Genomic DNA, 61,840 nt, shown 5'->3' on the forward strand with positions numbered 1-61,840 from the left:
AATGCTGCTTGGGTGGTTCTTGGCTACCGTGAATCTGGTGTCAATCATCTGTAATGAGGAAGCAGCCTGTGTGCAGACCTCTCTCACCTAATTAGACCAACATAGGAGACACCTGTGCAAGTCTGCCCAGGTTGATAATTATCTTTCCCCCTTTTTTTCTGTAACTTGCTATTTGGGGTGATACACTTCACTGAGCCATACTCCATGCTTTTGTTGTTATTGGCTTGTTTGTTTATTATAGTCTGTAATTAGAGCCTGTCTCCTGTCATGTGTAGGGCTCTTGCTGCTCCTCAGAGGGCACAGCCTTGGTCATGGTCATTGCCTTCTGGTAGGACAATGGGTTAAGCAGTGCTCTTCCACTGCCTAGTACTTGAAGTCTCTGCTAAGCAGTCTAAAATTCAAATTCTGGCCTTTCAAATCAATCTACAGATATTGCTTCAGAGTTTCTTCAAGCATGGCATGTGTGCCCTTCTGGTACATAACATGAGACTTGGTGGGATTTAAAACAAGTAGCTATCAGATTGTTTTAGATGTACCTCATGAAATGATGTATTTAGTGCAAGGATCCCATTCCTCATGAATACATTTTATTGGGGGCTGAGCTGCATGGGCAGAACTGAGCTATTACTGGTCATTCCCAAACTGTGACCTGGAGGGACAGGAACAGGTCGTGTCTGTGAAAATTATGAACCTATAGCAAGTGACTTCCTACCTGGATTGTTGGAGAGATGGAGGGACTGAGGGTATGGGTCACCATCAGAGTGCCTCCTGCACTCATTTGAAAGCATTCAAAGCTGTCTTTCCCACTGGGCTGTCTTTCCCAGTGGGAAATGAAAGTTGTTTATGAAGTGAAGACATGGCAGAGCCTGTGACCATGCCACACAGATAACTGAACTTTGGGAGACTTGGCCTGAGAAGCCATTGGCTCAAACCTCACAGGAACTTAAATCTCCATTATTTTTGTTACTTTATAAACACATATTGTGCTGCCAGGTGCTAGAGTTACACAGATGATTAAGGCCTGACCCTTAACCTCAACGGTCACAATTTAGAAATGCTCCTTTAAAGCTGTGTGCAAACTGATATGGGGATAGGAGAGTCATGGCTGACAGGCAGTAGTGACTTCCTGGAGCAGGTGGTTTTGGGGTTGTATCTCAAGGGATGGTAGGAGGAATGCAAGTCCTTTACAGTAAGAATCCCTGTAATTTCACCCCCCCCCGGGGGGGGCTACTTCTCAGGCTATCCCTCACCAGAATTGTAGCCGGGATTCAACCAGCAATTGCCATGCTAGAAAGGAAAGAGTCAATCAAGGGGTGAATTCTGGTGACTAACTGGGCCACCAAGGCCTGCCCAAGCATCAGGCTTTCCTCTCTGACCCTGGTTGGGTGCTGGTTTCCCGAACCTCCTCAAAATCTTCACCATGTGAGAATGGGTGTCCAGACTTCTCTTGGCACAGAAAATAAGTCTTGCCTCTTCCAGGTGTTCAACATGGACCTTTCTATGAATTGTAGTAGGTGGTGGGAGGCTACTTTTCTCCTTTTCCTTAAATCTCAGAGATAAAAATTCTTAGCTTCTGATTTTTACAAGTTAAGTTTACAGTTCACACCATTTACACATTTACACCATTCTTTTTGTAAAACTTTATCTTCTTTAAAAAATTATTTTTCATTGTGGTGTTACACATCTGTAAACCCAGTGGCTTGGGAGACTGAGGCAGGAGGATCACAAGTTCAAAGGTAGCCTTAGCAACTTAGAAGACCTTGTCTCAGAATAAAAAATTAAAAAAAAAAAGATGTGCGGGGATGTGGTTGAGGACTCCTGGGTTCAATCCCTAATACCTCCTGGCTAAAAGTAGTTTCAAAACAAGTTTGAAAAATACACATAATTCTATAATTCAATATTCCTTTACTTTCTGAGACTATGCTAATCCTGCAAAATATCTGTATTTTATATGAATGATTTATAAACCCACCATGAAGACTTAAGCTCATGGTCCCAACACCTGTGCATGTGGCACATGGCACCTATGTTCCAGAGATACTCCCCAGAAGCCCTGTGCCCTGGTTACAACTGTGCAGGATTCTGGCAACACCATGTGCTTCTGGGCTCATCAGGTAGACACTCTGTCCTTCCAGGCATGTGAAGCACAGGATTCTTATAAAAACCTATAAGTGCTGGTGGTACATTTTATGTCTTCTCTGTGAATGGATAAAGTGCTTAAATGAAGTCATCTCATAAATAAGCACATGATAAGGTTTGCTCCAAAATCATAACCTTGGGCTTTGGTTGCTGGCATAGTCTTGATAAAAGGCACCATTTTGGCAGTGCTTGTCTAAAAAGGTAGATTTGAACTTTGCTGAATGTAATTTGGGCAGGGATTTCTTTACAAGAAAAAGACTGGCTTTTTTGTCCAGTTTTTTCCCTCTATAGAGGTGGTTCAGCAGTGGGGGATGAGGGACATAGAGTCTCTTTCATCAGGAGATGTCATGGGCATCTCAAATTAAGGTAAGCAGCAGCCCTTTGTTTGGATGGATTGAATGTAGCCAGCAAGCCCTGGGCATCTCCTAAGCACAGAGAGTGCACTTGTGATTCCATCTAGATAAAATTCTAGAGAATGCAGAGCAGTCTACAGTGGAAAAATCTCATCAGCAGTTGCATGGAGCCAGGAACTCAGGGAGTGATGGATGGAAAAGGGGCATTCAGGGCAACAGAAATGTTCTGAGTGTAAGGTGGTTTCATAGATATACACAGTATCAAATTCACAGACCTGTACCCTTTAAATATATGCATCATATTAATTATACATGAATTATAAATTATATCTCAGCAAGGGTGGTTAAAGGTCCCATGTGTGCATTCACCTTTCCCCATCAGCCTATGGTCCTCTAAATCCAAGGCCACGTATTCCTTGTGTGGGCTGCACCAAGGTAGCAAAGCATTGCACCCAGGAGGCCTCTGACACAGAGCCCCAGTGCGAACACACAGTCTGCATCTCCCAGCTGTGATTACTGGAGAAGCAGCGTAACCTGAGCCTAAGTTTTCCCATCCATAACATCGGGACACAACATCTAATATACATAATATTTGGAGAGTGTAATTGGTATGATTTTAAGTAAACCTTTGAAAACAATTGTTATGCAATAAAAATACATGATAGCTATTATTATTCATTTTTTATTATTTGGCAAAAATTCAAGGTAAAATAAATAGTTTGGGATCTATTGTACCTTAGAGTGAACTTTGTTAAACAGTAATACATACAAAGTGTTCAGATTTCAATTGAGTAGGTTTTTTTTTTTGGCTGTCTTGATATGAAATTTCAATATATTCTGTGAATTTTGTGAGAAATATACTACCTGATTCTGTAGTGTTCTTTCCTTCTAACTTAGTGGCACACTTCTAAAGTTGTAGAAGGTGTCATAAGGAAGAAGTTTAATGCACAATCTTCCATTTCAAATGGATGATTCAATGGTTTGGCAAACACAGGGCATGGCTAATACAGATGAAATTCCTGCTGCTCTCCCGAATAGAAAATGAAGATAATTATGTGTTCTCTGAACCACTGCGTAGAGAGTACACACACCCATCTCATAGGCTTTAATCTCAATCCTAGAAACAGCCTGTTCTATTAGATTCTGTTTTCTTTACCCAGGAGACAATTCAGAAGTATTAAGTGAATTGTTGATGCTGCCCACTACTGTGTGCCAGAGTCAGGATTCAAAAACCCTGTCCTAATGGAATGAGCCTCCTGACCCATGCTGCACTGCCCTTCCCTGCTCTGGTCTTCTCTGCAAGAGCTGAAATAGGAAGGCAGTGTCCATCCCCATGGACCTTCTCAGCTGGGGATGTATGCGTGGGACACGTGACTCAAAGTTTTCACTGCAGTGTACATCTCCACCAAAGAACAAAAAGTATCTCAGGTTGAGGCTTTTGGGGTTACAGATAATTTACAGATACAGAATCCATGAGTAATAGTGCCTGCTGTAACTTGGTGAATAGATGGAGTCGGGAACTCTGTTTTTTGTATATCTGATATGGCCCCTGTATGTTATCACATACTCAGATGTTAGCACTCAATATGATGAGCTGTTTTTTGAGTTACACAAGGATGGAGAACATACATATATAAAGGATATTTATATTTTATGAGAGATATATGATAATAACATACAGAATTGCTAAGGTCATTCACTCAGTTACACTTTTAGTTAATGAATGAATTAATTATTTTTGCATGTCATTATAGATAAGTTCCTGAAATACACGGCAGGGTTAAGTCTGCATGTGCTCTGAAAGGATGCAGAGTCACTGTGTTATGATTTCAATTTGAATGACAAAAAAACTTCATGGTTTCCAAAGATGATGTGTTCCTGGCAGTGGGATATGGTTCAGAGTGATCTGAAGTGGAATTAGTTGTGGGTGGAAAGCCATTGACAAAGAAGAACTAGAATTTTCCATAAATGTAGGAGAGTTGAGGTCTCTACTCTAGTAGGTAGGGTTGGGAAAGTCCCAGCAATAGGTGACAACTACCTGTACTAGGGAAAAGGTGAGGGCAGAATGGAACTTTCTAGTGTGTGCACTGCAGCCTTCTGATTGGCAGGGAACCCCATTCTCTGGAGTTGATCTTCGTGGCATGGACAGATTACATTCTTTTTCTTGCTCCAGAGGAAACGTTCTTCTTGAACTTTCATTTGCCCCAGAACAGTGCTCCCATGGGAAGAGGGTTTGCTCTTCAATGGGACTTCTGTTACCATACCTAAGAATCTATATGGATGGCAGCCAGGCTAAACTTTGTGTCAGCATCATGGGATTTAAAAATAAGAGCATGATCCTCCATTCCATTTTTTTCTGCTCTAAATGGAAATTGTATTCTGATTGTTCCCTTCACAATACTGGATAAAATAATACAGATTCAAGTCACTCAAACATGTCCCCCCAAACTGCTGATGTTTTTGGCTATTCATTTTCTCCCTTTTAAAAAAGTAAAGAAAAGAAGCTGGAAAAGTATTTTTTCCCCTTCAAATTTGAAGAGTCAAAAGAGATGCCTCTTCAGCTCAAACTGGGGTTATGGGGTGAGAGACACATTAGCTACCAACTATACACTATCAACTTTTTTAAAAATTAATTTGTTCTAATTAATTATACATGATAGTAGAACACATGGTTTATAACTTTTCATTCTTCTGGTTGTACCTGATATAGGGTTATACTAGTCATGTAATCATATATGCACATAGGGCTATAAAGTCTGATTCATTCTATTATCCTTCTTGCCCCTACACCAGATCCCCTTTTTTTCTCCCCCTGCCTAATCCAAAGTACTTCTATTCTTCCCTAGCCCCTTATTTGTAGCATCCACATATCAGAGAAAATATTCAACCTTTTGTTTTTTGTGATTGGCTTATTTTGCTTAGCATACTATTCCCTAGTTCCATCCATTTACCAGGAAAGACCATAATTTCTTTCTTCATTAAGCTGAGTAATATTTCATTATGTCTCCATAACACATTTTCTTTATCCATTAATACATTGAAGGGCACCTAGGTGGGTTCCATAGATTATTAGAAATTGTGCTATTATAAACATTGATGTGGCTGCATCACTGTAGTATTATGATTTTAAGTCTTTTGGGTATCAACTGAGGATTGTGGTAGCTGGGTCAAAAGGTGGTTATATTCCAAGTTTTTTGAGGAATATCCATAATGCTTTTCATAGTGGTTGCACCAATTTGCAGCCCCACCAGGAATGTATGAGTGTACCATTTTCCCCACATCCTTGCCAACGTTTATTGTTGCTTGTATTCTTGATAATTTTCAGCATCATCATTTAAAAACAGTATTATTTTAATTTTACAAATTTATATATAGAATATAATGTTCAAATCAGGGTAGTTAACATTTTCACCTCAAACATTTCAAACTTTAACACAATAATCTTACATATTTATGTGCTACAGTGTAATATTTCAATACATGTGTGCATTGTGTACTGTTCAAATCAGGACAATTAGTATTTATGTTCCTCTCATTCCTCATAATTGGGGCCTTTGAGCTCTTCTCTTGTTAGACATAAAACAAAATAAGTTATTGCAAAGAATTGTCCCCTGACTCTTTTGTAGAGTACCAGAACTTGTTACTTCTATCTAACTCTTTTTTAGTACACATTATCTAACCTCCCATTACCCACACCCTCAATGCTTCCCAGCCTCTAGTAATCACTGTTATACATTAAGATTGACTTTTAAAAACACACATATAAGAACATGGAGAATTTGACTTAATTCTCTGAATATAATATCCTTCAATTCCACCCATTTGCTGTAAATGATAGAATGTTGTTCTTTTTTTAATTTTCAAAATATTTTTTAGTTTTAGTTGGACACAATACCTTTATTTCACTTATTTACTTTTATGTGGTGCTGAGAATCAAACCCAAGGTCTCACATGTGTAAGGTGAATTCTCTACCACTGAGCCACAAGCATAGTCCTAGAATGTCATTATTCTATGGCTGAAAAATATTTCGTTATATACAACTGTATGTATATAGTACAGTATCTTTATCCATTCCTCCACTAATGGGCATCTGGGTTTATTCCATATCAGCTATTGTGAACAGTGCAGCCATGAACACAGGTGGCAGGTATCTCATTTCCTTTGGAGATATACTCAGAAATGCATCATATAGTAGATCAACTTTTAGTTTCTTGAGGAACTCCATCTGTTCTCCATATGGCAGTGTTAGTTTATGTTCCCATCAATAATGTTTGAGAGTTTCCTCTCACTCATATCCTTGCCAGAATTTGTTTTATTTTGTTAATAGCAATTCTATCTGGTGTGATATAGTATATTTTAATTCTTATTGCCATGGTGGCTAAGTAAGTTGAGTGCTGTTTTTTTCTTTTTCATTAATTTGCTGGCCATTTGAATTCACCTCTTTAAAAACAGACATGCAGACCAGTGGAACAGAACAGAGTCAGAAATAACCCTGTGTATTTACAGGCAAATCATTCTCAACAAAGGTGCCAAAAACCTGTGTTGGAGAAAGGAGAGTATCTTCGATAAATAATGCTGGAAAAACTGGATAGTCACAAGGGGGAGATTTAAATTTGTCCTCTATTTCTCACTATGAAAATCAGCTTGAGGCCTGAGGTTGTACCTCAATGGTAGAGCACTTTCCTGGCCTGTGCATGGCCCTGGTTTTATCCCTGGTAACACAAAACAACAACAACAACAAAAAAATGACAATGAGAACAGAATGGTCAAAAACTCAAATGTAAGACTTGAAACTCTGAAACCACAAGAAGAAACCAGAAGAAATACCTTGTTACATTGGTATAGGCAATGGCATTTTCATAAGTCCCCCAAAATACAAGGAATAAATGTAAAAAGAGATAAATAGGATTAATCAAGCTAAGAAGCTTCTGCACAGCAAATTTGCCATAGAGGGAAGAGACAGGCTGCAAAATGGGAGAAATATTTTGCAAACTATTAATGTGACAAAGAGTTACTATGAGGAATATGTAGGAACTTAAAACACTCAATAACAACAACCACATCAGCCACATCATCAAAAAAAATTAATCCACAAATAATCCACTGTAATGCTTGGGAAGATTTGCTGTTGAGAAGAGCATATCCTGTAGAGAAGAAGACTTAGCTAGACCCAATTGCTCTCTGGCAACCATCTCTGCATTGCTTTGTGGACCAGGGTTATCCAATCAGGGTTACTATGATTTCAGCTGATCTTCTACTTAGTGACTTAAGTGAAATACACTTAGAGATTCCTTAAGATGATACTGATGTTGTGAAGTGGAAATGCCAATGGTCCTTCTCTGTGACTGGGATGAAGGTGAGAGTTGGTTTTAATCAATGGTCAACTACTGCATCCAGAAACATGACTGGTGGGTAGTGGGAAGCCACCACTTCCTCCTTGGGGAGTACATTTGTAATGGTACCATTTTGCTGAGGAAGGTGTTAACTTGTCTCAAAAGACCTGGAGATTTTCTGTGGCTGTGGAAGTTTGTATTTCTGGTATCACTCTTGAGCCATTCACCTGATGATCCTTAGCAGGCAGGTGAGCTCCTGGTCTGAGGCTTGGAGGAGAGGTCTGAGCTTCAGCTCCGGATCCAGGTGAAGAGGGGATAAAGGGAGGTGTCATGTTCTAGTTGGGACTTGTCAAACTGGCTCTGTGGAGACACCACTGGTTGAGTTGTGAGCCTTGCCATATGTCCCAGCCTGACATAGACTTTTAAGAAAATAGCTCTGCCAATTTTAATCAAGACTAATTTTTGGACTTTTGACTTCTGGCACTTCAAGATAATAAACTTATTTTAAGCTTTAAAAGAAGTAGTCAGTGAGGCTGGGGTTGTGGCTCAGTAGTAGATCACTCGTCTAGCACATGCAGGGCACTGGGTTTGATCCTCAGAACCACATAAACATAAATAAAATAAAGCCATAATGTCCAATTACAACTTAAAAAATGAAAAAAAGTAGTCTGTGACCTTTAGCCAATTATGTCATATTGCTAGCCTCAGTTTCTTCATCTGCAAAATGAGATCATGTTCCCTTTGCAGTTTTTTGATTGTGTTGTGAATTGATGGTTTATTTCCTGATATCTCTTCATGACATGATGCTTACTCTTTCTTTTTTGCTCATCTATACATTTTCCTGTTGGACCAGGAGAGCAAAGCAGTAACACTTTATTTGCGTATCCTGAAGATGAAAACTGAAATGGAGCCTTATATTGCCTAAGTCTGAATCTGTGAATGGATTAATTATAAAGGGTTGTCTCCAAATGTTGAGTCAAAATCAGGCTAAAGTGTTACATTCTTACCAATATTCTGAAAAAATTATAGTTTAATGGGGAAAAAATTATTGCATCTATGTTTCTAGCACATTTCATGAGTGCTTTGCCTCATGGATTTACCAGAATTTTAATCTAGTGCAAATCTCTTTTGTTTTTTTCAGAAGATCCTCTTTATGGGTTGAGTTAAATATGTTTTTACGTGACAAAAGCCTTTTGTGCATCTTCTAATATGGTGCCAGAGTGAAATAAATTGCACCTGGGGTTTGATTACTGGTGGCTTGAGTTAATGGGAAAAGGTAGGGAGAAGAAAAACCACACTGCAAGGTTATGTGACTTTATTAAATTATGTTTACAGGTTTACTTGTCACAATTTTGTATCAAAATGTTTTTATGGCATCTGTTTAACAGTATTTGTCACTAATAAGTGCCTGCAAATTTCCTTTTATGGGAATCATGTTCTTGTGGTCATACTGGTGTCTAATAAATCAGAGCTGTCACAGCTCACATAATTTGCTGTTGTTAGGTTTTGCTTGTGTTTTTCTGGTGCATCTCCTGGTTCTATCTCCTTCCCACAGGTTTCCAACAAAGGTGACTTCAATTTTTGTGAATGGGAAGGAAATGAAGAATAAAGTGGAGAGGCCTTGATTGTGGCTCAGTGGTAGAGTACTTGCCTAGCATGCATGAGGCACTGGGTTCGATTCCCAGCACCACATAAAAATAAACAAATAAAATAAACTGTGTCCACCTACAACTAAAAAATAATATAAAATTAAAGTGGACACAATAGTGAATTTTATTCACCAGCAACCTGGGAGGTGGAGGTCATTGTTTCTTGCAGATTGAGATCTTAGACACAGAGCTGAGCCAGATCAAGGGCTAGAGGAATCTGGTGGCTTCCAACAGAAGTTAAGGACCACACCACAGTGGGTTACAGTGGTCTGTGCTTGAGGTCAGATAAATCTGACTTGGGACTCACTCACACTCTAATATTAACACCTCCTAGATTAGTTGTGGGGATGCAGTGAGATGACAGATGCAGCTGGCATGAGACCTGGCATTGACTATAGCTGTTTTCCATCCCCATCTCATTCCTGTGTTCCTCTTTTGCAGTCCCCCTGCTAGTGGATGTTGACAATTTTTTATGGACACAGTGCAGAGATTAAGACTGTGAGCACTGGAATAAGGCTCCCTGAGTTTAAACCCTGGTTTTCCCACTTAAAGTTCTGTGAACTTGTGGCTTCACCTGTCCATTCTTCAGTTTGTTTGTCTAAATAATATTACTGAAAAATTGTCCCAATAATTCAATGACATGATGCATACTTCAGTAGACAGAATTCTAAAGATGAACTGCTTGCTCTCTAAGAATCCCATCTCCTGCTTCACCAAACACTGATCTGATAGTGTGGTGAGGCGACTTCACAGAAATAACTACAAATAACTTATTAATCTTATGAAGAGTACCCTCATGGTCCAGACCAATCAAATAAACCATTTGAGAGCAAACATTCTCCCTAGCCTCATGGACATGCCATCCAGCGTATGGCCCACAGGCTTGGTCCAAGAGTGTCCTTGGCTTCTTCCACTTCATTTACTTAGTTACTCACTTCCATTGTATGTGACACCAGTGTTGGTGTGCAACAGTTTGGACAGGCTTAAAAGTCACCCTTCAGCCTGGAGACAAGAGATGCACTGGACTAGTTGTCCTGTCACTACAAAGCATCTGGGTGTTCCCTACAGCAAGACATTAGGAACAGCAACTCTTTCTAGCTCCTTAACAGCACTCAAGACTGCTTCTTCTACACTCACACTGCCATGATGGATATCAACACTACCCTTCTGAAGACAGAAATTGGCAGTGATAGAGAAAACTTGCATATCTTACTCTTTGGCAAATACTTTTCCAATAAGTCCCAGAAATTGATGGTATTTATTAAGTTCATCTTGGCTAACCTCTAGAAATACAAAAACTTCCTCCTAAATCTGATAAGGAGCTAGGGAAGTAGCTCAGTGGTGAGTCTGCACATAGCATGCAGAAGGACCCTGAATTTGACCCCAACATCAGTAAATATTTTAAATATTTATTAAAAAATTAATTTTAAGCAACTTCCCATTATGGTACTATCCAAAGGGAAACAAAAGATTATATAGGATTCCCCATCTGGCCCCAGAACATGACTCACCGGAGTCAAAGCCAACCTCACAGGTGCTGCAGACACAGGAAGTGGGTCAGATTCCACTTTCCACCTCCATCTCCCTCCCACACAGGCAGGTCTACTCCTGATTTCCAAGGGCTTTCTTATCAATAAAAAGTCATGAGGCCAGGCCCACAAATAAAGAGCTTGTAGATACCCTGGTCTATCCCCTGTTTGTTGCTTACTATTGTGTGCTCATTGCCAAATCCTAGCACGCATTGGGGTTTCTATTTTCTCTCCTATACAATGCAGATACCTTTACCCAAGGTCCTTAGGAGGATGGCAGAGCACAGTGAATTCAAAATTCTGCCACTGGGGACAGCACACAGTGGTCATCAGGACCATCCCCTAGAGCTGCTGACCCACCACTGACAGCAGCTCCCTGAGCTGAGGTGTGATGGACTGGACCTTACTTCAACCAGGTTGACCCACTCCTGATATGTGTGACTTGGACAACTCAGAAGTTATCTCTTGGTGACAATTTATCTTCTATTACATATGATTCTGCTCATGCCAGAATCTAGCTGTGATACTCAGGAAAGGTCAGAACTTGCAGAATAAGAAGGAGCTATTTGTATCAGATTGTATCTCTGCCCTTATCCACACTCAGGGCCTGGAGAGCTTAGCTATCACCTCTTGATTCATACTAGTCAGTAGCCAGCAAGATTGATATCACTGCTGGATCCACCAAGACCTGAACTGCTCTGGCCTTCTCTACTTCAGTCACCACTTAGCAGTTGCCACTGAATGAAGATGTGGCTTTTAATCTATGGCTATTGAGCAATGATGGCATATGAGCTGGTGGGTCAGGAGCCCTGCCTCTCCTCTTTCCACTTCTCACCAAGTGTCCCAGGAAGGTTTTCAAAGGTGTTTTCAAGCTTCCCCACACCTTTTGTACCCTTAACCAACAATTTCTCTACAATGTGCCAAATATACTTTCTCTAGCCTAGGACAAAAGGTTTCTGGGTCAGTCTCTAGCCACAAATGACAGTGGATTTAAATAAATTCCTTACTGCACCCATCACAACCCCACTGTCAAGATGGTCTAAAAGAAAACATGCAGGTGATTCCTATTACTTCAGCCTCTCAAAACAAAGGTGTCCCTTTGCAGAATTCAACTAACCTTTAAAGCCTCCTGGGTCACTGGGGCCTTGGAAAATAGGTGTGAGAGATAAAGCTGATTCTTTTACCAATGGGCAGAGTAAGTGAGAAAAGTGAGTGGCTGGCACCTAGATAGCCTTCAGCCTCCATCAAAGTGTAACTATGACCTCAGGGAGGGAGATCCTGGGCACAAAGGAGAAACACCTGTCTGACACAAATGCTAAGACTCAGCCCCATAAGTTACAGCCCAAAGGTGATCTACTGGGTAGCTCCAAGTGCACTGCCTTCTGTAGGGTCAACGTCAAGACAGCCTTCTTGTAAGGCTGAATCTCCTGCCTGAAGAAACTCCTTCCCAATTCCAGGTACTGCAGTTGAAGCGCTCATTGAACTTCAGGGTATAGATGTGGGGTGTAAGTGAAATCCTCCCAAATCAGGGCCTTGAGGTGCCCTAAAGAACAACCACTACCCAGAGATATGGAGTGAGGTGAGGGCCTGGGATCAGGGCTCAATGCCCTAGATTCTGAGGCCATTCAAACTCTCTGCATCTTAGATACTAGAGGTGCTGCCAGGGAATTGGTTAGAATAGCCTAAGAGAAAGGAGATCCACCAAGGGATCCAGATATAAAGTTCTTCCTCCTCTTGAAACTTTTCTCCCCACCAGGAAACAGTCTGAAAAGTAGTCAGCTGCCAGGCAGGAACTTAGGAACACTTGTGATTGCAGGTAGAAACCTGCTCATTGCTAACATCACTTGAAGTTATTTCTTTATTTCAGAAACTGCTCTTTAGTAAAGGCCCGGAAGAACAAGCTTAAACCAATCAAGATATACAGTTCTTCTTTTAACTGACCTGGGGTAAACTTTGCTCACTCTAACTCATTATAATACTAAATTATCTGCCCTAAATGAAGTGCATCTGCCATTTGTTTGGTGAGGTACTGGGAATAGAAGCCAGGGGTGCTTTAACACTGAGCTACATTTTGTGGTACATATTTCTCAGAACAAAGGAAAGAGAATATGATGCCGTCTGTATCATTATGAGCCCTCTGGAAATCAGTTTTGAACATTCTTGCTATTTTGTAGTATAGAAATAGAATTCTCAAGCAGGAATGTGTGTTACCTTATATGAAGACAAAAGCTAGTATGTAAAATAAAACTAACCCTAATATTTAAGGGATTACCCCCTACACTAAATGCTCAGCCTTTGGATATTCACTGAGGCTGGATGCACACAAATAAACACTGCTTCCTATTGAATACTCTGGTGTCCATTTTCTCTGTATGAGAATCCCTTGCAACATTTTATTCTGTTTTCTTTGATCCAAAAAATCACTTATCTTACCCTTCTCATTGCTATATATTTATAAAGACCAGATTGCTTAGAAGTATTTACATCTGGCTTCCTGCGGAGCTTGTTAGAGAGACTCTTCACCGCACGAGTGAGCCGCCAACCAGCCGAGCAAAATGGAACAGCTGAAAAGATGAGTGACAATTTAAAATCTAAGGGATCCAACATGGCATCGGGCGTGGAGAGATCAAGTCTCTGACCCCTTCAGCTGCACAGGCATAGGGAGACATAAACTGTCTAAATGCTGTTTGCTCAGGATCACTTGGCAATGCTGAGCTGACGTGGATCTGGGGCGAACAGTCTGGGCCTCTCGGAACACCCCGAGCCCGGATCAGCTTCAGTTCGCCTGCTTCTCGTGACTCAGCACTAACGATCCTGCTGAAATAACTGGTCTGCCCCTCTGAAATTACAGAGGTAAAAGCCAACCGAACCTTCATAGGCAGTGGCCACAGGATTCAAACGGAGCTTGGGAGAGACAGTCAGGACCCACCCATTGCATTGGTCACCCGGCAAAGGGAACGAACGGTCACCATTTGCAAGGGATACCACCATGGCAGAGAACTGACGTCATGGGTGGAGGAGATAACTTCACTGAAACCAGCGGCGACAGGTGTGTAATCCCCTAGCCACCCCTCTCCACACAGCGGGGAAACTTTAAGGGCCCCTCCCAGCTGTCCCATGAGCATGATAGCCAGACCGAGGGAATCAGGAGTGACGTGGGACTAGCGGCATGGAACTCCTGGCTATGGCACCCACCAATGCTGACAACTGAGGTCCCTTGCACCAGCTACCAGGGGAGTGGCTACCGGAGGGCAAGCAAATTCGCTGGGGGTTCTCAGCCCCAAGCTCTACAAACTTAGGGTCTGAGGGAGGCAAACAGGGAGAGTATGCCCAGACGTTCATGAAAACAGGGCTTCCAGGAGAACCAGACCTGGCGTGTAGCCAGTATTGTGGTGAGCATCACAGGTGAGCGGGGCTTGGCTTGAGGAAACACAAGAGAAGGCCCGAGGCACTCAGGATTGGAGACCCGCACAGTCTGGGAGGAAGAGCTGCTGCACAGTGATTGGTTTCCACCTACTGAGAAGAGAAGCTTGGCCTAGTTGGCACAGCTCCACCTACTGGAAGAGAAGTTAATCGAGCTCTATGACCGAATTTATTATTATTATTATTATTATTATTGTTATTATTATTATTTTTCTTTCATTTTCATTTTTTTGTTGTTGGTCTTTAACTTTTTTAATGTTTTCAATTTTTTAAATTCTTTTCATTTTATTATTATAATTATTGTTTTTAAGAAAACTTTAATTTCCATTTTTTTATTATCATTATTTTTTTTGTTTTAAATTTTTGCTTTTTTCTTTTTCTTACTTTCTTTTTTCTTTCTTTTCTATTTTTTTTCTTTTGTCTTTTCATTTCTTTTCAATTTTCTGATTCCCCCTTTCTTGAAGTCTACCTGCCTACTCTCATTCTCTTTAGTGACTTCTTCCCTTCCCTTCTAATATCTTTCCTCCCAAGCATCAAATAAATTTATAAGAGTAAACAGTAACTCAGCAGTCAAACAGAACAAGAAGTAACATGAGCAACTTGAAAAAGCAAGGAAGAAAAGGAGTACAAAAAATGCAGGACAGCCTAAATATTCAGGAGGACCTAGAGTCATCAGAAAAATGGTCATATTAAGAACTCAAGGAATATCTTAGACAGATGGAAAGGAACCTTAAAAAGGATATGTGACAGCAAATCCAAACAGTGAAAGAACACATTGAAAATGAATTACATAAACAGATAAAAGAAGAAGTTACGCATCTTTATCAGGAGATAGAGATTATAAAAAAATCAAACAATAATTCTAGAAATGAAGGAAATGATAAACCAAATTAAAAACTCAATTGAGAGTATCACTAACAGAGTGGAGCAAGTAGAAGCCAGAACGTCAGATAATGAAGACAAAATATATCATCTTGAAAACAGTCTAGCCAACTCAGAAAGGCTGGTAAAAAATCACGAGAAAAACATCCAAGAGATATGGGATAACATAAAAAAACTAAACTTATGAGTCATCGGGATAGAGGAAGGTACAGAGATTCAAACCAAGGGAATGAGTAACCTGCTGAATGAAATAATTACAGAAAACTTTCCAGAAATAAAAAAGGAAACAGACATACAAATTGTAGATGCATACAGGACACCGAGCACACAAAATCACAGTAGACCAAAGCCAAGACACATTGTTATGAAGATATCCGACATACAGAACAAAGATAAAATATTAAAAGCTACAAGAGAAAGGAGGCAGATTACATTCATGGTAAACCAATAAGGTTAACAACGAATTTTTTTATCACAGACGCTGAAAGCAAGAAGATCCTTGAACAACGTATTTCAAACAATGAAAGACAATGGATGCCAACCAAAAATTCTGTATCCAGCAAAATTAAGCTTCAGGTACGACAATGAAATAAAAATCTTTCATGATAAACAAAAGCTAAAAGAATTTGCAGCCAGAAAACCAGCATTGCAAAGCGTCTTGAGCAAAACACTACACGAGGAAGAAATGAAAAACAACAACCCAAACCATCAGTGGGAAATGCCTTGGTAATGACAGAGGGAGGGGGGAAAGCTAATCATGGAGAAACAAACTAAATTAAAAAAAAAAGATAAATAATCAAACATGGCTGGCAGTACAAACCATATATCAATAGTAACTCTAAAAGTTAATGGCTTAAACTCTACAATAAAGCGACATAGGCTGGTAACATGGATTAAAAAAAAACAAATCCAACAATATGTTGCCTCCAGGAGACACATCTGATTGGAAAAGACATACACAGGCTGAAGGTGAAGGGTTGGGAAAAAATATACCACGCACACGGTCCTCGTAAGCAAACAGGGATGGCCATCCTCATATTGAATAAAATCGACTTCAAGACTAAGTTAATCAAAAGGGATAAGGAAGGACATTATATACTGTTAAAAGGAACCATTCACCAACAAGACATAACAATTATCAATATTTATGCACCAAATAATGGTGCTGCGACGTTCATAAAACAAACTCTCCTCAAGTTCAAGAATCAAATAGACCACAACACAATAATTAAGGGTGACTTCAACACACCTCTCTCACCATTGGACAGATCCTCCAAACAAAAGTTGAATAAAGAAACTATAGAAATCAATATCACAATCAATAACCTAGACTTAACTGACATATATAGAATATATCAACCATCATCAAGAGGATATACTTTTTTCTCAGCAGCACATGGATCCTTCTCAAAAATAGACCATATATTATGCCATAGGGCAACCCTCAGTAAATATAAAAGGGGTGGAGATAATACCATGCATTTTATCTGATCATAATGGAATGAAACTGGAAATCAATGATAAAAGAAGGAAGGAAAAATCCTACATCACATGGAAAATGAACAATATGTTACTGAATGATCAATGGGTTACAGAAGACATAAAGGAGGAAATCAAAAAATTCTTGGAGATAAATGAAAATACAGACACAACATATCGGAATCTATGGGACACAATGAAAGCAGTTTTAAGAGGGAAATTCATCACTTGGAGGTCATTCCTCAAAAAAAGGAAAAAACAACAAATAAATGAGCTCACACTTCATCTCAAAGCCCTAGAAAAGGAAGAGGAAAACAACAGCAAATGTAGCAGAAGGCAAGAAATAATTAAAATCAGAGCGGAAATCAACGAAATTGAAACAAAAGAAACTATTGAAAAAATTAACAAAACTAAAAGTTGGTTCTTTGAAAAAATAAATAAGATTGACAGACCTTTAGCCATGCTAACGAAGAGAAGAAGAGAGAGAACTCAAATTACTAACATACGGGATGAAAAAGGCAATATCACAACAGATGCTACAGAAATACAGAAGACAATTAGAAATTATTTTGAAAACCTATATTCCAATAAAATAGAAGATAGTGAAGACATCGATAAATTTCTTAGGTCATATGATTTGCCCAGACTGAGTCAGGAGGATACACACAATTTGAACAGACCAATATCAATGGATGAAATAGAAGAAGCAATCAAAAGACTACAAACCAAGAAAAGCTCAGGACCGGATGGGTATACAGCGGAGTTTTACAAAACCTTTAAAGAAGAATTAATACCAATACTTTTCAAGTTATTTCAGGAAGTAGAAAAAGAGGGAGCTCTGCCAAATTCATTCTATGAGGCCAACATCACCCTGATTCCGAAACCAGACAAAGACACCTCAAAGAAAGAAAACTACAGACCAATATCTCTGATGAACCTAGATGCAAAAATTCTCAATAAAATTCTGGCAAATCGGATACAAAAACATATCAAAAAAATTGTGCACCATGATCAAGTAGGATTCATCCCTGGGATGCAAGGATGGTTCAATATACGGAAATCAATAAATGTTATTCACCATATCAATAGACTTAAAGATAAGAACCATATGATCATCTCGATAGATGCAGAAAAAGCATTTGACAAAGTACAGCATCCCTTTATGTTCAAAACATTAGAAAAACTAGGGATAACAGGAACTTACCTCGACATTGTAAAAGCTATCTATGCTAAGCCTCAGGCTACCATAATTCTGAATGGAGAAAAATTGAAGGAATTCCCCCTAAAATCTGGAACAAGACAGGGATGCCCTCTATCACCACTTCTATTCAATATAGTTCTTGAAACACTGGCCAGAGCAATTAGACAGACGAAAGAAATTAAAGGCATAAAAATAGGAAAAGAAGAACTTAAATTATCACTATTTGCAGGTGACATGATTTTATACCTAGAAGACCCAAAAGGTTCTACAAAAAAACTACTAGAACTAATAAATGAATTCAGCAAAGTGGCAGGATATAAAATCAACACACGTAAATCAAAGGCATTTCTGTATATCAGCGACAAAACTTCTGAAATGGAAATAAGGAAAAACACTCCATTCACAATATCCTCAAAAAAGAGAAAATACTTGGGAATCAACCTAACAAAAGAGGTGAAAGACCTATACAATGAAAACTACAGAACCCTAAAGGGAGAAATAGAAGAAGATCTTAGAAGATGGAAAAATATACCCTCTTCATTGATAGGCAGAACTAACATCATCAAAATGGCAATATTACCAAAAGTTCTCTATAGGTTTAATGCAATGCCAATCAAAATCCCAATGGCATTTCTTGTAGAAATAGATAAAGCAATCATGAAATTCATATGGAAAAATAAAAGACCCAGAATAGCAAAAACAATTCTAAGCAGGAAGTGTGAATCAGGCAGTATAGTGATACCAGATTTCAAACTATATTACAGAGCAATAGTGACAAAAACAGCATGGTACTGGTACCAAAACAGGCGGGTGGACCAATGGTACAGAATAGAGGACACAGAGACTAATCCACAAAGCTACAACTATCTTATATTTGATAAAGGAGCTAAAAGCACGCAATGGAGGAAGGATAGCATCTTCAACAAATGGTGCTGGGAAAACTGGAAATCCATATGCAACAAAATGAAACTGAATCCCCTTCTCTCACTATGCACAAAAGTTAACTCAAAGTGGATCAAGGAGCTAGATATCAAGTCAGAGACTCTGCGTCTGATAGAAGAAAAAGTTGGCTCCAATCTACATATTGTGGGGTCGGGCTCCAAATTCCTTAATAGGACACCCATAGCACAAGAGTTAATAACAAGATTCAACAAATGGGACTTTCTTAAATTGAAAAGTTTTATCTCAGCAAGAGAAACAATAAGAGAGGTAAATAGGGAGCCTACATCATGGGAACAAATTTTTACTCCTCACACTTCAGATAGAGCCCTAATATCCAGAGTATACAAAGAACTCAAAAAATCAGACAATAAGATAACAAATAACCCAATCAACAAATGGGCCAAGGACCTGAACAAACACTTCACAGAGGAGGACATACAATCAATCAACAAGTACATGAAAAAATGCTCACCATCTCTAGCAGTCAGGGAAATGCAAATCAAAACCACCCTAAGATACCATCTCACTCCAGTAAGATTGGCAGCCATTATGATGTCAAACAATAACAAGTGCTGTCGAGGATGTGGGGAAAAGGGTGCTCTTGTACATTGCTGGTGGGACTGCAAACTGGTGCGGCCAATTTGGAAAGCAGTATGGAGATTCCTGGGAAAGCTGGGAATGGAACCACCATTTGACCCAGCTATTGCCCTTCTCGGACTATTCCCTGAAGACCTTAAAAAGCGTACTACAGGGATACTGCCACATCGATGTTCATAGCAGCACAATTCACAATTGCTAGACTGTGGAACCAACCCAGATGTCCTTCAATAGATGAATGGATAAAAAAAATGTGGCATTTATACACCATAGAGTATTATGCAGCACTAAAAAATGACAAAATCATGGAATTTGCAGGGAAATGGATGGCACTAGAGCAGATTATGCTAAGTGAAGCTAGCCAATCCCTAAAAAACAAATACCAAATATCTTCTTTAATATAATGAGAGCAACTAAGAACAGAGCAGGGAGGAAGAGCAGGAAGAAAAGATGAACATTAAACAGAGACATGAGGTGGGAGGGAAAGGGAGAGAAAAGGGAAATTGCATGGAAATGGAGGGAGACCCTTATTGTTATACAAAATCACATATAAGAGGTTGTGAGGGGAATGGGATAATAAACAAGGAGGGAAATGAATTACAGTAGATGGGGTAGAGAGAGAAGATGGGAGGGGAGGGGAGGGGGGAAAGTAGAGGATAGGAAAGGTAGCAGAATACAACAGTTACCAATATGGCATTATGTAAAAATGTGGATGTGTAACCGATGTGACTCTGCAATCTGTATTTGGGGTAAAAATGGGAGTTCATAACCCACTTGAATCTAATGTATGAAATATGATATGTCAAGAGCTTTGTAATGTTTTGGACAACCAATAAAAAAAGTAGTATTTACATCCTGTGATAAGTGAAAAGAACATCTCAAAAAAGATTTTGATGACTCTTAAATAAATAGTAGTCTACAAAAACTGATATGAAACCCAACTCAAGTTTTAAGCTCTTTTTTTTAGAAACATTACATATGTTGTAGTACTTAAAAATAATTTATCAAAACTGATTTGTGCCCATGTTTGCACTCTTCTAAAATTACTTTTAAAATAGTCTAACACAAAAGGTTTTCTATGGCAATAATTCACATGGCTTCTATAGAAAGTTTGAACAGGCCTGGAGATGTAGCTCAGTGCTAGAGAGCTTGCCCAGCATGTACTAGGCCTTGAAATTTAACCACCAACACTGAAAGAAAAGGAACAGGGAAGGAAGAAATGAAGGAAGGAAGGAAGGAAGAAAGGAAAGAAGGAAGCAAGGAAGAAATGAAGGAAGGAAGGAAGGAAGGAAGGAAGGAAGGAAGGAAGGAAGGAAGGAAAGAAAAAGATAGGGGACAGGAGGGGGAGGGAAAGGAATGAGTCATTAAAACAAAAGGACAAGTGGTACAAATATAAATATATGATGTATTATCTCTTTAAAATTTTACAGAGCTTTAGAATTTTAGTGACATCAAAGTGGGTGATATTATGACTGTACAGAATGGCACATAATAAGTTCTGCCTTGGCCTGGCCTAAACCAAACCAAAGTATGGGTAACCTGGGGAGGATTCCTCTCTGGCTTGATTGGGATAGGCTTGAACCTGTGATTCTACCAGATTCATAGCATAATGAAGGGGCAAAGACTTCTCTGACAGGCAGCATTAATGTGCTAGGCCTCTGGGAACCCATGGCCAGGGCTCCCCATGCCCATGCTCCCCCCACTCACTGGTGCACAATGGTCTGCTCTGTTGCCTGGTTCAGGTTTATTCCTGACCAAGGGACTGAGTGTTCACAGCCTGTTTTGATGTGGCTGAGCATGGTGTGGTTGTGGAGGGAATAGCCAAAGTAGCCTTAGTGTGAAGGAGAGGCAACAGCTGCCATTCAGCCCTACTTGGTGTGGTCCTGGAAGAAGTAAGCAGGATTGTGGTCTGCCTTGTTTGAAGACATGGAAACACACCCTAGTCCTTATGGCTTTCCGTGGGAGTTGGTGATATTTACAGCTATTGGATTTTCTGTTCTCTTATTTTTGTGGAGAAGTTATCTGTCTGTGAGAAGAAGGCGTTACATGAGAAGAGAAAAAAAAAAGCTTGCTCTAAAATTTTCTGGACTAATTAAAGAAAAATGTGAACTACTTGAAAAAGTTAGCCTTGTGCAAAGAGAGTATGAAGGCTTAGAGTCTTCTTTAAAGGATGCCATTTTAGAGAAGTAATCGATAAAAGCAGAAAATTTGGAGACAATATATGAAAACCTGGAGAAATCTGAATCTAAACTTCAGGATGAAATACTCTTTCTAGAAAAAGAGGTAAAAGAAGAGAAAACTAAACATTTTCAACAGGATGAATTGATGGTGGATATGTTCAAAAAAATTAAGTCCCTAGAATATGAATCAAAATCCCTCAAATCTCAAGGCAAAAAAAAACCTTGAGAATATTTAAAATGAATAAAGAAGCAGTTACTATAGCAATAAAAGAGGCTTTTAATGTAAATTCCCAACTTCAGGAAAGTCATTATCAGCTTTTACAAGAAGTTGAGGTATGGAAAGAAAAAGTGAATGACCTCAATAAATAAAAAATGACATTTGAACACTCTAAAGTACATGTAGAACAAGCTCTAAGAGGTAAAGAAAATCACATTAAGACTCTGACTGAACACTTGATAAATATGAAAGATTGGGCTTCTGTGGTTGGAGAAGACCTAATAGATGATGCTAACTTGGAGTTGGAAATGGAGAGTGGATGAGAAATTGGTACTCACTTAGAAGATCAGCCAAAGGGGGCTTTGAAGAAACTGATTTATGTTGCTAAGTTAAAGGCCTCTTTTAAACCCTTAGAAAGAGAAATAAATCAAATTTTTAATTTATTATCTGAAGTAATTGAAAAAAGGAAGACATTATACAGCATATTAAAAATCTTGACAGAACAAGCATCTTTGCAAGCAGAAAATACGCAGTTTGAAAGTGAGAATAAGAATCTTCAGCAGAAACTTAAAGTCATGATGGAACTATATCAAGAAAATGTAATAGAAATGTAAAGGAATTTAATAGGAGAAAAAAATTACCAGGTAAAGCAAGAAGAGAAATTTTCCAAATTGGAAGCAAAGATCAGCCATACAACTAAACCACTGGAGACCTACAGAAAGCGAGCAAATGATCTTCAAGAAGATTGGAGAGAACCATTCATTTTTATCAGGGGCATGTTATATACTATGAGAAAAAGCACATGGTAATGAGTTGGTAGCTCAGAGTGCTGAAAGATACCTCAATGATTTAAGGAAACAAAATGCTCACAACAGACAAAAATGAACTGAAATGGAGTTAAAATTTAAAATTGCAGATAAAAGATCCTTCTGTACTTGATGTTTCAAATACAGCCTTTGGCAGAGAGCATTCCCCAATGGTCCCTCACAATTGGGTCAGCCTTCATGTGAAATGAGACCTTCTTATGTGGAAAAGAATGGTCCACACATACTCTCACCTTTGGTGCCAGTGGTAGAAGAAAGAGTCTCAAAGGGCCCAGAGAATTCTCTGCACCATCCTACTAGCAAGGAAAGAAGAGAATCAAACTGTGATAGGTTAACTGATCCTCAGAGAGCATCTTCTGATACTAGCCCCCTGGCACTTCCATGTCAGCTGGCCCATATGATAATGATCCCTCCACCAAACCAACCATATTCTGATCCAAAGATTCCTCTTCAAAAGCAAGATGAGTGTTATTTTAATTCTGGTATCAGCAGAATTCAAAAGTTCCACTATGCTGCCTTTGGATAAAATTGATGGGTCTATGTCTTCAGATATTTTATCCAGTAGAAATGATACCAAAGTTTATCTTCGTGATTCCAATGTGCCTGATTCATCTCTCCCTGCTGAAAATCAAGAAATTGGCTCTGGCTTTGCTTTCTCACCTTTCCCTTCAATCAAAGGTCCATTGTTTCCAATGGATCCAAGGAGTCAGTACATGAGAAAAGGCCCCTTTTTCCCCCTCCACCTCCTCCAAGAAATATTTATGGAGTATCTCAAGAATATTTTCCACCACCCCCTCCATTCCCATGGTGTTTTCCTCATTATCTCCTCCCCCAAGAGCTGGATTTCTTCCCCCACCTCCCACCCCTGCATTCTGAAAACAGAAGTGAGTTCCCTTCAGAGTTGATTCCACTTTCAAGTGAGCCTGCTACTGAACATCCAGAAGCACAACAAGAAACTTGACAATATTTTGTATCTTCTTTCAAAAGTAATTTATCTCTCATTTATAGTTTAAGTAACAGCTTTTATGTGTTCATACTTTTGCTCCATTTGAAGCTTAATGAAGATATAATTTTTAGGATAGTATTTTGTAAATAAAAATGGTTTAAATATTAATCTTTTGAGCAAATTATTTCCATTTTATCTTATTCTAGAGTATAAAATTTAATTTGATTAATGTACTATTATATGAGCAACAAACAGAGTTTTATTATGTAGTCTTAAAGTTGGGGATATTTTAAACTCCAAACAAAGGCTGTCCCTTTATACAAAGAAACATATTTACTGTGATTGTAGCAAATGTGAAAGTAACTTTATGCTTAATGAAAGATTTTAATTGATTTAAAGTCTTGTTTGGCATTGATAATAAAAATTAGCTAATTTTTCCATAAAAAAGAATAACTAGAGCATATTAAGAGTTAATCAGAAAATAGAACTATAAAGATCATGGAAATAGGAGATTTCAAATACAAAAATTAAACCAGTTCTCAGGAAACTTGTAGAAATTGGAAACCATAATATAAGTTCACTCTGTCCCTGTTTTCCCTTACAACTTCTTTATTTTATACCCATTTTTCTGTGGTTCACTGATATGGAGAGTGTCCTTTGTTTAGTTTTCAGGGGGACATTTGTAAAATAGAGATGAATTATTAGAGCACTGAAATGAAGAAACAAAGACATAACTCCAAATTTTGTTATTGTTAGATTCGATAGTCATAAAATGACTCTGAAAAACTACTATAATTGTTTGATGTTCTTAATCTCAATTTCTATATCATTGCCAATAAGTAACAATTTACAAAACTGCACAGTCTAGAGACAACACTTCAAAAAATATTTCACTGAAAGAGACCAAGAAAGAATATTTATTAAAAATACCCTAATTAAGAATTAGTGGTTAAAGCTTTTTTTCAAGTGTTAAATATGCTCTTTGGTTTTTTGTAAAGAGTATATATTTAAGTCTAAAATAAATGAAGTAATATAATTTTCTTCTTAAGTATAAGAAGCAGCTTAATCAGAATTGATAGCCAGTGAAGACTTTCAATGATACTTGAGCCCATGATTATTTTAAATGAGAAAATGGACATTGAAAAAGAATCTCTACAAGTTCAATAAATCTAATCTGTTTTCCCTCAATAGTAACACTGATTGTTAAATCAATCCTATAATTTTTACTTACCAGCATAAAATATTACTTGCTCTAAATGAGTGGAAGACAAGTCTTCATTTGTGGTCTGTATAAAATGGACTGATGATCCCTTACGAATGTTAATACAGAACTACTTCTGCTTAACTATTACTGGAGAATAGTTCCTATTATAATTCATGTTTGACAGCAAGAAACTGGAAGTAAGGTAATTTCAGGTTGAAAACAGGACTGAAATGCCTAAATACCATGATACAGTCCTATAAAAAGTTATAGCTTCAGAAGAAAAACCTGAAAGGCCCTTCTAAATATGACACCATTTATTGAATCAGGTTTCAATTTTGTGTACAGCTCTGAAAATGTCAGTTAAATAAAATAAAGCAATATTAAAAATTGGCAATTTATAGAAAAATAAAGAAATATTAAGTCCAAAAATGAAGTCATCCACAGTACATATTTATATGCACCTAAATAATTGGGCTGTTATTACAAAAATCAAAATTCTCCCAACTAAAGAAGAGACCTGCTCCTGATATTTGAGCTGTCATAATTAAAGGAATGGTCTCTTTTACATGACTTATGTGGAGAAATATAGCACCAGTGAATGAAACTAATAGGTACATGATTAAGTGTTTTACTTATAAATGTTTTTTAGTTGTTGATAGACATTTACTTTATTCATTTATTTATATGTAGTACAGAGAATCAAACGCAGTGCCTCACATATGCTGGGCAGGAGCTCTGCTACTGAGCCAAAACCCCAGCCCGTAATTATGTCTTAATAACCACTAACAATAATCTAAAAAGGAAATGAGTATATCTCTATTATCAAGAAAAAATAAGCTAAAAATAGATAATAACAATAATTAGACCTAAATTACTTTCTAATGTTATATTCATTACAGGGATTCTTTGATTATATAGTGGTTTTATCAAAGGCCTGAAATATTTCCTAGCACTTGGCCAGCATCTACTCTTCTACAATAGAGAAAATGGGTATGGTAGAATTCATTTACTGAATTAAATTTATATATTCAGGGATATAAATATTCCTCTAATATGCTATGGACCTGAGAGTACTGATATTGAGTACAAGGACTATGTTTAAAAAAATTGAGGGCTGGGTTTTTGACTCAGTGATAGAGTGATCACCTAGAACCTGCAAGGTCCTGGGTTTAATCCTCAGCACCACATATAGATAAATAAAGGTATCATGTCTATAACTGAAAAAAAAATATTTTTTAAAAAAATGGTTAACACGGCATATTCACATCGTGTATATTTTAACCACAATAAAACAGTTGAAATGGTAAACAAACAACTGAGGGGTGTCAGTGAGGGAGCTGTGAGTTCTAACTGAAGTGGATTCTCAGTGAGGATGACAGGTGGCCTGGCTTCAATAGGTGGTTTAGGTGATGCCACATCCTGGGATATCCAGTCTGGTGAGGTGTCCATTTGAGGATTCATTTGGGAGGGCTTTGTTGGTGATGGAATGCTGCTCATAAATCCTTGCCTGAAATTTTGGATGAATGAGTCATTATGCCATTAGCTATATTAATGTTGAGTAGGAGGACAACTTGCAACTTTTATTTTTTGTCTATTTTTTTCAACATACAACTTTATGAAGATCAGAAATATGACAAATGTGGCATTCTATTCTTAGAGTGTTTTAAAGTGACAGATTCCTAGAAATAAGAAATGACAACTTCCTTTGAGACATGTAAACCTCTATTCAAAATATGAACATACTTTACATAACCATAGGAAAATTCTGTGATATAAATTACATGATGCACTTTTTCCTGAGTCGCCTCTCTTCCATTAGCCCACGCCTCTAGGGATAGCACCTCTTGGAGGCTGCAGGGCCTGCTTCCTGAGAGCAGTGAGCTCTTCCCTGAGCAACCTTAAAAGTGGCTCTCTGGTGAGGTCCAGAGGAAGGCAGGAATGGAAAAGTCCAGGCAAGGCAATGGCATAGCAAGACAAGGAATATTCTGGAAGATGCTGCCTTCTGTCTGGATGAACTTCTGGGGGAACAGGTGTTGAATGGAATTGTGGCCCCAGGGAACTTGGGGGAGGAACCATGGAAAGCATGCTGTGAAACCTGGCTTCTCCTAGGAACTTTTCAGTAAGCCTGTCTCTAACTGTGCCTAGAGATGTGAGTGGCTGTCTGCACATGGGACAATGTGCCAAGTTGCCTTTCCTTCATCAAGGATAAAATCAGGGCCTTCAGCAATTTAGTTAGACCTTGTCTTTTTGTGACTGGCTTCTTTGAGTTGGCATAATATTTTCAAGGTTAACTTGTGTCATAGCATGTTATCAGTACTCCATTCCTTTCTATTGCAGAACAACATTCCATTAGATGGATATTCCATATTTATTAATCTATTTTGTTAGTTGACTGAATCACTTGTACTTTTTGGCTATTTGAATAACACTGCTGTGAATGCTCATAACTGCTGTGAATGCTCATATACAAACTTTTGTGTGCATGTCTAACTTTGTTTCCCACACCTAGATGTGAGATTGGTGGGTCACTTAGTAAGTCTCTGTCTAACATAGAAGGGATTATGTGCTAGAAAGCAGCCGGATCCTTTACATCCTTTACATTTCCTTCCACAGGTCACTGTGTGTCTTTGTCCCTGAGAACATATGCTATTGTCTGTCTTTGATTGTAGCCATCCTTCTAGCCATTAAGTCGTCTCTTGTTATGACTTTGATTTGCAAGACCTTAATGATAAATGATAAATGATGACTGTTTTGCAAACATAATGATCTTTAGAGAAGTGAATATTCAAGTGTTTTGGACAATTTTTATGGGATTTTCTTTGTTGCTTAGTTGTAACAGTTCTTTCTATATTTGGGGTAACAGTCATATATGAGTTATAATCTATGATTTGCACATATTTTCTTCTATTCGGTGAGTTGTCAATTTAATTTCTTAATGCATTTTTTGATGCTCAAAAGCTTTTATTTTCAACAAAGTTCAAGTTACTTATTACTTCTTTTGTTGCTTAGCTGGTGCCTTATATTAGTAACCACTACTAAATGTAAGGCCAAAATGATGTATTACTATGTTTTTTCTGAAAGTTTGTAGTTTTACCTTTGCATTGAGTTCTGTGATGTATTTTAAGGGTATGTGTGTGTGTGTGTGTGTGTGTGTGTGTGTGTGTGTACACGTGTGTGAGTGTATGAAGTGAGGGAGGGAGTCTGACTCCATTCTTTTCTATATGTTTATCTGTTCTCCCAGCACCCTTTGTAGAAAAGGTCTTTTGTCATTGACATGCCCATGCATTCTTGGTGATACCTTAGCACATCATAATATTGGCCATACAAACAAGGGTTTTCTGCCAAAACTCATTCATCATTTGCTATTCAGAAAAAGGATCCATGAAAGCCCCTCAGTGACAGGTTTGCTCTTTCTAGCCTTCCCAGCTCACTGTACTCTGCACACCTGCAGGTATAGGTACAGCCTGCACTTCAGAGGCTGGGCTCTCTCTGGGTCTCAGTCCCTGAGGACTCCACTTCTAATGAGCTCTCATGCCCATACTTCTGTGCCCACATGATAGATTACCAGCTCTGTCAGATGACACCCTAGTTGCTACTTGACTAAGCACATGTATATCTAGACTGGCCAGAGACGCAGGCACATTGAACCAAAATGGACTGTTAGTCCCCTCAAGTGCATAGCTCCAGGTGGCTATCACACAGGTGTATTTTTAGGATGTCATCCAAAGGGGCACAGCAGCACATTTTGTCCTAATCCATCTATGTAGCAACCAGTTATTGATTGTACGGGAAGGGGCCTTGACACTTTGGACCTCAATTCCTCTGGTGAGGGGAGTGGAATGTGTCTTCTGAATTGATTCCTTTGAGGCATGGGAAAGGTTTGGGTTGGCACAGGGAGGAATTAGCAGCCAATTAACTGGGCCCTTGTAGGCTGTATGCTGTGTGAACATTCCCAAGACCCTCAAGGGGTCCTTCCTCCTAGGATGGCATTTGGAGCCCTCCTAGCCACAACTCAGGACTCTAGGAGAGATAACTCTGTACCATGCACTTGTTTGTCTCTTGGTACTGATCGCCCATTCATTTTTGTGCAAAGAAATTTCTGCTCCATTTCTGTCAGCATCCACTCCTTGGCATAAATGCTGCTCTCTTTGCTCACTTTTCCCCTCAAAATTTCCAGAGACAAAAATATGATTTCTATTTTTGGTATAATTTGAGTTAGATAATCATACAAACATTATTTCTCTGAAACATATTTTATGTATGTAAGTATGCCCACAATTGTATTTGTATTTTAACTGTTGTTCAAAATTTCACTAACAGTTTTGTATGTCACAGCTCAGAGAGCATACTGGGCTTCACAAACATTAATAAAAACATGGTTGTATCTTAAATATTATTTTTTTTCGAAGATGTGAATAGGTCTTAAATGTAAGTATCACAGACTCATAATTATATGACAATTAACAAGCTTTTAGTTTCCATCCCCTACGTTAAGGTTAAAGGAAAACTCCTTAGACATGTTGTATTTAGTGGAGTTTCTTAAGCAAGGAAAAGAGAATGGAAACAAAATGACCCACTTACTTATCAGCCTCAGGACTGGAATAGCTTCACAGCAGTTATGCCTCCCACGTGGCAGGGCAGTGTTGATGCAGAGGAACAGTGAGGTTGAAAACAGCTTCCCAGGTCACACAGAACCCTATTCCTAGGCTTCCACAATTCACAGGCTCAGCACTGCCATTTCTGAGACTCTGCCATGTTAAGAGTGTCCTCTGCACTTGGCTTTCACTAGGTAGGGTGAGCATTACCTTCATTGGCAGATCCCAGACTCAAGGGTGGAGTCGTCCTCAGGCCAAACCTAATTTAATGCAATATGACAAAGTTTTAAGAATAGAGTAGCACATCTGGTTGCTACAAATTATTTTAGAAAATGCCCCTTGAAGATTGTAAATAACATCACTTTAATATATTTTTGATTCAAGTCTAAATTATTAACAATAACTTATAGCTGCATACAGTGGTTTGTATTCACAAACAAAATGAATACATCATGTAATAAAAGAATTGTGAGAAGTGAAACTAAGAAACTTCCCAATGATAAATAATTCTTGGACCTGTATTTCAGAAAAACCTACAGTGTACATAGTAATACATAGAGAATTCAAGTTGAGTGCTAAATATGTATGGATATGGAACAATTTTTTTTTTGGTACTAGGGATTGAATTCAAGGGTATTCAACCACTTAGCCACATCCCCAGCCTTGTTTTATATTTTATTTACACAAAGAGTTTCTCTAAGTTTCTTAGTGCCTCACTTTGGCTAAGGTTGGGTTTGAATTTGGGATCAGCCTACCTGAGCTGCTGAAATACTGTCACACACCACCATGCCTGGCAATGTGGAACACTCTTTAGTGTATTCAAGGGCATGGGCTCAATTTCTAGCCCTGTAAAGAGAGAGGAAAACTGATTTAACTTACGTATTTTGAAAACTTGGGCTAAGATTGTGGCTCAGCAGTAGAGCACTTGCCTACATGTACAAGGTCCTGGGTTCAATCCTTAGCACTGCATGAAAATCAATAAAATAAAGATATTATATCCAAGTATAACTTAAAAAAACATTTTGAAAACTCAATATCTATATGAAACATATTTCAGACTTCAAAATATTTTAGTGCAATGATCATTAAAAGTTCTCATTTTGCTAGAAACAGTGGCACATGCCTGTAATTTCAGTGACTTGGGAGGCTAAAATAGAAGAATTACAAGTACAAGGGCATCTTCAGCAACTTAGGTCCTAAGCAATTTAGTGAGACCATGTCTCAAAATTTAAAAAAAAAGAAAAAGAAAAAGGGATGGAGATATGGCTCTTTGGTAAAGGATCCTTAGGGTAAATTATCATTACCCCCCAAAAATATCAACTGGGTGAAGTTTAACGCGTATACAATCCTGCAATCCCAGTTACTTTGGAGGCTGGGGAGAAAATGGAAAGTTCAGGGCAGCCTAGGCATCATAGAGAGATCTTATCTCAAAATAAAAAATAAGTGTAGGGATGTAGCTTAGTGGTAGAGTATCCCTGGGTTTGATCTCTGATATAAATAAAAATCACGAGACATTGTTATATGCCACATGAAATTAAAATAGCTTAAATGTAAGTCAAGCATAGAAAGAATTATGAACACCATATCACAGAAAAAAATTCTCAAATACTTGATCTCTTAGATGATCTTGTACCTCTTTGAACTTCAATGACAGTGTATTTACATTTATTGAAAAAGAGATCAGTGCTATGAGAATACTAATATTCACTGAGAATTAATTTGATATTTATCTTTAATTAATATTACCAAGATCAAGGATGCTTTCTAAATTCAGGTCAGTACACTCAAGAAAAATTTGGGATTGATGGTAAACTAACATGTTTATTTTACAACAATACAACTGCTTAAATCTTTGTTCAACAAGATACCGTTATCAGGGCTGGAGTTATAGCTCAGTGGAGAGCACTTGCCCCTCACATGAGTAGCACTGGGTTCGACCCTTAGCACCACATAAAAATAAATAAAGATATTGTGTCCATCTTTTAAAAAATCCTAAACAAAGATACCATTGTCTTCTACTCATACTGCATGTTGAATACCACTGAAAATCAGACATTTATTTTTCTTTTAATTAATTAGCTGTAATGATGATTTATGTTGCTGATCACTTTGTATATAATCACACCTAAATCCTAGGAATGTTTATCTTTCAGCAAGTTATATTCCTAAACACTGAAATAAAGAATTGTTCTTATGTTTGATAGAAAACTATTCAGAATAAATTTATGCTGATTCATCAGAGAACTGTATGTTTTAAAGGAAATGTGAATAAATATTTCTGCCTTAATGGACACCTAATAAATATCTGATTCCGTTTTGAGATTGAATGTTATGTACTGATCAAATCCATTAATGAATTCATATTTGTAAAAAGTGTTAGCTTTCATTAAATATACCAGGTATTCAAAACCATTAATATCAAGTTGACTTTATAAGATGGTGGTACAAACTGGGGTAAAAAGTCCTATTGTGGGGTGTCCCCCAAACCCTCCACCAACTCCTGTCAGTGAAGATAGCAAATAGACTGTCACCAGTTCACCCTGCTCACGGGCTTGGTGAATAATCACTAGCTCAGTGACTACTGGCTCACAGCAGTATATTTTTGGTCTGTCTATTTTTCCTAATAATAATCTAGACTTAATGTTACTATTAAATACCCTTGTCATACAATAATGATGATTTTTGTCCCTTGCTGTACTGGGGATTCCAGGGCCTCTCACATGCTAGGCAAGTACTCTGCCACCATCCTATATCCCCAGCCTCCTTTAAATCTTATTGTGAGATAGGGTTTTCCTACATTGCACAGTTTGGACTCAAAGTTGTAATACTCCTGCTTCAACTTCCTGAGTCACTGAAATTACAGGTATATTCTACCATGTATGGGATGATAAGCCAAATTTATTATGAAAGTTCAGTAAAAGCTTGGCAAGTTTTTGACCTTTCTACACTTTACTAAGCATGGAGAAGTGAATATGATCTATAGTCATCATAAAATGATTAGCAACATAGCCACAATGCAGTTGTATGGGGCACCTGTGAAGTCACATCAGTTAAGCTTGGTTTTTGCTGTCGTTCAATTGGCCTTAATATCATAGCTGCCTTTAGGTTAGACACAAAGATCTGAAAGTCAGTCAAACATTTCAAAATCTTGAATATATTCCAAGTGTAAAATGGAAAACAATTATTTTGAGCAGGTCAGTTAAAATCATAAGCCACACTACTATTCAAATGTAAACTCTAGTTAGGTGAGTTTTTCCTTCCAATAATGTCAGATAGTGAATTACTTCACTATACATCTCTACTTTGCAATCCTGCCTCACCTTTTTGTCAAATTTCCTGCTGCTTTCCAATAATGATGAAAAAGTTATGATTAGTTTCATAATTTGTAAATTTGAGCCTGTTTTCAGAGTTACTAAAAATCATATTCCTTTTTTCCTTCAGTGTTATCTGCAATGGAGTAGATTATTTCAAGAAGTCAGTATATATCTCCCTATGATAATATGGCAGAACACAAACTCAGTTGCATTTAATCTGTGAGACAGCATTCAAACTGAGAGCATGTAGTTTTAAAAGCAAGTTCATACAGCATTGTTGCTTTTTATGTGATCAGGTATTACCAAGATCATAGATTTTTGAATGATAACTCAATGATTAGGCTTTCATGGTGACATGATAAAGTGTGATGTTGGTTGTCATTTCAGGAGTTCATTCACTGAGCAGGGAGGAAGAAGAGAGTTGAGGCTTCACCAATCAGCATGAACTAAAGTTTGCTGAACATTAAAACCCAATAAAGATTGCTAGGATGTGACATTCAGAGTGGAAGCTGATAATCTCTTCTCCATATTGAAATCATCATTTTCACCCTGCCTGCCTCTCAGAGGCATCCTGTACATATTGGATAAAGGAGGTAAAGTGAATTCAGAAGGTGTGAAGTCCCTGAATGAATTGACAGGACAGTGACAGTGACCGTGGGAATGAACTCATGCAGCCAAATGTTCCCATATGAATAGGAACATGGCCCACACAGAAGAGAATGAAAGGCCTCCCACTGGACCAGCTTCAGAAGGATCCCATGGTGCCCTAGCAACACACCATGTTGTCAATGCTGCCTGGGAGCCACTGTCCATTTCACCTGGTTGAGGGAGATTGAGAAGAGGTGTGAGAGGACGGCAGGAGGTGGATGGGCTCAATAAGCCTTCACATCCCCCTCTCCTCCCACCATGAGGACACCTGCACTTCCCTATCAGAGGCCCAATTATAACTTACAGAGGTAGGATAGCTGGGGTCACAAGTAGCTCAATGGACATTTCTGGTGGGAGCAGCAGTAGCAGTTGGGAACCCCACAGGAACACAGACTCCTGGATGTTACTCACAGACAGAGCTCAGATCTTCTGCCGTGTGTGTCCACAGCAGCCAGCGAGAGGGAAGGATCCAGACCCAATATTGTCTGATTGTGAACTCAACTCAGGTCATCAGCATCCTGGGAGCATCAGATGGCTGTCAGGACCGTGGGGTGCTGGAGGTCAAACTGAGCTGGAAAGAAATGTTCAAAGACCAATGATACCTGCCAGAGCCAAGAGGCCTTACTGGAGATCATTTTCACGAAGTGACCCAGTGTTGATGAGAAAGGAGAAACCTAGAGAAGAAAAGGGATTTCCTCCAGACACATGGTGAACTTTAGATTAGGCCTGGAATCACCCTTCTGTTCCTTGTTCAGACCTAGAAGACTCTCTGGGTGATACCTGCTGGCCAGAAACACTGTAGGTGGTGAAAATCCAGACAGGACTTTCCAGGATTTTGTTTTACTAATAGCTCCAGAATGGCCTCCAAGGCCACATGGGTGTGCCCTGTTTCTCTTGCTGAGCACATCTCCAGCTGCTTTCCTCTCTACTGCCCTGCTACTTTACCAGCCACCTTACCACACCTCTGCAATCAGGAATGTGCACATCACAGACTTTGGGCCAAATGAGCTTTCCACTGGTATTTTCAGGCCTTCCACTCAGATTTTCTACTTAAAATCACCCAAAAGTAACACTAAATGATGCAAGAGAAATTATATGAAATTTCTAATTCAGTGTCCTTTAAAAAAATCATTGTTAGAGTACATTCATACCTGGTCATTTAGGGGTTGTGAATGTCTCTTTTTCAATGACAGTGACAGAGTTGAGCAGTTGCCACAAAGGGCATATGACCCTAAAAAGCTGCAATATTTACTATCTGGCTTTTGAAAAGAAAGAGTTGACCACATGTTCTCTGGGAAGCCTCTGCTTGTTCCCATATCAGGAACATTGGAATAGCTGCCCTCTGCCTGGGACACTCTTCCGCTGATGGACACATGACCTTTCCCATACTTCCCATTGTCACCTCTTCATAGGCTCTATCTCTGTCTACCTCCCTGCACTTCTATGTATGCTCTTAGATTATTTACCCCCTTTTTTCACATGGACTCACAAACCTGCCTTTGACTTCCAAAATTTGTAGTAGTCTCACTAATATCTCAGTTCCTTGAGAGCAGTAACATCATCATTCCTCAGGAAATTATCCAGAAACTAACATTGAACTTAAAAAGTACAAGTGCTCAGTGAATAATTGTTGACTGAATAACTGATGTCACATGACACAAGGTGCAGGCCTAGGAGCCAGGAGCCAAAGCCAAATTCAACTTTCACAAAAGAAACCTAACTACACTGTGGTAGTGAAACATATGTATGATGGGAAGAAGTGCTGCCATGAATTCCCCTGTGAACAGGAGACAGTGGGGTGTGGGATGTCAGCATTAATGGGCACAGCACATAGGATACAGCATCTCAACCATGAACCCTGATCATAGGCATCTCCAGCAGGAAACACATTAAGATGTTCCAAAGGCACCTGGGAGGTAGAAGGTTACATGACTGCAATCTTGGCAATCAGAAGAGACCATCCTCCCAGGACACAACGATTGATTATGGTCTGTGACCAGTCAGGCTGTATAGGTCAAGACTCAAGGTGGAACCATCAGGGAAGGTTGCAGAGGGAGTTAGTGTTCATCCTGTCATAATGAAGGCATATTCCTAAAAAAAAAATGACACCCAATCAGAAGTCAGCAAGCAGGTCAGGAAAGATCACTCCTCTGACCTCACCAGCAACCAGATGAGCTTTGCCTCAGGCCATCTGCCACTGGACTTCTTACATTCTTAGATCATTCTCTCTGCATTCTTTGCCTGCTCTTCCAAAACAATTTGAACTCATTTCTGTGTCACTGTTCATCCAAAGATTCCTGAGAGTTTCCACCAGCTGTGTAAATGGAGAACTCTGGAACATTAATTACCACCAATAAACCTGAATGGTGGATTCAGCAATTGTCAATAACAAAAACAACCACCATGAACTAGACCTTTCTTTAGTAAAGCAAACCACAAGTGTCAACTATATTATCCACAGTAGTAATGACTGTACTGGCATCAATTTGGGGGCAGTATTTTTATAATCCTATTAGTTCTGAAGGATAGTAAATATACAATTGATTAGGTAAAAAGAAAACATTTTAGGAAGTTATAAAAGAATCTTCAATTTCGAAACATGAACAGAGAATGCAGAAGAGATGCGGCATACACTCTATGGAAGGAGGGGGAAAATAGAAGCAGCAAGATATTGGGAAAGAGGGAAAGAGGGAAAGAACAACAGAATTTGGCCCTTAGTAAAAGAAGAGAAAAGAGAAACAAGAGGAAAAAAAAAAACAAAGGACACTAGTACAAAATGAAATCAAAATATATAATCCAAAACCCAAACACGTACTAGAGAATACCAGGAAACAATAGGTACATTTAAAAATGCTAAAAATTAGAGAAGAAATAATATGTATATATGTCCGTGAACCAATCAGGATAGCCAGAATTCACATGAGAATGCACACACATTTCTACCACTATTTTTGTGAGGAAAAAAATAATGAAAATTAAAAAGAAATGAAAATTTAGAAAACCCAACATCTTAGTGTAGAATGAAGAAACTATCTTCCCTGAGGTGGTCCAAAGAGTTGTTCAGATTCAGTGGTCACTTTCTATGCCCTAGTGTCTTTCTTTCCATTTCTTCTTGATTTAAGTACTGACAGAGAAGGGGTGGGAGGTGTTAACACCATTCTGTCTTTGTGTTGCTCTGTGAGTTGCAGGTTGGAATGGCTTGAGATTGAGGTGTTTGATATAAGACTCAGCTTTCCTTCTCACCAATATAAGGTGGGTGGATTTATGAAATACTGTGAGTGGTATTTTCTCCATTCACCCCAGTTTTGTACCCTGGTACACAGTGGGGCATTCAGTTTGGGTATACTCAGGGTACCACTTCTGCAGCTCTCGGTGAGAAGAGTTCCAGCAGGTGGAGCTTAGGTATAATCAGACCTAATGGGCTTTGTTAGGTGGTGCCACCTTGGGAGGGATTAGATCAACTAGGACCTAGGGTAGACAGTAGCCAATCTCTGATGTGGGTCTGGTCCTCAGGAAACTCCCTAGAAAACCGATTGTGGGGATAGGGGCCAATCCTCTACTGACTGATGCCTATGAGCACAGAATTCATGGGTTTACCACCTGAGGTGTTCAGTCTGCCAACTCTGACTCCCAGCCCACTTTAGCTGGTCACATGAGCCACCAGACACAAAGAACCAATGAGTTGAGCTCCCCTTTGCCCTTCTTACTTCAATCACACAGGGTGAAGTCCACTCTGTGCCTATTTCACTCAATCGGCCACTCCTTGATCACTCTACAGGTGTTGGCACTCATATTGCATCTGTGGTCTTATTTTTTCCCCACATATCCCAGTCACTGGGGCAGTGGTCTCACCCAGAAATGGCCCCTGCTTCAGTTCCCAGAGGCCTGCTGAGATACAGAGCATACTTCTCAAGCCCAGCACACACTGAAGTCTCTGTATCAGCTAAGATCAGGCAGCATTTTTACCATCTCAGGCTTTTCTGACCCCAAACTCTGTTCCCCCTCCCTCTGTTTGTGGTGAATTAGCACTAGAGGCACTCATAGGGCAGCCAGGCCATCACTGATGTAGTCCATCATTTTTGTTTATTGTACCAAAGTTTCTGAGTCCTTAAGCCACTCTGAGCTTCTAATATGAATTTTATTGACATCTCTCCTTCACAGACCATGCTGAGAAGCTGTACACCACTACTTTGATCCTAAGGCACATCACAGCCTGGAATATAGATTTCTTCCATTCCACCATCTTCCATCTCTTAGTCTGTACTCCATATATGTCATTTATCTAAGATGACCATTGACATGAATCCCCAGCCACCAAACTGTGCACTCAGACCCATGGTCCCTGCAGAGAAGTTGCAGCCTAGCAGGGGAATGCAGAAACCATGGTAGAATGGCATCCCCAGGTGGGGTGGACACAGTTGGTGAGTGTAGGCATGAGGCACAGTGAGCCATCCCTGCAGGAGTGCCAAGGCACACTGATCTGTCATCCCAGAAAAAACCAACTCCAACTGGCCCAGTGCAGAACCCTGCTTTAGGCAGGGCTGCATCTACAGAACCTAAGCACCCCCTGCCCCACCCGCTGAGCCTATGGGATTCACTACCTCAACCTCTTGCCAAGAGAAGAGGCCAAGAGAAAATGGAAGTAAGGAAAATGTAAATGGGATTTAGGGCTAAGCAATAGCATTAGTACGTTTTCCAACTCTAATTACCAAAAGTTTGGATCGGCAGGATTGGTAGTTTGTTCAAACCCTAAATGGCATAAGTATGGAATAATAGCATTGACCCAAATGATGTACACTCCCCTACACTAGCACAGGAGGATGGAAAACCTCTCACTGGTTCCCCTCTCACAAATAGAGAGTATTCTTCCTGTTTCCATTCTTCAATAAATCCTATTCTTAACCTCACTCATCCTTTTCTATGGATTTCATTAATCATTTCAGAATAGAAGAATGGAGAAAGCAGTACAAATGGACAGTGTGATCCTGGGGTCTGCTGCAACAGAGGAGGGCATGGCCTACCTTTAAGAAGTACAATACTTCACAGCTTAGATGCCTGCAGCTTATGCAGACCCGACTTGCCCGCAGAAGTGTAAACATTCCAGTTTCATTGTCACAGTGATAGAAAGCTGATTAAGGCAGAAAATAAGAATGTAACTGGAAGACAGAAGAACACCCACATCTCACTCCATCAAACCTCCCTCCCATCCTCAGCCCCTACCTACCAGAGTTCAAGTTCTATGCGAGTGAGTCCATCAGATAAATTCCATTGAGTAGTTCATCAGTTGGGGACCAGCTGAAGATCATAGGTCAGCCATGTACGAGATGTACTGAAAAATGGCTGGTGGCAATGCATCTTCAGCACTGAGGCTCTCAGGCAGAAGGAGGCAACAAACCAAGGACCTGGAGGAAGAAGAACAATGATCAGAATCTACAAGAGTCAGGGGGAGGGAATGTATGGTCTACAGTTTCTTTATATGTATTGTGAAGTGACACTTCATTTAATTGGTACCATAAATGGTCACCAAAGAGCACAGAGTGCAAGTTTCCACATAAGTACAGGTTCAGTAGTCTCCATAGCTAGTTTCACACACAAGATAATACTGTGGCAGAAAAAAGATCCACTGTTTAGAGCAACCACATCAAAATGCAGACAAGAAAGTCTCCACAGGTGTTCCACAGTTGTCATGGATCTGTGAGATAGCATCTGATTTGGACCTTGCATCTTATTGGGCATGAAATAGTGCTTCTTGCTTATGTACTTAGCAAGGATTCAGATCAAGTATTCAAGTCCAGGTGGTGAGAATGCAATGAGACCTGCCCTATTCTTTGCTATTCCTTGATCAATATTTATATAAGGCACCACTACTCTGGCTTATTAGGGAACCATAAAACAGACACAGATTGTATGCAGTATTCCTCCTCTGGTGGTTCACAAAAAAAAAAAAAAAAAAAAATCAGAGGTACTGAAAAGGCTGATGTCCGAGGTGTTCACTGCAGCTTTATTACAATGACTCCCAACTGAAAGCTACTAAACTTATAACTTAAAGCCACCACCAGCCACTCATGGGCACTGAGCACTTGACATGTAGCTAGGCTAACATAGAAGGGCAATTTTTAATGTGTTTTAATTTAAACCTACAGAGACGCATTGGCTACCACATAGAAATACATCTCTCAAGAACAAGTGCCATGTCCCTTGCTTTGCTAAGGTCCTCAAACTTACTGCATAGCTGGGCCCCTGAACCTGTCTCAAGGCCCATAGAAGACTGCCTCTGCATGGAACTGCTATGGATCATTTTTGTAAAATAGAAGTTATGCAAGCAACACCATCTGCTGGCACACTGCAATCTACATAAAGAGAGGACCAGGTTCTTTTCTTCTTGGTTACCTCAGCTTCCAGAAGAGGGACTAATTCATGGTTGATTCTAATTGCAGTTTTGTGAACAGAAGAGAAAAAGGCTACAAGAAACTCATTAACCAGAGGAATTCAACTTGAACCCTCCAATACTGTGGAACTCCATCCTTAGGCCTGATCTTTGTTTTCTGACACTCATCAAAGACATTTCTACCTATCAAAATCCAAGCTAGCCGCACAGCCTTTTTGCTACAGATATTTTAAGGGTGCCTGATCCAATTGCCACGTGGTGCCCATGGGACTTTCCAGCTCATAGGCTCACTTACTCTCCAATACCAGGCAACAGAACCATAGTTTCACTGTACCACAAACTTAAAAATGAACCAAATGAGCACTCCCACCATCACCAATATTGAAGTCCTTTAAAGCCAGCTTGGAACCTGAATCATCCAGCAGAATTTTGCTATTTACTGTGAACATCATGGTGTGTTCATTCATGTCAATCATGCAACCCACAATGTCACCTGCTTGCCAGGAGTGCTCAGAGTGCTCATTGTCCTGGTGCCCCTTCTGGGCCTACAGGGACCGAAGAGTCCTTGTCACAGAAAGCCAGGAAACAGAGTGCACCCACCACTACCTGGAGTGACTCCAGGTGGCCCCTTCTGTGAACATAGCAGCAGATGAGCTGCAGCTTCATCAGCAGCCCTCAGCAAGGTCCTGACCCAGGTAGAGATGTCCAGGAATCCAGAGATTCTGATGTTCACATGGTACGTTATTGAATATTAACAAAAACCCAGTTGCTATTTCATGCTTTTTTGGGTCTGTATTATTTTAAAAATCTAACTCCACCTATTTTCTCTTTATCTATCTATCTATCTATCTATCTATCTATCTATCTATCTATCTATCATCTATCTATCTATCTATCTATCTATCTATCTATCTATCTCTCATCTACCATCTATCTATCTATCTCCATTTACTTGTTGGTGGTTTTTGTCTCTGGACAATGACTACTTTCCTGAAAATGGGTAGTTTTTCTATAATTCCACATATACAAAGAATTATGACATCTGGACATCTAGAAACTGTGAACTAACTTACAACAGAAAATAACATTCTAAATTTCATCCATTTCAAAATAAAATTTCATTTTTTAGAAGCAATGGCAAAATTAACAAATCAAAATCAAGAAAAAATCAAAATTAACAACATCAAAATCCAGAAATAAAGAAAAAAAATTGAATTGAACTTAAAAATATTCTTTTTCTCTAAACCTAATAAATTCTTAAGATATCTGCTAAAATAAGAAGGTAAAAATTGAATACAGATATCAACCTTTTATATATAAAAGTAATATTTCATAAATGAATTGTAAACAGTTTTGAATTTTGGATCTGCAAACATATTCCATTGATTTCTAGGTACACAATCACTTACACTAATTATTTTGTCAGATATTTTAAAATTTTGCTCAGCATCACCTTCACTGTGGATTGACACAAAATAGGATACAGTCACTAATGTAAAACAGTGATATAATTCTCAATATAACATATTGTACTTTTAAAGTAAGTATCAAAAAGCATGGAAATTTAGAAGCAATGTACATAGCTCTGGTGACCTTTTTATATCACCCCACTCTGTCCCCAAAGTAAGAGTACTTTTTTGGCCAGGAGTGAAGAGGTACTTTGATACCCCAGGGGCAGTTCCTGCTGTTACTGACAGCTGATCTTCAGCAGAAATGAAAAAAAAAGGCTGATTTTTTTCTTATACTTTACTTTGAAATTTAAATAATTTTGCTTTTTGCCAAAAAAGAGGGTGGGGGTAAAATTTTCCATCTGAAAAAAACAAGATTCAGGAAATGAGGTTTCAGAACAAAGTGGGCCACCTGTAACCCACTTCAATCTAATGTATGAAATATGATATGTCAAGAGCTTTGTAATGTTGTGAACAACCAATAAAAAAAAATTAAAAAAAAGTGGGCCACCTGTCCTGATTTACATCTTTGAAACACTGTCCCACAAGGGACATCACACAGCTGAAATATCCAAGTGTTAACTTCTTCATGATTATTTACTATAATTTTCTTTTTTAAATTAAAAATAGTTTCCCTCCAAGTGAAAAGAAATACAATTTCACAAAGAACATGTTAAAAAGAATTTTAAAAATCCATAATTTTGTTAATCCTAAGTGACTATAATTATCCTATTGTGCTTGTGCTATAAGTATTGACATATTTTAAAGTGTAAAACATTTTATGTGCATGAAATGATCTTTAAACATGATTTTTAATAAAATAGACATGTGATCAGTTTCCACTCAGCTTAAGGAATAAAAATTATTAATAATGTTGAAAATAAGAACTGTGATTATAAATAACCCCACATGCAGCATTCTTGAGGCCACTATTTTTTAACAAAGTAACACATGCATAAAGTTGAATGAATAACTTGGCAAAATTATAAAGTTGGTCTGATCCACAATGGCAATGGGATATTTTAATATATTTCAGTAAATAAAAAAGACAACATTTGTTAGCATACAAAGTACTTGAACATATTCAATAAAATATTACTAAGAAACATGTACAGGAATCCTGCTTGAGGAGAGGTTTTCCAATATTTTTAATCAAAGAATAAAATAGAACAAAAAGTAAGCAGAATAACCATATTAAGCTGTGAGGAATACGAAAACACATAGAGTCTTCCATCCAGTCTCCTCAGATAGAAGCAGTTGCAGTCAATGTATGTGCTAGGCAGTGCTCTACCATTGAGCTACACCCTCAGTCCCTCATCTAGTTGCTTTTTGTTGGCATCACTGTAGTTGCCATACAATCAGAAACAGAGTAACTGGCACTGAAAACACAGATATTCACTATACAAATCAGACCTTATATCAATTTAACCTAGAGGGGGAAGTCACAGACTATTTTCCAGAATGACTGGCTAAATTGGCTGGTTGACATACACATTAGAGTTTGTGGGAAAATTCCAACTGAGGGATATTTCATGTGGAACTGTTACAAAAATGTATAGAAAACTTCACCTGTCAGAACAGGGAAACCAACCATTTTTTGTTTGTTTGTTTGTTTGTTTGTTTGTGTTTTTTTTAAGTTGAAGATGAACAAAATACCTTTATTTATTTGTTTTCATGTGGTGCTGAGGATTGAACTCAGGGCCTCACATGCACAAGTCAAGTGCTCTACCACTGAGTGACAATCCCAGCCCAAAACCAACTGGTTTTGAGGATGGTTTTGATTGGCAAGACAACCAAGCAGAATAATGTGCTGGTAGAAAGTGTTCACATTTAAATTTATTTTTTAGCTGACACATATAAAAAATGTTTATGGGGTACCTCATGACATTTCCATACATGTCTACAATGCCATAAATTTGAAGTTGAATACTCCTAGTGATGAACCTGGTCTAATTCCATTTTAAGATTGGCAGCCTTCTCATCACAAAGTCATGAAAAGTTAATTTCTGTTTTACTATAAATTACTGCAATTTCTAAACTTGTTTGGAATTCTGCTAGTGCCTTGAACTCACCCATGCCTGTTTTTTCCTGAGCAAATAACAAGCCTTTCTAAAACCTTAGTGGCAACTCATAAATTCTGGCTCCCCCTGACCAGATAACTCTCTCTGAAACATCAGCAGTGCCTCATAAATTCTAATGTAGGGATCTAAATTTATTTCCTACCTTTAAATATTAAGCTATGTAAATCATTAATTTACTACCTGCCTTTGTATTATGCTTGTCAAAATCCTGTTGTCTGTAAGTTATCAAGACATTCCCCTTTGCAACTTTTTGTGCTATAAAACCTTTTTCCTGGACAACTGCGGTGGTGATCTCTAGCCTGGGTTGGGAGAGACACCAATCAGCTCTTTTGTGTGTGTGTACACAATGCAAGCTTGCTTTAAATTGATTTAAAATTGGAGTTGGTGGTCTTTTCTTTGTGTTAGGGTTCAAACTAGATGCAATTTTCTTAGGCAAACTAGGTTCTGAGAAACAGATCTAAGCCACATGTCATGTTCCTAAAATTTAAACAGCATTATACTGTGCCAACCATAGCATTTTGTTTTTCTCAAGGCAATGTATTTGAGATTAGTTCTGCAGCTTCAGTTAGCTATAATGAATTTGTTTTAACTACTCTATAGTATTTCAATATATACTTCTGAAAATTAGTTTTAGATTCAGAAAACATTTAAGTTCTTTCCAATTTCCTGCGCCTACAATCTATGCTACAATGAATTGTCTTTTCAGGTTACTTTGTATGCAAAATCCTCTGTAAGGCTCATGTCTGGATAAGAAATAACCGCATACTCTCCAGCTTTATGAGATCAGTCTACATTGGTTCTCACAGTAATTGTACTAATTAATTGCTCCACCAATTTACTAAGGTTTTTGCCAACCTGGTGGGGGCAAAATAGCTTTTCATTGTGATTTTATCATACATTCTTTTGATATTAGTAAGGCTGAGTGTCTTTCATGTTTATTAAATGTGAATTATCTGTATCCTCTGCTAATTATTCTATCAGAACATCTAATTAATTTTAGGAGTCTTGGTGTTGTTCTGCAAGTCTTTTCACTTAGTTTTTCATCTCCTTTGATGTACATAAGTTTTTCAATATAGTCAAATTTATTAGATTTTCTGTTTCCTCAAGAGTATCTATGGAGTAATTAATTACAAGCATGGGGGTTTTACACAGAAGAAAGCCAGGGTGGAAAATAGTCAAATAAGGGTCACCACATCACAAGTACGATTGAAAAGATAAAGCAAGGCAAAGGAAATGACCACACATTACACAGGATATGGAGAAAAGGCCTCTCCAAGAATATTTTGTTGGACTAATTTTTTAAATGAAGTGAAGATGAGTGTTTCTTCTGCTTTCAAAAATTCTTCCTCACTCCCAGGTCATGAAGATAGCCTATGATGTTGTCTTCAAAACCTCTGTCTTATGCAATTGAGTCTCCTCCTGAAAATGTCTGTGTATGGTTCAAGGGAGAAATCTAGTACTTTTCCCATTTTGAAATCAATGATCTGAGCTCCACTGACTCAGTAGTCCATTATTATCCTACTTACCTGCAAGAGCACCTTCAGTATATAACAAATTTCCACATGTGCATGTATGTATTTTGTGACTGCCTTTGTATGGTGTCTCGACTTTATATCACCTGATGGATGTTTTTTCCAACCTCAACACTATAGTTTATGTTTGCTTACTTTGACATTTATAACTAATGTTCAATGTTATTAGCAACTAGGGAAATGCAAATGAAAATCATTCATTTTCCTACTGAAGAATATTGCACCCACCCCCAATAATCTGCCTTTATTTATTTATTTATTATCTATCTATCTATTTATTTATTTATTTTTGCTAATGCAAATAATATCAATAAGGAAATACTTGCATGTCTGTTGTCACATCCTTTCTCCAGGGCATCTCTCCAAGGGTGGAGCTGCCTTTCAAGAAGGAGTGTGAATGCACAACTTGGTATGATGACGAGAAAGTTCTTTAAAATGTTTCTGAAACTCCAACATTTCTGGTTATGCTGACCTGCATCCATGTTGATGCCAGTTACTATCAATTCCCTAACTGTGGCAAATGGAGTAAAAATTTAATGGTTTCTCATAGTGAATTAACAAATAATATAGACTGCAAATGAGAAGGGTTTTTATTTAATACCACAGGGAGAGGACTGGGCTCCTCTAGAAGACATACTGCAAACACTGTCAGAACTGAGTTAGTTCTTACATGAATATATATTAACCCATTTGATTCAACAGAAAAGAAAGTCAGACTTTTTATGACAAAAGATAATTATTTTAACTATTTATTTTGAAAGTGAAAGCCAGCTTTTACCAACTAGGTTACATGGGGGAAAAATCCACTAATGGAATAAGGTAAATGGAACCCCAAGGTTTTAGTGAAATACAAACACACATAACACACACAGAACAGTATAAAAATTAATTATGTTATGCTTTTCATTATAATGAAATTAATAATTCCATTTTCTTTTTCAGGTGAAAGAGAAACAGAAATACTTTTTTGTTGTGTTTGGGTTTTTATATTTTTTAATTTTTTTAGCACTAATAATGCCTATATCATATACATTCGAAAAAAAATTAAAGAACGTAAATGGTTCTAATGACAGGATAAGGAATTCTTTTGTAAGTTAGATGGATTCTAATTATTTTGTTCTTAAAAAAATTCAACAAAGACTTGATTGAGTTGACATCAGAAAGATCATTAAACAGGTGTTTTTGTGATAAACAGTAGCGATTTTTATTTCACTGAGTAGAATGAGCTTTTCAAGAACAAAAATTGTGTATGTGAACAAACACTGCAACTGGACAAGCAATTTGACTCAAAGGCAAAAACTGCTGGACAAAAGAACACCACCCAGAGGCATGATCTAGAGTGGGCAAAATGGACTGGAAATACAGTTCACAGAAAAATGGACAATGCAAAATTCCTGGTTATCAATGTTTTCATATGGTTTTTAATTAGACTCTGATAGAAGATAGCTCATCTGTTACCATTAGATACACTAGAAAATGAGCAGAAAGTATCACTTTAAAACATAAATGTATTGGGCCGGGGATATGGCTCAAGCGGTAGCGCGCTCGCCTGGCATGTGTGCGAACAAAGATGTTGTGTCCGCCGAAAAACCAAAACATAAATATTAAAATTCTCTCTCTCTCTCTAAAAAAAAAACATAAATGTATGAAACATACCATAAAATTACATCTTTGAGACTGTGCACACACTTGGAAACACGTCTAGAACATAAGAATGTGCAAGGTCCTGGCATAGCTTCCATCAGCTCTCTCTGGAAGCACTGAGCTTGGTGTGTGCAGCGTGCTGGGGTAGGCCCTGGCTGGTGAGGTTGCATTTTCAGCAGGTACAACATTTCCTCTTGGGTTTCATGTTTATCTGGGTGAGCTTGAGGCCTGGGGATACAACAGAGATAGTCGGGGTATACTTTGCTTCATCTCCATGATATTATTCACCACATTCCCACACCTATTACTGATAATGAGTAGTTTTCACCAATAGTACAGAATAAATGACATAGAGACAAAGCCACACATCTGCAGAAATCTATCTTATCCTTGACAAAGGCAACAAAACATACATGGGAGAAAAGACAGAATTTTTAAACAAGTGGTTATCCATATGTAGAGAATAAAACAAGATCTTTATCTCTCACCCTGCACAAAAATCAACTCAGAATCAATCAAAGCCCTAAGAATTAGGTCAGAAATTATGCAACTCCTAAAAGAAAACATAGGGTAAATACTTCCATTTTTAGGCCCAATGACTTTCTCAATAGGACCTCTAAAGCTCAGGAAATAATAGAGTTAATAAAAGGAATGGCATTAAACTAAAAAGCTTCTGCACACCAAGTGAAAAAATGAAGAAAGTGAAGAGAGAACCTACAAAATGGGAGAAAATTTGCTAGCTACCCTAGCAGATTTCTGATAGAGGATTAATATCTAGAATATATAAAGAACTCAAAAAACTTAACACCAAAAAATCAAATAACCCAATTAATAAATGGGCAAATGTATCAAAGGGGCATTTCTCAAAAGAAGAAACAAAATTACCAACAAACATGTGAAAAAATGTTCAACATTATTAGCAACTAGGGAAATGCAAATCAACTACACTGAGGATGGAGAATGGGAGGGATGATGGGATATAAAAGAGGGGTCATGATCTGAAATTGAATTCCATGCATGTGTAAGTTCATCCTTTTTACTTTTTTTATTTGAACTTCATGGTTGTACATTATTCCATGATTAAAAGTAACCCAAATCTAATAACCATAAGTTATGTTAGTAGATCTCTTTTCCTCTGATCTTAATATTATTTCCAATACAGATTCCCATACCAAACGGAATCTGAAAAATAAATTTAAAAAAATGTTAAAGAATGAATAAAACTCTGCAAAAAATTCTGGGAGAATAAAGCACTAAAATCCTAAGATTAAAATTACCATAGTGTTAAATTTATGTTCTAAAATGTGTTCATGATTCTGTTACTAAAAAACTCTCTCAAGGAATTTTGCAAGATTTGATCCACTGGGTAAATGTCCTTGAGACCAAATAGTAATTGATCTCTTAAAATGTGGCTTATATAAAGTTATTCAAACTTAATGTACTTTTTTCTTTTTTTAAATTTTTAAATTTTTTATTAGTTGTTCAAAACATTACAAAGCTCTTTACATATCATATTTCATACATTTGATTCAAGTGGTTTATGAACTCCCATTTTTACCCTGTATACAGATTGTAGAATCACATCAGTTATACATCCACGTTTATACATACTGCCATACTAGTGTCTGTTGTATTTTGCTGCCTTTAATATTTATCTTTTGTCTGACAAAAGTCTGTTCTGCCAGAGAGAACATAAATCTGAAGTGAAAGTATTTGGAGTTGCTTACTTGAACTTACCAGTACTTACTCCAAATGCTTTTCCTGCCCCATTTCTATTTTTTCTAAGATTTTCTATCTTGAACACACACATGATAAGAACTTCTATATTTTCAGGTAACAAGTGGGTTATTTTGTGTAAAAGGAAGTTTTAAACAAATCTTCCCAGTATGAGACCATTTTTATAGGTTTAGTCCATCTTCAATTGTTAAAGAGAAACCAGCAAAATCCTCTCTCTTTATTAAATATCACGAAGGACAAGCCCTAGCTAAAAGAGTATCTTATTTTGGTTGAGTTTCAACAATTAGAGTCAGGTTACTCTCATAAATAATTAACTATTAAAATTACTTTTACGAATGTGAAAACTTTTTTTTCCCTTAGGGGAAGGGAAATGGTAGGCACAAGATGGGGGACAGAGAACATAAAGCTGTGCATTTAGTACATGATTTTGGTCAAATTTTCACAACATGGTGGTTATTTTCTTATATATTTTACTAAGCCTATATAATAAAAGACAGTGCTAAACCTATATATGAAAGCAAATTTGATAAAATATTCATCTTCAAGTCTCATAAATATATGCAGTTCTAAATATAAAGTCTCTACAATATACTTGCACATTTTCATACACTAACATAATACACAAACTCATGGAAGTCTCCTACTATTTAGTTAATTTTGCCTAGATCTGCCATTATCTTCATAAATATTCAATGAAGCCACAAAGAAAGGTACTGTAACTTTTGGAATCTATCCAAGTTTTAAAGGAAAGAAAAAATAATAAGCAGAAATTCCATGAAACAGAAGGGAAACCAATCCCTTACTTTCTTTTGCTTTTTGTGTCAGTTGTTTAAAAAACACTAGAAGCAAACATGAGGTTTTCTATATATTGTCCAAGAACTGGTGCTCTGGTTTAACTTCAGATTTTATTCTTTAACTGCAACTACTCTTGCAGAGAGATCTTCAAGTGTGTGTTGGAGTTCCAACACTTGATTGATAAAGTAGTGTTTTTTCTTCCAGTTCCACCTGGTTATCAGCATCAACTGCATCCATGTTTTATTTTCATTATCTTCAAGGTTATCTTCAGTCTTCAGCTATTTTAAACAATACTGCAATGAATGACCTCTTACAGTGAATACATGCACCATATCCCACGACCTGTGTACCTACCTACCTATTTAACTATCATGTATATGGATGTCTACTTATTCATCTGGACATATATCTTCCTGGATGCAATATCAATGGAGGGACTGATAGAGGAATATATAAACAATTTTTTCTAGTATTTTTTTAGTTGTAGATGGACACAATATCTTTTTTATTTATTGTTTATGTGGTGCTGATGATTGAACCTAGTGCCTTTCACATGCAAGGCTGGTACTCTACCACTGAGCTACAGCCCTAGCACCCAAATGTATTTTCTGAATAAAAATGTATCATTTAAAAGAGGACTAAAAACAGAAAAGAAGTAGGGGTTAAAAGGTGATTAGAAGCCATGAGTGAGGGAAGAGTGTCCAACCAACTCCTGGATACCAGGTTTGTTCTGGGGCATCAGAAAGCAAAACAGAGGGAAACTCAAAGAAGCCTGAGATGGAAAAGGAAAAAAAAAATCAATGTTCAGAAAATATTTGCAATATGTGAGCAAGGAGTCATCTGGATAAATGTGTGGAGAACACCATGCTAGAACTCACATCAGAACTGTGCTTTTGAGCCCCTGCTGCGGACACCAGGTGTTAATGATGCATCAATGCAGGTTCATCAGTGTAACAAAGGCACCTCTGTGGATGATGGGGTCTTGCATGGCATGGGAAAACCCCTACCCTGTTCCCCACTTCTTCTGGAAAACTAAAACTGCTCTAAAAACTTAAAATCATAAAAATAATCCCAGTATCTGCCTCCATGAAACTTTGAGTTCCACAGAAAAGGCAAATATTAAATAACTTTATCAAGAAAGATTATGTATTAAAATTAGAGCCTCAAAAATTCTGTAAGATTCTGTAAGAGAGGTCAAGAAATGGTGGGAAAATCCCTACCAAATAAGTGACATAAGTGGAAACAGTGTAAGCATAGAAGAAGCTTTTTGAACATTAGGCAGAGAACTTTCTAGTGAAGGGAAAGAGAACAGACAAGGCAGCAAAAAGTGAACTCACTGGAGGAGGCAAGGTGGCGGGAAGACAGGGAACAAGGGAGAGAGATAGAACACAGAGATAGAACAGCCTGTAGCTCCTATGACAATATGGGCTTCAACAGCAATGAGAAACCACTGAAGGGCTTTAAGCAAACTGTGTGGGGGCACATATGTGCATGTGTAAATGTGTGGTTCCATGTGCAGAATGTAGAGAGAGGGTGGAAGAACCAATTAGGAGACTGTGCATAGTCTGGGTGACAGTTGGTGAAAGCCTACATGGGGGTAGTGGGGAAAGGGGTACAGATTGGAGCTATACTTGGAGGGACCAACAATGGGCTGGATAGTGTTAAGACAAAAGGAGGTGGCCAGAATGACTCAGGGCTCCTGGCTGTGTAGCCAGATAAGTGGCCCAGGAGCTCAGTTGATAAAGAGCCTTCAGGTGACCCTTCTTCATCCAAAGAGAAAATCAGTTTCTGGGGTGGGGGAGATCTAGTTTTGAATTAATTTTCAAGTCTGCTCTCCAGAGTGAGCACCAAACACAGAAAAATGAAATCTGAAGCCAGATCCACCTGTAAATCAGCCACTAGGGGGCAGGCTTGTTCCAGTGTGTCCCACCTCCCCCAAGCAATTTTCCACTGCTGGATTCTAGAGCCAGATTTCATTGTGCCCAGTAGAGGGAATGGTCAGCTCATGGGTGGACTCTGCCTCAGGTCTGGGTTGTCCACTTGCCCTTAGCTGGTTTATTTTTCTTTCCCTTCTTCTCTTCCTCCTCCTCCTTATTGTCTTTTTGCCACCCTTTCTCCTCCCCCTTCTTCATCTCCTTCTTTCTTCATACTGGGCATTGAACTCAGGGGTGCTTAAGCACTGAGCCACATCCCCAGCTCTTTTTATTTTTTATTGAGGCAGGTTCTCACTAAGCTGCTTAGGGCCATGGTAAGTTGCTGAGCCTCCTTTGAACTCACCGTCCTTCTGCCACAGCCTCTCAAGCCACTGGGATTACAGACACTTACCACCACATTTGGCTCCCAGCCATGTTTTATTTTGAGACAGAATCTCACTAAGTTTTCCAGAATAGCCTCAAACTCATGATCCTCCTGCTCAGCCTCTTGAATAGCTGGATTATAGACAGGTACCACCATGCTCAGTTTAAATGTAAGCAATGCTAAAAGCCACATATAGTATTTGGGAGCATTTGGAAAAAAGAGATGGAAAATCTAATTCTGAGATGAGGTTTGATTGTCATGTGTAGCTTGTACACATGACAGTGTGCCACTGTGGAGTGAAATCCAGGGAAAGAAATAGATCAGAAGAGTCCAGCCTATTAAAAATATTGTGTAGTACCAGGTTTGGTGACCTGCCCCTGTAATCCCAGCTACTTGGGTAGTTCAAGATGCCCTCTTCCTAGCACCTCCCTCAGCCCTGTTTTGTCAGAGTTTGACATGGAGTGGTGTCATTTTGGTGGAAAACTTTCACCATTAGCTCCACCTGTAAGTGCACAGGAGTTCACAGCTGATGGACGTCCTCAGCAAGGACACAACCAGACTTGGTTTCCTCGAGTTGTCTGAAACTAATGACAACAGTTTGGAGTGCTTGTGGTTGTAGGAAAGTGTTTAAAACCCTTTAAAGCCAGGAAGGCAGGCATGGGGCCTATAAAAAGAATAATTGCCAATGGCCAAGAGATAGGTATGCTCATCCTGCTTGATAGCCTGATTATTTATTTATTTTTAGTATTAAAGATTGAACCCAGGGGCACTAAACAAGGGTTAGGAAAAGGGCGCTCTCCCCAGTGTCAACCCAATAACCAGGGAACAGTTTTCAGAAAAAGGAAAAAGAATGTTTATTTCTTTGCTAGCAAAGGAGAAACACAGGGGACTCCTGTCTCAAAGGCTGTGATTCTGCCTAGCAGCAGGAACAGGTTGTTTTTAAAGAGGTGTTTCAGAGAAAATGAGATTAGAGAGGAGAAACCTGGAAGGAGAAGATTAGGGAAAGGTAGTTAGTTCAGGGAGGAGATTAGGGAGAAGTTTTTTGGGGAAAATTGTAAGTTTAAAAGCCACAATGGATATAGTGACAAACTTATGTGACTCCATTTTTGAGAAACCAGCCTCTTCCTCAGAGCCAAGCCTGTCCAAGGAAGGGGGCATGACCCTTGTCCTTTGAAAAACCCACAGAGCACTCCTAGGCACATGCCCACCCTGCTGAGTTGTTTATCTACAAATAACAGGAGATATCTGAGGCACCAGGTGTCCCTGACTCAGTTAGGCTAGATGAGGACCCATAGCAACCCCCAGCAACCACCAATCAGCATGAGACAGAAAAAATACCTGGGATGCCAGATGACCCTCCCAGTAGTTTATGGTGGTTGATAACATGTTTGGAAACCATGTAGTTTAGCAAATACTCCCCTCATGGCTTAAAGCAATCAGTTCAAAGGAATCCCCCTCTTGTACTCACCAATCTCCCCTACCCAACTTGTTCCCACCAGTGAATGTGCTAATCATGTTTTAGATTTGTTTTATGATTTTCCCGCGGTGTGTGATGATTTGCTAAGAGATGCTATGATGTATGTGAAGTCCCTGCCTTCCCCAAAGAGTGTATAAATCTGCTCAAACCCTGGGCTCAGGTCCTCTGGGTGTCACCAATTGCTGTGTGTGGAGAGGACCCAGATAGCTCGCAATAAACACCTCTTTGCTGCTTACATTGATCTGTCTCTGGTGGTCTTTTGGGGGGTCATGAACTGGAGAATTACAATAGTAAAAGAGCATCCAGTGATCCCCTGTTACACATTCCCAACCCCCTCTTTTTTGGAGGAACTTGGGATTGAATGCAGGCTTGTTTGATCACTGAGCATATCCCCGGTCCTTTATGTTTTTTATTATGAGACAAAGTCTCACTAACTTGCCCAAGCTGTCCTTAAATTGCAATCCTCCTGCCTCAACTCCTGAATTGGCAGAATTACAGGTGTGTGCCACTGTGTCCACTACAACCACTTTTTCTTTTATACACCCTCCCACCCTCCCCCAAATTTTATTCAGGAAAAAGAAGATAACACAAGTCACCTTTTTTAAAGAGAGAGAGAGAGAGAGAGAGAGAGAGAGAGAGAGAGAGAGAGAGAGAGAGAGAGAGAGAGAGAGAGAGAGAGAGAGAGAGAGAGAGAGAGGGAGGAGAGAGAGAGAGAGAGAGAGAGAGAGAGAGTTTTAATATTTAATTTTAAGTTTTTTTTGTGGACACATCTTTATTTTATTTTTATTTGGTGCTGAGGATCCAACCCAGTGCCCCACGCATGCCAGGTGAGCACGCTACCGATTGAGCCACATCCCCAGCCACAAGTCACATTTTTCTTTCTTTCTTTCTTTTTTCTTTTTCTTTCTTTCTTTTCTTTTTTTTTTTTGGTACCAGGGGTGAACCCAGGGACAGTTAAGCACTGAACATATTTCTAGTCTTTTTCAATTCAGGAAATACAACCTAATGAAAGAGATTGAAGTGTAAGTTAAAAGTGAAACACGGAGACCAGGCAGAGATACATAAGGGAGTTTACTTTTCAGACTTGACAAGGAAAGGCCATCTCTCTATGGAGAGAGGGTAAAACAGCCTTGAGTTCTGGGTCCTTTATGGGGGAAGCTCAGGAAATCAGAGCTGAGTGTGTCCCAATGCTGGTGGTTAAGAGTCAGGTTGGTATGAGGGGGTGGTGAGCCTTTCTCAGAAACACCCTTGGGTGGGAAAGTGAAGTTTTTTCCTGAAATGGCACCTGGCAGTTAAGATGGCCATGGAGGTGCTAAACAAGGACATTATATTCCCTCTTTTTTTGTTTTTTGTTGGGCTCCATAGGGAAAGGGATGTAGGTCAATCTTCTCTAACTGCTTCCTGCTGGGAAGGGGCAATGTTTCAATCATTGGGGCAATGATGGAGGTTCAATGGTGGTGGAATGCTGTCCCAGGTGGCCCAGTTTTGGTGAGGGATTGGTATTCCTTCAGGAGAGGAGAGCTGTGTTTTCCTATGTTCAAGGTCTTGTTGGAGTTGTTTTATCTTGTCCTTTACTTACCAGATTGATGGCCATGTTAGTAGCATTTCTCCTGTAGGTTCAGACAAATCCACCTTTCTTGGCCATAAAAAGATCAAGGCCCCTTGAATTCTGCAGAGCCACAGCAGCTAAAGAATCTAGCTGGCATTGTATAGCTAGTATGGTTTGAGCAAGTTGCGGTAAGTCTCCTGAACACTGGAATGGTAATCCCTGGTGGCGGCACCCCTGGGAGGTGAGTGCAGAGTGAGGGAGGAGGGAAAAAATGAAAAAGAGGGGCTGGGGATGTGGCTCAAGCGGTAGCGCGCTCGCCTGGCATGCGTGCAGCCTGGGTTCCATCCTCAGCACCACATACAAAGAAAGATGTTGTGTCCATCGAAAACTAAAAAAAAAAAAATTAAAAATTAAAAAAATTCTCTCTCTCTCTCTCTCTCTCTCTCTCTCTCTCTAAGAAAAATGAAAAAGGGAAGGTTGGCACTCATGGTTCTGCAGTGTCCCCATGGTCCTCAGAGACCAAAGGAAATTGGGGTTTCAACCTTGGAGAGACGCAGCTTGAGAGGGCCTGTGGGTCTCACTGTATAAGGGGGCAGAGAGGACTGTTTTAAATGGGGGTTAGGAACTTGATATGGGATGCCCTCGAGGTGGGCCACCAAACAAGTGGTAAGAATGACCCAATAGGGTCCAGACCATTTTGTAGAGAATTGATAGGAGGAGGCGGGCTTGTTGGGGGTGGTAAAAGTACCAGGTCACCAGGAGACAGAGTGGGAGAAAGAGAAGAGGCAGAATTGGCTTTGCCAGAACAACATCCCTGTGTTGCCAAAGAAGGTTCCTAATGTATGCAAGAAGGGGCCAGAAAAGATGAGGAACAAGGGGTAGTGGAGAATCAGAGGGTGGTGAGCTGGGCAGGGAGGTGGGCTGTCTATATAGAAGCTCAAAGCGGAGGTGTTGAGTGGCTTCTTTGGGAGGGCCTGTGACAGAGGAAGAGCCAAGGAAGGAATTTAGTTCATTCTAAATGTAATTCAAGGGGCAGTAGACATTGAGGGAAGCTCCGTTTGCCAAAGTGAAGGCTCTGATGAGGACAACAAGTTCAGCCTGCTGATATTGGGAGTGGAGGCTCTTACAAAACTGAGGCTAGAGAGACTATTGCCTACCCTGCCCATGAATTCCCTCCTGAAGGACAAAGGAGCCATCTGTGAACCATGTGTATGTTGCCTGGAGTGAGGGGCCTTCCTGTGTGTGGGCAGGGTGGGGAAGAAGCTACTCCAGAGTTTCTAAGCATGAATGGGTAAGAGGAGAATAGGTGGAAGAGTCCTGAAGAGCAGGAATAAGAGTTGCAGGGTTTAAAGGTGAGCAGGTGGGGAAATTAAGAGTAGGATCTTCCACCAGAAAAACCTGTAGAGATTAAAGGTAACAGGAGGGTAAGGAATGTAAGCCATGGTAGGTGGGGAGTTTCTTTAGGTGAGGGGGAGCCAGGATGCTGACTGGGGCCCCAAAATTGAGTTTCTTTGTATCATTAATGAGTCCAGAGGCTGCTGCCACATGGGGCCCATCTCCAAACAGTAGGGTCAAGACCCTTCAATAGATAAATGATCCAGGGCAATGGTTGGCCTCAGCATGTGTCCAAGGACCTGTAGAGCAAACCCCTGCTTTTCAACCACATAAAGGTGAAAAGTGTGTGTGAGTTCAGGGAGATAGAGAGAAAGTTTTCTTCTGTATTGTAGCCAAGAGAAAAGTTAAATTGACACTTATTTTTTTAGTCTTAGGCCTCTTATCCAGCCAGTCTGTCCTTTGTATTTCAATGTTAGCTTCAGTGTGGCCTTGGCCAGGGACATTGCTGCCCAGGGCTTTACAATGTTCAATGCCAATAGAAGAAGGGAGGAGGGTTCTGAGTCCTTGTTTGTCTAGAAGGGAGGGTCTTTGGAGGAGTCCACAGCTTTAGTGGCAAGTAGAAGCTGGGCAGGGAAGCAAGAGGAGCCCAGGAAGGCTTAGAATGGACACAGGAGAAACCTGCATAGAAGGGATTTCCTTCCATTTTCCTGAGTGCTTTCAAAAGTTATAAAGATTCCGTAAAATATTGGGCTCCAAGGTGCCATTAGGTGATCATTGTCCAAGTCATAAAAGGGCCAAGACTGAATGGAAAGTTGAACTATTCAAGAGCCAAATGGAGTGGGGCTACACGAGTGAGGGGGCAGCGGAGAGGTGAGTCAGATGGGATTCTGGACTGGGAGTTTCCCATGGCAAGTTGGATTGCTGGAGTGGCTACAGGGAGGTGTCCCCAGCTCTAGGACAAACCAGAGTGAGAGAGGGGACAGAGGGAAAAAGGGTCACCACCACATAATTCACTGTCCCCGGAGATGAATCCTTCCTGGGACTGAGAGAAGCGAGTCCTCACCCACTGCTTCCCTAGTTCCAGGATTTGCCATAGAGAGTATTGGTGCCTTCCCAGGGCTTTCATGAGCTCTACAGAGGAGCTGCTGAGAACCAAGACCCGAGAGTAAACTCGCCAAGGGGAAGGGATGGGAATGTCGAGAATCTTGGTGCTGGGCCAAGATCTAAGTTAACTTTTGTCTCCAGAGTGGAAACTTGTCACTGCCATCTCTAGGAAGTAGACTTGTGAGAAGGAAGGTTGAGGAAGAGCAAAGTCACTTCCCCTAGGGAGGCCAGTGTGTGGTAAAGAAGAGCCCTAGGTGAGTGGAAGAATGTTTGTTCATTGTCCTGGGCCCTCAGGCCAGGTTCCAAAGCAGCCCAAATACCTGGATGAAAGAGCACATCTGTTGGGAGAATGTGATCAAGGCTGCTCTGCAAAGAGAGGGATAGCATCAGCAAGGAGGGAGAGCAAGTGTTGTGATTGGGCAGAAAATGGAGGAGGTTTTGACAGATGTGAATGGGCTCATGGTGTGAGGTGATAGAAGGACTGGAAATGTCCACCTCAGAAGTGGGACATGGGAAGGCAGTGGCCAACAGAGTAGGGGATGGTCCTAAGGTAAGGGTGAGGGTCAAGGAAGCAGCAGATGAGTCTGCATGGAAGCGACTATGAGGGGAGAAGGAGAGCATAGTCCCCAACTTTGTGAGGTTGTCCCTTCCTATAAGGGGAACAGGACACTGTGGATTGACCAAAAAGGAATGAGTAAAAATTAGAGAGCCACAAGCACAAATAAGGCTAGGTGTCTATAAGGGTTGGTAGTTGGCGTCTCCAACACCTTGAGGACTGATTATGTAGCCCCAGTGTCTAGGAAGAAGGATACGGGCCTACCTGAAATACGCAGAGTTACCTCGAAGTTATTACTTCAACACACAGTAGTTGAAGAGATCCCTGATAACATTGGGATCTAGAGTGCCCTGAGTTTCCGTGGAGTAATGGTAGTGGTTGGGTGATTGGGACCTAGGTCTTGTCAATCCTCTGCAGCCACTCAAAGAGTTGAAAAGGGGAACCGGGAGGGCTGGATGTCCGAAGCTCCTATGGGCTTGGGGACAGTCAATGGCCCAGTGTCCCTCTTGATGGCATTTAGGAACATCAACACCCAGAGGCTTACAAGGATTAGGATATGTACAAGCCTAATGACCCATCTGACCACATTTAGAACAGTGTCTGAGCAGACCCAAGGGACACTTCCTTGGGCCAGTGGAACCAAGCATAGATGCTGAGGCCAGATAGATGGCTTGAGCGAGCATCTCATATCTCTGCTTTCAGGCCTTCTTGTCTCCCTCATTATACACCTTAAAGGTCACTTCCAGAACCTCACGTGGGGAGTTAGGGGCCTCATCTCAATGTGCCTTAGTTTGGCCTTAATATCAGAGAAAATCTGGGAGAAAAACTATTTCCTTACTAGTGTTCTCCCATCTGGAACCTCAGGGTTCAGATTAATATATTGTAATAAAGCCTTAGTCAGGTGATCTAAAAATGCTGAAGTGTTTTCATTATTATCTTGGAATTCTTCTTGGAGTGTTTCATCATTGATAACCTTATGGGTTGCCCTTCTAAGTCCTGCCATGTGGCAAGTAATGCATTGGTTTCTACTAGTTATTCCTCAGGAAAATTATAATCCCAGCTGGGGTCTCAGTCAGGGACTGCTTCAATGTCAATCAGATGGGCAGAGGAGGTCTGATGTATAATGTATTCAGAATACTTTCTAGCTTGCTCCCAAACTCGCCTATGGTCTCAGGCAGGAGGGGTTAGACAAGATCATATGGACATCATGGAAGGTCAAATTATATGATTGAGTCAGATATTGAAACTCTTTGATATATGTGGTAGGGCTTGAAGTATGAACCAAGCCCACTTTTCTGTCTGGAAAAGATCTGACAAAGAGAAAGGCAAATGAACCCGGGTTATACCATCTACCCCAGCCACCTCGTGTATCAGACACAGAGATGTGGGTTGGGCAGTGGCAGCCTGTGAGCATGTGGCAGGAGGAGAGAAGGTGGAGGGGCCGAGGGACAGTGGTTGTGGTAGGTTCATCAGAAAGAGAACTGTGTCACGGTGGATGTCTCACCCACCGGGTCAAAGGAGGAGGAGTCCTGGGTAGAATCCTCTGTCCCTTTGGAAGAAGGTGTAGGGGAGGTGAGGGCTGAGAGGACTTGTGTGGGAGAGCAAGAACCGGAGAGAGAGGAATTAGGACATGGAAAGGAGAAGGCCTGAGCATATGACATCTCTTTCCATTTTCCTGAACACTGACAATAGTTGAAGAGATCCCTGATAACATTGGGGTCTAGAGTGCCCTCAAGCGGCAATTAAGGGTCATTATTCAAAGGAGATTGAAGCCAGATATGATTGCACAAGCAGATAAATATTGCAGCATTAAGATCTGGGGTGAGAGAGACCCTAGGTTAGCCTGGAGGCAGCCTAGAGGACTCTGGGGTGGGGGGAATGGATGAGGAACCACCCATGAGACATAGGATGTGAATTTAAATGTGGGCCATCCCCCAGTCTTGAGTATCACCTAGTTGAGAGCATGGTTATGCTCAAGTGGTTGTCAACCCCGCTGGGTAAGCATAAGACCAAGATCCCATAGAGATACTTGGGAACCAGCCAGGACAAAGTAGTAGGGGCAAAAGTCTGTATAAGATACAGATACCCATAGATGGGGGAAAAGTCCATAGAGAATAACCCAAGGCTGAGAGGTAGTCTCACCAGGAACAGCTCCCAATCATCCTCGGTGGTTTTGTCTCAAAACCCAGGACCCAAATAAATGACCACTTATACAGTGAGCCAATAGGAGGGATCAGCAGTAGCTGTGAATGTTGTGCCTGGGGGTGCCCCCAACCACATAGAGTGTTAGATGATCTCCACCACGCGGCCTGCGCAATGGTTTCATTAATGAGGTTCTAGGCATAAAGTTAGTTAGAAGAGATCGAAATAAAACACACAGACTCAGTTACCTTATTTCTATTGCTAGGTCCGAGACGGCTCCCCTCTCTGGTTCCCTCCTCTAACCGCCCAGCAGGGCAGCAAGGATTACTCAGGGCTAGCATGAGAGAGAGAGAGTGAACACGCCGGGGAGTAGCCTTTTATTGGGGAACAAGAGATTCAGGGGAGAATTCCATCCAATGAAGGTTGAGGGGGGGCTGCACTCCAAGGTCAGGGTCAGTGATTGGGTCCCTGGGGTCAGTGGTCAGGCACACCCCCACACGGATGGGCTCTCTCATCAGGAAAGGGCTGGGAAAGCTTTGACACAGCCAAAGCGCCTCAGACCCTTAACGGGAGTCACCCAATCACGTGTTAGAATGGCTTCCCACAATGATCAACCATCACTTTCCAGGAACTGTAGGTCCTTTAAGATGACTGGAGATGAAATGTCTGTTGTTGGGGGCAGAGAGGGCCTTTGGCAGAATGGAAAGCCTGGTCCCATGATGGAATCCAGATTGGGGCCTGGGGAAACTCAGTGAAGCTCAAAGGGGAGATTGGGCACACCAGGAAACCTAATCTTGGCAGGCTCAGGAATCAGAGCCAGGTGGGTCCTAATATGGGTGGTTAGGGCTGGGTGGGAAAGCAAAAGTCTTTCCTTAAAATGGCTGCTGTCACTTAAATTGGCCATCCAGATACTAAGCAAGAATCTCATACTTCTCAAGCCTGTTTGCTGAGCCAATCCTCCCAAACACCCTTTACTTTCTAGGGGAACCAAAGACTGCTTCTCTGTCCCTGTCCCCAAGAATAGTGTAAGGTTTTAGGAGTCTCTTGTGTCTCTAACAACTCCCTTCCAATTTTTATTTTATTTTTAGTACCTATTGTAATGCCAGATTCATGGGACCTCAATAGACTTCCAGGAGCCGAATCTGATGCAATCACACAAGAGTCTTTATTGCAAGTTAGAGCCTGGACTCACAACCATTTCTGATGCAGTAGTCCCAGGGAGTGAGTCCTGGCCTTTAGTTAAGTGAGAATTTATAGGTTTTTTGGGGGATACTCTATATATCACAACATCAGACAGCAAATCATTTCACACTGTGGGAAAATTAAAAAAAAATCTTAACATTGATTAGCAGATTCTCTGGTGGGAACAAGTTGGGTAAGGGTAATTGGTTAGTTCAAGAGGTGGGTACATTTGAACTGATTGGTTTAAGCTGCGAGTGGTGTACACGCTAAACAACACAGTTTCATAACATGTTATCAATCACCAAAACTATTGGGAGTGTCACCTGGCATTTCAGATATGTTCCCTGTCTCACTCTGATTGCTTGTTGCTATGGTCTGAAATTAGGTCTCAAGCATTCTTTGGTCTTGCATTGATGAGTCAAGTCTATCTGGTCACTGCAGTTAGGGGTAGCTATGCACCTAGGAACGCTGGATCATCCCCCCCCACCCCTGCTTTGGGCAGGCTCTGCTCTAAGGTAGAGGCTGGTTATCTCAAAAATGGAGTCACATCAGTTTCTCACTATAAGGTCCTTTCTTAGCACCTGGGTGGCCATCTTAAATGACACCTGACATATTAAACAAAACATTTTACTTTCCCGCCCAAGGGCATTTCTGAGAAAGACTCACCACACCTTCATACCAACCCAACCCTTAACCATCTGCATGAGGACCCACTGGGCTCTGATTCCTGATCCTCCCCCATAAAAGTTCCAGAACTGAAGCCTGTTCTGTGCCCCTCTCCTATAGAGAGATGGCCTTTACTTGTCAAGTGTGAAAAATCAACTCTCTTGTGTTTCACTTCCTGGTCTCTGTCTTATATTTCTTGCTTATCTATCTGTCTCTCGTTCCTCACTTTCCCTTCACCCCCGACCCGGGTTTTCTTTTGTTTTTGGAAAAGAATCTTTAAGGACATCAATTTTCAATGCCTGTGCATACCAATTAAAGAATTTGATTGTTTTCATGTGGATTCTGGTTCTTTCTTTTCAAGTACTCCTCACAGATAGACAATTTTCTTCAAATTAAAACTCCCCCCTGGAGACACATCAATATTGGATTTATTTATTCACTTATTTGTTC

The 61,840-nt window shown here is 39.7% G+C and overlaps 3 pseudogenes across 3 annotated transcripts; 2 read left to right on the forward strand and 1 right to left on the reverse strand.

Moving 5' to 3' along the window:
* The first annotated feature begins 21,454 nt into the window (after nucleotides 1-21,454).
* On the forward strand, nucleotides 21,455-22,248 carry LOC308649293 (cTAGE family member 2-like; annotated as a pseudogene). The gene has a single exon. The product of its transcript is annotated as a cTAGE family member 2-like (transcript).
* LOC308649294 (cTAGE family member 2-like) lies at nucleotides 22,245-23,275 on the forward strand (annotated as a pseudogene). The gene is made up of 2 exons: nucleotides 22,245-22,305; nucleotides 22,396-23,275. The product of its transcript is annotated as a cTAGE family member 2-like (transcript).
* Nucleotides 23,276-49,085: 25,810 nt separating this feature from the next.
* Nucleotides 49,086-49,318, reverse strand: LOC308650535 (short coiled-coil protein-like; annotated as a pseudogene). The gene has a single exon. The product of its transcript is annotated as a short coiled-coil protein-like (transcript).
* Nucleotides 49,319-61,840: the final 12,522 nt, after the last annotated feature.

This window comes from Spermophilus citellus (genome assembly GCF_964194105.1).
Source record: "Spermophilus citellus genome assembly, chromosome: 5".
In the NCBI taxonomy this organism is placed as follows: Eukaryota; Metazoa; Chordata; class Mammalia; order Rodentia; family Sciuridae; genus Spermophilus; species Spermophilus citellus.